This window comes from Lepidochelys kempii, chromosome 16, assembly GCF_965140285.1.
Source record: "Lepidochelys kempii isolate rLepKem1 chromosome 16, rLepKem1.hap1, whole genome shotgun sequence".
Classification (NCBI taxonomy): Eukaryota; Metazoa; Chordata; order Testudines; family Cheloniidae; genus Lepidochelys; species Lepidochelys kempii.
The window spans coordinates 1,050,963-1,119,205 of NC_136395.1; positions in this window are offsets into that span (position 1 = coordinate 1,050,963).

The window sequence follows — 68,243 nt, forward strand, 5'->3', positions numbered from 1 at the left end:
AGACAGCTGCAGTGGCACAGGAGCTAGCAAAGAGAGCTGTAAACAGGGGAGTTTGAGTGGAAGTTCTGTTGGAGGAGAAGGTATTTGTGTGTGTTTGGTTTTGTGTTGGTGGTATCTGTATGTGTAGGGGCTTTGTGCTGAGAGAGAAGCTGAGCCCTGATTAGGGGGCGGGGCTTCACTGACTAGGGGTCCTATAAAGGCAGCAGCCAGTCAGGCAGCGGCACAGACAGCTGCAGTGGCACAGGAGCTAGCAAAGAGAGCTGTAAACAGGGGAGTTTGAGTGGGAGTTCTGTTGGAGGAGAAGGTATTTGTGTGTGTGTTTGGTTTTGTATTGGTAGTATCTGTATGTGTAGAGGCTTGGAGGGGCTTTGTGCTGGGAGCGAAGCTGAGCCCTGATTAGGGGGCGGGGCTTCACTGACTAGGGGTCCTATAAAGGTAGCAGCCAGTCAGGCAGCGGCACAGGAGCTAGCAAAGAGAGCTGTAAACAGGGGAGTTTGAGTGGGAGTTCTGTTGGAGGAGAAGGTATTTGTGTGTGTGTTTGGTATTGTATTGGTGGTATCTGTATGTGTAGAGGCTTGGAGGGGCTTTGTGCTGGGAGAGAAGCTGAGCCCTGATTAGGGGGCGGGGCTTCACTGACGAGGGGTCCTATAAAGGGAGCAGCCAGTCAGGCAGCGACACAGACAGCTGCAGCGGTACAGGAGCTAGCAAACAGAGCTGTAAATAGGGGACTTTGAGTCGGAGTTCTGTTGGAGGAGAAGCTATTTGTGTGTGTGTTTGGTTTTGTATTGTTGGTATCTGTATGTGTAGAGGCTTGGAGGGGCTTTGTGCTGGGAGAGAAGCTGAGCCCTGATTAGGGGGCGGGGCTTCACTGACTAGGGGTCCTAGAAAGGTAGCAGCCAGTCAGGCAGCGGCACAGGAGCTAGCAAACAGAGCTGTAAACAGGGGAGTATGAGTGGGAGTTCTGTTGGAGGAGAAGGTGTTTGTGTGTGTTTGGTTTAGTATTGGTAGTATCTGTATGTGTAGAGGCTTTGTGCTGGTAGAGAAGCTGAGCCCTGATAAGGGGGCGGAGCTTCACTGACTAGGCGTCCTATAAAGGTAGCAGCCAGTCAGGCAGCGGCACAGACAGCTGCAGCCGCACAGGAGCGAGCAAACAGAGCTGTAAACAGGGGAGTTTGAGTGGGAGTTCTGTTGGAGGAGAAGGTATTTGTGTGTGTTTGGTTTTGTGTTTCTGGTATCTGTATGTGTAGGGGCTTTGTGCTGGGAGAGAAGCTGAGCCCTGATTAGGGGGCGGGGCTTCACTGACGAAAGTTCCTATAAAGGGAGCAGCCAGTCAGGCAGCAACACAGACAGCTGCAGCGGTACAGGAGCTAGCAAACAGAGCTGTAAACAGGGGAGTTTGAGTGGGACTTCTGTTGGAGGAGAAGGTATTTGTGTGTGTTTGGTTTTGTATTGGTAGTATCTGTATGTGTAGGGGCTTTGTGCTGGGAGAAAAGCTGAGCCCTGATTAGGGGGCGGGGCTTCACTGACTAGGGGTCCTATAAAGGTAGCAGCCAGTCAGGCAGCGGCACAGACAGCTGCATTGGCACAGGAGCTAGCAAACAGAGCTGTAAACAGGGGAGTTTGAGTGGGACTTCTGTTGGAGGAGAAGGTATTTGTGTGTGTGTTTGGTATTGTATTGGTGGTATCTGTATGTGTAGAGGCTTGGAGGGGCTTTGTGCTGCGAGAGAAGCTGAGCCCTGATAAGGGGGCGGGGCTTCACTGACGATGGGTCCTATAAAGGGAGCAGCCAGTCAGGCAGCGACACAGACAGCTGCAGCGGTACAGGAGCTAGCAAACAGAGCTGTAAATAGGGGACTTTGAGTCGGAGTTCTGTTGGAGGAGAAGGTATTTGTGTGTGTTTGGTTTTGTATTGTTGGTATCTGTATGTGTAGAGGCTTGGAGGGGCTTTGTGCTGGGAGAGAAGCTGAGCCCTGATTAGGGGGCGGGGCTTCACTGACTAGGGGTTCTATAAAGGCAGCAGCCAGTCAGGCAGCGGCACAGACAGCTGCAGTGGCACAGGAGCAAGCAAAGAGAGCTGTAAACAGGGGAGTTTGAGTGGGAGTTCTGTTGGAGGAGAAGGTATTTGTGTGTGTGTTTGGTTTTGTATTGTTGGTATCTGTATGTGTAGAGGCTTGGAGGGGCTTTGTGCTGGGAGAGAAGCTGAGCCCTGATTAGGGGGCGGGGCTTCACTGACTAAGGGTCCTATAAAGGCAGCAGCCAGTCAGGCAGCGGCACAGACAGCTGCAGTGGCACAGGAGCTAGCAAAGAGCTGTAAACAGGGGAGTTTGAGTGGGAGTTCTGTTGGAGGAGAAGGTATTTGTGTGTGTGTGTTTGGTTTTGTATTGGTAGTATCTGTATGTGTAGAGGCTTGGAGGGGCTTTGTGCTGGGAGCGAAGCTGAGCCCTGATTAGGGGGCGGGGCTTCACTGACTAGGGGTCCTATAAAGGTAGCAGCCAGTCAGGCAGCGGCACAGGAGCTAGCAAACAGAGCTGTAAACAGGGGAGTTTGAGTGGGAGTTCTGTTGGAGGAGAAGGTATTTGTGTGTGTGTTTGGTATTGTATTGGTGGTATCTGTATGTGTAGAGGCTTGGAGGGGCTTTGTGCTGGGAGAGAAGCTGAGCCCTGATTAGGGGGCGGGGCTTCACTGACGAGGGGTCCTATAAAGGGAGCAGCCAGTCAGGCAGCGACACAGACAGCTGCAGCGGTACAGGAGCTAGCAAACAGAGCTGTAAATAGGGGACTTTGAGTCGGAGTTCTGTTGGAGGAGAAGCTATTTGTGTGTGTGTTTGGTTTTGTATTGGTAGTATCAGTATGTGTAGAGGCTTGGAGGGGCTTTGTGCTGGGAGCGAAGCTGAGCCCTGATTAGGGGGCGGGGCTTCACTGACTTGGGGTTCTATAAAGGCAGCAGCCAGTCAGGCAGCGGCACAGACAGCTGCAGTGGCACAGGAGCTAGCAAAGAGAGCTGTAAACAGGGGAGTATGAGTGGGAGTTCTGTTGGAGGAGAAGGTGTTTGTGTGTGTTTGGTTTAGTATTGGTAGTATCTGTATGTGTAGAGGCTTTGTGCTGGTAGAGAAGCTGAGCCCTGATAAGGGGGCGGAGCTTCACTGACTAGGCGTCCTATAAAGGTAGCAGCCAGTCAGGCAGCGGCACAGACAGCTGCAGCCGCACAGGAAGGAGCAAACAGAGCTGTAAACAGGGGAGTTTGAGTGGGAGTTCTGTTGGAGGAGAAGGTATTTGTTTGTGTGTTTGGTTTTGTATTGGTGGTATCTGTATGTGTAGAGGCTTGGAGAGGCTTTGTGCTGGGAGAGAACCTGAGCCCTGATTAGGGGGCGGGGCTTCACTGACTAGGGGTCCTATAAAGGGAGCAGCCAGTCAGGCGGCGGCACGGACAGCTGCAGCGGCACAGAAGCTAGCAAACAGAGCTGTAAACAGGGGAGTTTGAGAAGGAGTTCTGTTGGAGGAGAAGGTATTTGTGTGTTTGGTTTTGTATTGGTAGTATCTGTATGAGTAGAGGCTTTGTGCTGGGAGAGAATCTGAGCCCTGATTAGGGGGCGGGGCTTTCCTGACTAGGGGTCCTATAAAGGTACCAGCCAGTCAGGCAGCGGCACAGACAGCTGCAGCGGCACTGGAGCTAGCAAATAGAGCTGTAAACAGGGGAGTTTGAGTGGGAATTCTGTTGGAGGAGAAGGTATTTGTGTTTGTTTGGTTTTGTATTGGTAGCATCTGTATGTGTAGGGGCTTTGTGCTGGGAGAGAAGCTGAGCCCTGATTAGGGGGCGGGGCTTCACTGACGAGGGGTCCTATAAAGGCAGCAGCCAGTCAGGCAGCGGCACAGACACCTGCAGTGGCACAGGAGCTAGCAAAGAGAGCTGTAAACAGGGGAGTTTGAGTGGGAGTTCTGTTGGAGGAGAAGGTATTTGTGTGTGTGTTTGGTTTTGTATTGGTGGTATCTGTATGTGTAGAGGCTTGGAGGGGCTTTGTGCTGGGAGATAAGCTGAGCCCTGATTATGGGGCGGGGCTTCACTGACGAGGGGTCCTATAAAGGGAGCAGCCACTCAGGCAGTGACACAGACAGCTGCAGCGGTACAGGTGCTAGCAAACAGAGCTGAAAATAGGGGACTTTGAGTGGTAGTTCTGTTGGAGGAGAAGCTATTTGTGTGTGTGTTTGGTTTTGTATTGGTAGTATCTGTATGTGTAGAGGCTTGGAGGGGCTTTGTGCTGAGAGAGAAGCTGAGCCCTGATTAGGGGGCGGGGCTTCACTGACTAGGGGTCCTATAAATGCAGCAGCCAGTCAGGCAGCGGCACAGACAGCTGCAGTGGCACAGGAGCTAGCAAAGAGAGCTGTAAACAGGGGAGTTTGAGTGGAAGTTCTGTTGGAGGAGAAGGTATTTGTGTGTGTTTGGTTTTGTGTTGGTGGTATCTGTATGTGTAGGGGCTTTGTGCTGAGAGAGAAGCTGAGCCCTGATTAGGGGGCGGGGCTTCACTGACTAGGGGTCCTATAAAGGCAGCAGCCAGTCAGGCAGCGGCACAGACAGCTGCAGTGGCACAGGAGCTAGCAAAGAGAGCTGTAAACAGGGGAGTTTGAGTGGGAGTTCTGTTGGAGGAGAAGGTATTTGTGTGTGTGTTTGGTTTTGTATTGGTAGTATCTGTATGTGTAGAGGCTTGGAGGGGCTTTGTGCTGGGAGCGAAGCTGAGCCCTGATTAGGGGGCGGGGCTTCACTGACTAGGGGTCCTATAAAGGTAGCAGCCAGTCAGGCAGCGGCACAGGAGCTAGCAAACAGAGCTGTAAACAGGGGAGTTTGAGTGGGAGTTCTGTTGGAGGAGAAGGTATTTGTGTGTGTGTTTGGTATTGTATTGGTGGTATCTGTATGTGTAGAGGCTTGGAGGGGCTTTGTGCTGGGAGAGAAGCTGAGCCCTGATTAGGGGGCGGGGCTTCACTGACGAGGGGTCCTATAAAGGGAGCAGCCAGTCAGGCAGCGACACAGACAGCTGCAGCGGTACAGGAGCTAGCAAACAGAGCTGTAAATAGGGGACTTTGAGTCGGAGTTCTGTTGGAGGAGAAGCTATTTGTGTATGTGTTTGGTTTTGTATTGGTAGTATCTGTATGTGTAGAGGCTTGGAGGGGCTTTGTGCTGGGAGCGAAGCTGAGCCCTGATTAGGGGGCGGGGCTTCACTGACTTGGGGTTCTATAAAGGCAGCAGCCAGTCAGGCAGCGGCACAGACAGCTGCAGTGGCACAGGAGCTAGCAAAGAGAGCTGTAAACAGGGGAGTTTGAGTGGGAGTTCTGTTGGAGGAGAAGGTATTTGTGTGTGTGTTTGGTTTTGTATTGTTGGTATCTGTATGTGTAGAGGCTTGGAGGGGCTTTGTGCTGGGAGAGAAGCTGAGCCCTGATTAGGGGGCGGGGCTTCACTGACTAGGGGTCCTAGAAAGGTAGCAGCCAGTCAGGCAGCGGCACAGGAGCTAGCAAACAGAGCTGTAAACAGGGGAGTATGAGTGGGAGTTCTGTTGGAGGAGAAGGTGTTTGTGTGTGTTTGGTTTAGTATTGGTAGTATCTGTATGTGTAGAGGCTTTGTGCTGGTAGAGAAGCTGAGCCCTGATAAGGGGGCGGAGCTTCACTGACTAGGCGTCCTATAAAGGTAGCAGCCAGTCAGGCAGCGGCACAGACAGCTGCAGCCGCACAGGAGCGAGCAAACAGAGCTGTAAACAGGGGAGTTTGAGTGGGAGTTCTGTTGGAGGAGAAGGTATTTGTGTGTGTGTTTGGTTTTGTATTGGTGGTATCTGTATGTGTAGAGGCTTGGAGGGGATTTGTGCTGGGAGAGAAGCTGAGCCCTGATTATGGGGCGGGGCTTCACTGATGAGGGGTCCTATAAAGCGAGCAGCCACTCAGGCAGTGACACAGACAGCTGCAGCGGTACAGGAGCTAGCAAACAGAGCTGAAAATAGGGGACTTTGAGTGGTAGTTCTGTTGGAGGAGAAGCTATTTGTGTGTGTGTTTGGTTTTGTATTGGTAGTATCTGTATGTGTAGAGGCTTGGAGGGGCTTTGTGCTGAGAGAGAAGCTGAGCCCTGATTAGGGGGCGGGGCTTCACTGACTAGGGGTCCTATAAAGGCAGCAGCCAGTCAGGCAGCGGCACAGACAGCTGCAGTGGCACAGGAGCTAGCAAAGAGAGCTGTAAACAGGGGAGTTTGAGTGGGAGTTCTGTTGGAGGAGAAGGTATTTGTGTGTGTGTTTGGTTTTGTACTGTTGGTATCTGTATGTGTAGAGGCTTGGAGGGGCTTTGTGCTGGGAGAGAAGCTGAGCCCTGATTAGGGGGCGGGGCTTCACTGACTAGGGGTTCTATAAAGGCAGCAGCCAGTCAGGCAGCGACACAGACAGCTGCAGCGGTACAGGAGCTAGCAAACAGAGCTGTAAATAGGGGACTTTGAGTCGGAGTTCTGTTGGAGGAGAAGCTATTTGTGTGTGTGTTTGGTTTTGTATTGGTAGTATCAGTATGTGTAGAGGCTTGGAGGGGCTTTGTGCTGGGAGCGAAGCTGAGCCCTGATTAGGGGGCGGGGCTTCACTGACTTGGGGTTCTATAAAGGCAGCAGCCAGTCAGGCAGCGGCACAGACAGCTGCAGTGGCACAGGAGCTAGCAAAGAGAGCTGTAAACTGGGGAGTATGAGTGGGAGTTCTGTTGGAGGAGAAGTTGTTTGTGTGTGTTTGGTTTAGTATTGGTAGTATCTGTATGTGTAGAGGCTTTGTGCTGGTAGAGAAGCTGAGCCCTGATAAGGGGGCGGAGCTTCACTGACTAGGCGTCCTATAAAGGTAGCAGCCAGTCAGGCAGCGGCACAGACAGCTGCAGCCGCACAGGAGCGAGCAAACAGAGCTGTAAACAGGGGAGTTTGAGTGGGAGTTCTGTTGGAGGAGAAGGTATTTGTTTGTGTGTTTGGTTTTGTATTGGTGGTATCTGTATGTGTAGAGGCTTTGTGCTGGGAGAGAACCTGAGCCCTGATTAGGGGGCGGGGCTTCACTGACGAGGGTTCCTATAAAGGGAGCAGCCAGTCAGGCAGCAACACAGACAGCTGCAGCGGTACAGGAGCTAGCAAACAGAGCTGTAAACAGGGGAGTTTGAGTGGGACTTCTGTTGGAGGAGAAGGTATTTGTGTGTGTTTGGTTTTGTATTGGTAGTATCTGTATGTGTAGGGGCTTTGTGCTGGGAGAAAAGCTGAGCCCTGATTAGGGGGCGGGGCTTCACTGACTAGGGGTCCTATAAAGGTAGCAGCCAGTCAGGCAGCGGCACAGACAGCTGCATTGGCACAGGAGCTAGCAAACAGAGCTGTAAACAGGGGAGTTTGAGTGGGACTTCTGTTGGAGGAGAAGGTATTTGTGTGTGTGTTTGGTATTGTATTGGTGGTATCTGTATGTGTAGAGGCTTGGAGGGGCTTTGTGCTGGGAGCGAAGCTGAGCCCTGATTAGGGGGCGGGGCTTCACTGACTTGGGGTTCTATAAAGGCAGCAGCCAGTCAGGCAGCGGCACAGACAGCTGCAGTGGCACAGGAGCTAGCAAAGAGAGCTGTAAACAGGGGAGTTTGAGTGGGAGTTCTGTTGGAGGAGAAGGTATTTGTGTGTGTGTTTGGTTTTGTATTGTTGGTATCTGTATGTGTAGAGGCTTGGACGGGCTTTGTGCTGGGAGCGAAGCTGAGCCCTGATTAGGGGGCGGGGCTTCACTGACTAGGGGTTCTATAAAGGCAGCAGCCAGTCAGGCAGCGGCACAGACAGCTGCATTGGCACAGGAGCTAGCAAACAGAGCTGTAAACAGGGGAGTATGAGTGGGAGTTCTGTTGGAGGAGAAGGTGTTTGTGTGTGTTTGGTTTAGTATTGGTAGTATCTGTATGTGTAGAGGCTTTGTGCTGGTAGAGAAGCTGAGCCCTGATAAGGGGGCGGGGCTTCACTGACTAGGCGTCCTATAAAGGTAGCAGCCAGTCAGGCAGCGGCACAGACAGCTGCAGCCGCACAGGAGCGAGCAAACAGAGCTGTAAACAGGGGAGTTTGAGTGGGAGTTCTGTTGGAGGAGAAGGTATTTGTGTGTGTGTTTGGTTTTGTATTGGTGGTATCTGTATGTGTTGAGGCTTGGAGGGGCTTTGTGCTGGGAGAGAAGCTGAGCCCTGATTATGGGGCGGGGCTTCACTGACGAGGGGTCCTATAAAGGGAGCAGCCACTCAGGCAGCGGCACAGACAGCTGCAGTGGCACAGGAGCTAGCAAAGAGAGCTGTAAACAGGGGAGTTTGAGTGGAAGTTCTGTTGGAGGAGAAGGTATTTGTGTGTGTTTGGTTTTGTGTTGGTGGTATCTGTATGTGTAGAGGCTTGGAGGGGCTTTGTGCTGGGAGCGAAGCTGAGCCCTGATTAGGGGGCGGGGCTTCACTGACTAGGGGTCCTATAAAGGTAGCAGCCAGTCAGGCAGCGGCACAGGAGCTAGCAAACAGAGCTGTAAACAGGGGAGTTTGAGTGGGAGTTCTGTTGGAGGAGAAGGTATTTGTGTGTGTGTTTGGTATTGTATTGGTGGTATCTGTATGTGTAGAGGCTTGGAGGGGCTTTGTGCTGGGAGAGAAGCTGAGCCCTGATTAGGGGGCGGGGCTTCACTGACGAGGGGTCCTATAAAGGGAGCAGCCACTCACGCAGTGACACAGACAGCTGCAGCGGTACAGGAGCTAGCAAACAGAGCTGAAAATAGGGGACTTTGAGTGGTAGTTCTGTTGGAGGGGAAGCTATTTGTGTGTGTGTTTGGTTTTGTATTGGAAGTATCTGTATGTGTAGAGGCTTGGAGGGGCTTTGTGCTGAGAGAGAAGCTGAGCCCTGATTAGGGGGCGGGGCTTCACTGACTAGGGGTCCTATAAATGCAGCAGCCAGTCAGGCAGCGGCACAGACAGCTGCAGTGGCACAGGAGCTAGCAAAGAGAGCTGTAAACAGGGGAGTTTGAGTGGAAGTTCTGTTGGAGGAGAAGGTATTTGTGTGTGTTTGGTTTTGTGTTGGTGGTATCTGTATGTGTAGGGGCTTTGTGCTGAGAGAGAAGCTGAGCCCTGATTAGGGGGCGGGGCTTCACTGACTAGGGGTCCTATAAAGGCAGCAGCCAGTCAGGCAGCGGCACAGACAGCTGCAGTGGCACAGGAGCTAGCAAAGAGAGCTGTAAACAGGGGAGTTTGAGTGGGAGTTCTGTTGGAGGAGAAGGTATTTGTGTGTGTGTTTGGTTTTGTATTGGTAGTATCTGTATGTGTAGAGGCTTGGAGGGGCTTTGTGCTGGGAGCGAAGCAGAGCCCTGATTAGGGGGCGGGGCTTCACTGACTAGGGGTCCTAGAAAGGTAGCAGCCAGTCAGGCAGCGGCACAGGAGCTAGCAAACAGAGCTGTAAACAGGGGAGTATGAGTGGGAGTTCTGTTGGAGGAGAAGGTATTTGTGTGTGTTTGGTTTTGTGTTGGTGGTATCTGTATGTGTAGGGGCTTTGTGCTGGGAGAGAAGCTGAGCCCTGATTAGGGGGCGGGGCTTCACTGACGAGGGTTCCTATAAAGGGAGCAGCCAGTCAGGCAGCAACACAGACAGCTGCAGCGGTACAGGAGCTAGCAAACAGAGCTGTAAACAGGGGAGTTTGAGTGGGACTTCTGTTGGAGGAGAAGGTATTTGTGTGTGTTTGGTTTTGTATTGGTAGTATCTGTATGTGTAGGGGCTTTGTGCTGGGAGAAAAGCTGAGCCCTGATTAGGGGGCGGGGCTTCACTGACTAGGGGTCCTATAAAGGTAGCAGCCAGTCAGGCAGCGGCACAGACAGCTGCATTGGCACAGGAGCTAGCAAACAGAGCTGTAAACAGGGGAGTTTGAGTGGGACTTCTGTTGGAGGAGAAGGTATTTGTGTGTGTGTTTGGTATTGTATTGGTGGTATCTGTATGTGTAGAGGCTTGGAGGGGCTTTGTGCTGGGAGAGAAGCTGAGCCCTGATTAGGGGGCGGGGCTTCACTGACGATGGGTCCTATAAAGGGAGCAGCCAGTCAGGCAGCGACACAGACAGCTGCAGCGGTACAGGAGCTAGCAAACAGAGCTGTAAATAGGGGACTTTGAGTCGGAGTTCTGTTGGAGGAGAAGCTATTTGTGTGTGTGTTTGGTTTTGTATTGGTAGTATGTGTATGTGTAGAGGCTTGGAGGGGCTTTGTGCTGGGAGCGAAGCTGAGCCCTGATTAGGGGGCGGGGCTTCACTGACTTGGGGTTCTATAAAGGCAGCAGCCAGTCAGGGAGCGGCACAGACAGCTGCAGTGGCACAGGAGCTAGCAAACAGAGCTGTAAACAGGGGAGTTTGAGTGGGAGTTCTGTTGGAGGAGAAGGTGTTTGTGTGTGTTTGGTTTAGTATTGGTAGTATCTGTATGTGTAGAGGCTTTGTGCTGGTAGAGAAGCTGAGCCCTGATAAGGGGGCGGGGCTTCACTGACTAGGCGTCCTATAAAGGTAGCAGCCAGTCAGGCAGCGGCACAGACAGCTGCAGCCGCACAGGAGCGAGCAAACAGAGCTGTAAACAGGGGAGTTTGAGTGGGAGTTCTGTTGGAGGAGAAGGTATTTGTGTGTGTGTTTGGTTTTGTATTGGTGGTATCTGTATGTGTAGAGGCTTGGAGGGGCTTTGTGCTGGGAGAGAAGCTGAGCCCTGATTATGGGGCGGGGCTTCACTGACGAGGGGTCCTATAAAGGGAGCAGCCACTCAGGCAGCGGCACAGGAGCTAGCAAACAGAGCTGTAAACAGGGGAGTCTGAGTGGGAGTTCTGTTGGAGGAGAAGGCATTTGTGTTTGTGTTTGGTTTTGTATTGGTAGCATCTGTATGTGTAGGGGCTTTGTACTGAGAGAGAAGCTGAGCCCTGATTAGGGGGCGGGGCTTCACTGACTTGGGGTCCTATAAATGCAGCAGCCAGTCAGACAGCGGCACAGACAGCTGCAGTGGCACAGGAGCTAGCAAAGAGAGCTGTAAACAGGGGAGTTTGAGTGGAAGTTCTGTTGGAGGAGAAGGTATTTGTGTGTGTTTGGTTTTGTGTTGGTAGTATCTGTATGTGTAGAGGCTTGGAGGGGCTTTGTGCTGGGAGAGAAGCTGAGCCCTGATTATGGGGCGGGGCTTCACTGTCGAGGGGTCCTATAAAGGTAGCAGCCAGTCAGGCAGCGGCACAGACAGCTGCAGCGGTACAGGAGCTAGCAAACAGAGCTGAAAATAGGGGACTTTGAGTGGTAGTTCTGTTGGAGGAGAAGCTATTTGTGTGTGTGTTTGGTTTTGTATTGGTAGTATCTGTATGTGTAGAGGCTTGGAGGGGCTTTGTGCTGGGAGCGAAGCTGAGCCCTGATTAGGGGGCGGGGCTTCACTGACTAGGGGTCCTATAAAGGTAGCAGCCAGTCAGGCAGCGGCACAGGAGCTAGCAAACAGAGCTGTGAACAGGGGAGTCTGAGTGGGAGTTCTGTTGGAGGAGAAGGCATTTGTGTGTGTGTTTGGTTTTGGATTGGTAGTATCTGTATGTGTAGGGTCTTTGTGCTGGGAGAAAAGCTGAGCCCTGATTAGGGGGCGGGGCTTCAGTGACTAGGGGTCCTAGAAAGGTAGCAGCCAGTCAGGCAGCGGCACAGGAGCTAGCAAACAGAGCTGTAAACAGGGGAGTATGAGTGGGAGTTCTGTTGGAGGAGAAGGTGTGTGTGTGTTTGGTTTTGTATTGGTAGTATCTGTATGTGTAGAGGCTTTGTGCTCGGAGAGAAGCTGAGCCCTGATAAGGGGGCGGGGCTTCCCTGACTAGGGGTCCTATAAAGCTAGCAGCCAGTCAGGCAGCAGCACAGGAGCTAGCAAACAGAGCTGTAAACAGGGGATTTTGAGTGGGAGTTCTGTTGGAGGAGAAGGTATTTGTGTGTGTTTGGTTTTGTATTGGTGGTATCTGTATGTGTAGGGGCTTTTTGCTGGGAGAGAAGCTGAGCCCTGATTAGGGTGCAGGGCTTCACTGACCAGGGGTCCCATAAAGGTAGCAGCCAGTCAGGCAGCGGCACAGACAGCTGCAGCGGCACTGGAGCTAGCAAACAGAGCTGTAAACAGGGGAGTTTGAGTGGGAGTTCTGTTGGAGGAGATGGTATTTGTGTGTGTTTGGTTTTGTGTTGGTGGTATCTGTATGTGTAGGGGCTTTTTGCTGGGAGAGAAGCTGAGGCCTGATTAGGGGGCGGGGCTTCCCTGACTAGGGGTCCTATAAAGGGAGCAGCCAGTCAGGCAGCGGCACAGACAGCTGCAGCGGCACTGGAGCTAGCAAACAGAGCTGTAAACAGGGGAGTTTGAGTGGGACTTCTGTTGGAGGAGAAGGTATTTGTGTGTGTGTTTGGTATTGTATTGGCAGTATCTGTATGTTTAGAGGCTTGGAGGGGCTTTGTGCTGGGAGCGAAGCTGAGCCCTGATTAGGGGGCGGGGCTTCACTGACTAGGGGTCCTATAAAGATAGCAGCCAATCAGGCAGCGGCACAGGAGCTAGCAAACAGAGCTGTAAACAGGGGAGTTTGAGTGGGAGTTCTGTAGGAGGAGAAGGTATTTGTGTGTGTTTGGTTTTGTATTGGTTGTATCTGTATGTGTAGGGGCTTTGTGCTGGGAGAAAAGCTGAGCCCTGATTAGGGGGCGGGGCTTCACTGACTAGGGGTCCTCTAAAGGGAGCAGCCAGTCAGGCAGGGGAACAGACAGCTGCAGAGGCACAGGAGCTAGCAAACAGAGATGTAAACAGGGGAGTTTGAGTGGGAGTTCTGTTCGAGGAGAAGGTATTTGTGTGTGTTTGGTTTTGTGTTGGTGGTATCTGTATGTGTAGGGGCTTTGTGCTGGGAGAGAAGCTGAGCCCTGATTAGGGGGCGGGGCTTCACTGACTAGGGGTCCTATAAAGGCAGCAGCCAGTCAGGCAGCGACACAGACAGCTGCAGCGGTACAGGAGCTAGCAAACAGAGCTGTAAATAGGGGACTTTGGGTGGGAGTTCTGTTGGAGGAGAAGCTATTTGTGTGTGTGTTTCGTTTTGTAATGGTAGTATCTGTATGTGCAGAGGCTTGGAGGGGCTTTGTGCTGGGAGCGAAGCTGAGCCCTGATTAGGGGGCGGGGCTTCCCTGACTAGGGGTCCTATAAAGGTACCAGCCAGTCAGGCGGCGGCACGGACAGCTGCAGAGGCACAGGAGCTAGCAAACAGAGCTGTAAACAGGGGAGTTTGAGTGGGAGTTCTGTTGCAGGAGAAGGTATTTGTGTGTGTTTGGTTTTGTATTCGTGGTATCTGTATGTGTAGGGGCTTTGTGCTGGGAGAGAAGCTGAGCCCTGATTAGGGGGCGGGGCTTCACTGACGAGGGGTCCTATAAAGGTAGCAGCCAGTCAGGCAGCGGCACAGGAGCTAGCAAACAGAGCTGTAAACAGGGGAGTTTGTGTGGGAGTTCCTTTGGAAGAGAAGGTATTTGTGTGTGTTTGGTTTTGTATTGGTAGTATCTGTATGTGTAGGGTCTTTGTGCTGGGAGAAAAGCTGAGCCCTGATTAGGGGGCGGGGCTTCACTGACTAGGGGTCCTATAAAGGTAGCAGCCAGTCAGGCAGCGGCACAGACAGCTGCAGCGGCACAGGAGCGAGCAAACAGAGCTGTAAACAGGGGAGTTTGAGTGGGAGTTCTTTTGGAGGAGAAGGTATTTATGTGTGTTTGGTTTTGTATTGGTAGTATTTGTATGTGTAGAGGCTTGGAGGGGCTTTGTGCTGGGAGAAAAGCTGAGCCCTGATTAGGGGGCGGGGCTTCACTGACTAGCGGTCCTATAAAGCTAGCAGCCAGTCAGGCAGCAGCACAGGAGCTAGCAAACAGAGCTGTAAACAGGGGAGTTTGAGAGGGAGTTCTGTTGGAGGAGAAGGTATTTGTGTGTTTGGTTTTGTATTTTTAGTATCTGTATGAGTAGAGGCTTTGTGCTGGGAGAGAATCTGAGCCCTGATTAGGGGGCGGGGCTTCCCTGACTAGGGGTCCTATAAAGGTACCAGCCAGTCAGGCAGCGGCACAGACAGCTGCAGCGGCACTGGAGCTAGCAAATAGAGCTGTAAACAGGGGAGTTTGAGTGGGAGTTCTGTTCGAGGAGAAGGTATTTGTGTGTGTTTGGTTTTGTGTTGGTGGTATCTGTATGTGTAGGGGCTTTGTGCTGAGAGAGAAGCTGAGCCCTGATTAGGGGGCGGGGCTTCACTGACGAGGGGTCCTATAAAGGGAGCAGCCAGTCAGGCAGCGACACAGACAGCTGCAGCGGTACAGGAGCTAGCAAACAGAGCTGTAAACAGGGGAGTTTGAGTGGGACTTCTGTTGGAGGAGAAGGTATTTGTGTGTGTGTTTGGTATTATATTGGCAGTATCTGTATGTTTAGAGGCTTGGAGGGGCTTTGTGCTGGGAGCGAAGCTGAGCCCTGATTAGGGGGCGGGGCTTCACTGACTAGTTGTCCTATAAAGGTAGCAGCCAATCAGGCAGCGGCACAGGAGCTAGCAAACAGAGCTGTAAACAGGGGAGTTTGAGTGGGAGTTCTGTTGGAGGAGAAGGTATTTGTGTGTTTGGTTTTGTATTGGTAGTATCTGTATGAGTAGAGGCTTTGTGCTGGGAGAGAATCTGAGCCCTGATTAGGGGGCAGGGCTTCACTGACTAGGGGTCCTATAAAGGGAGCAGCCAGTCAGGCAGGGGAACAGACAGCTGCAGCGGAACAGGAGCTAGCAAACAGAGCTGTAAACAGGGGAGTTTGAGTGGGAGTTCTGTTGGAGGAGAAGGTATTTGTGTGTTTGGTTTTGTATTGGTAGTATCTGTATGAGTAGAGGCTTTGTGCTGGGAGAGAATCTGAGCCCTGATTAGGGGGCAGGGCTTCACTGACTAGGGGTCCTATAAAGGGAGCAGCCAGTCAGGCAGGGGAACAGACAGCTGCAGCGGAACAGGAGCTAGCAAACAGAGCTGTAAACAGGGGAGTTTGAGTGGGAGTTCTGTTGGAGGAGAAGGTATTTGTGTGTGTGTTTGGTTTTGTATTGGTGGTATCTGTATTTGTAGAGGCTTGGAGGGGCTTTGTGCTGGGAGAGAAGCGGAGCCCTGATTAGGGGGCGGGGCTTCGCTGACTAGGGGTCCTATGATTGTAGCAGCCAGTCAGGCAGCGTCACAGACAGCTGCAGGGGCACAGGAGCTAGCAAACAGAGCTGTAAACAGGGGAGTTTGAGTGGGAGTTCTGTTGGAGGAGAAGGTATTTGTGTGTGTTTGGTTTTTTTATTGGTGGTATCTGTATGTGTAGGGGCTTTTTGCTTGGAGAGAAGCTGAGCCCTGATTAGGGTGCAGGGCTTCACTGACCAGGGGTCCTATAAAGGTAGCAGCCAGTCAGGCAGCGGCACAGACAGCAGCAGTGGCACAGGAGCTTGCAAACTGAGCTGTAAACAGGGGAGTTTGAGTGGGAGTTCTGTTCGAGGAAAAGGTATTTGTGTGTGTTTGGTTTTGTATTGGTAGTATCTGTATGTGTAGAGGCTTGGAGGGGCTTTGTGCTGGGAGAGAAGCTGAGCCCTGATTATGGGGCGGGGCTTCACTGACTAGGGGTCCTATAAAGGTAGCAGCCAATCAGGCGGCGGCACAGGAGCTAGCAAACAGAGCTGTAAACAAGGGAGTTTGAGAGGGAGTTCTGTTGCAGGAGAAGGTATTTGTGTGTGTTTGGTTTTGTGTTGGTGGTATCTGTATGTGTAGGGGCTTTGTGCAGAGAGAAGCTGAGCCCTGATTAGGGGGCGGGGCTTCACTGACTAGGGGTCCTATAAAGGTACCAGCCAGTCAGGCAGCGGCACAGACATCTGCAGCGGCACTGGAGCTAGCAAATAGAGCTGTAAACAGGGGAGTTTGAGTGGGAGTTCTGTTTGAGGAGAAGGTATTTCTGTGTGTGTTTGGTTTTGTACTGGTAGTATCTGTATGTGTAGGGGCTTTGTGCTGGGAGAGAAGCTGAGCCCTGATTAGGGGGCGGTGCTTCACTGACTAGGGGTCCTATAAAGGGAGCAGCCAGTCAGGCGGTGGCACGGACAGCTGCAGAGGCACAGGAGCTAGCAAACAGAGCTGTAAACAGGGGAGTTTGAGTGGGAGTTCTGTTGCAGGAGAAGGTATTTGTGTGTGTTTGGTTTTGTTTTGGTAGAATCTGTATGTGTAGAGGCTTGGAGGGGCTTTGTGCTGGGAGAGAAGCTGAGCCCTGATTAGGGGGCTTGGCTTCACTGACTAGGGGTCCTATAAAGGTAGCAGCCAGTCAGGCAGCGGCACAGGAGCTAGCAAACAGAGCTGTAAACAGGGGAGTTTGAGTGGGACTTCTATTGGAGGAGAAGGTATTTGTGTGTGTTTGGTTTTGTATTGGTAGTATCTGTATGTGTAGGGGCTTTGTGCTGGGAGAAAAGCTGAGCCCTGATGAGGGGGCGGGGCTTCCCTGACTAGGGCTCCTATAAAGGTACCAGCCAGTCAGGCAGCGGCACAGACAGCTGCAGCGGCACTGGAGCTAGCTAACAGAGCTGTAAACAGGGGAGTTTGAGTGGGAGTTCTGTTGGAGGAGAAGGTATTTGTGTGTGTTTGGTTTTGTATTGGTGGTATCTGTATGTGTAGGGCCTTTGTGCTGGGAGAGAAGCTGAGCCCTGATTAGGGGGCGGGGCTTCACTGACTAGGGGTCCTATAAAGGGAGCAGCCAGTCAGGCAGCTGCACAGACAGCTGCAGCGATACAGGGGCTAGCAAACAGAGCTGAAAACAGGGGACTTTGAGTGGGAGTTCTGTTGGAAGAGAAGGTATTTGTGTGTGTTTGGTTTTGTTTTGGTAGTATCTGTATTTGTAGGGGCTTTTTTCTGGGAGAGAAGCTGACCCCTGATTAGGGTGCGGGGCTTCACTGACTAGGGGTCCTATAAAGGTAGCAGCCAGTCAGGCGGCGGCACGGACAGCTGCAGTGGGGCAGGATCTAGCAAACAGAGCTGTAAACAGGGGAGTTTGAGTTGCAATTCTGTTGCAGAGAAGGTATTTGTGTGTGTTTGGTTTTGTTTTGGTAGAATCTGTATGTGTAGGGGCTTTTTGCTGGGAGAGAAGCTGAGCCCTGATTAGGGTGCAGGGCTTCACTGACCAGGGGTCCTATAAAGGGAGCAGCCAGTCAGGCAGCGGCACAGACAGCTGCAGTGGCACAGGAGCTTGCAAACTGAGCTGTAAACAGGGGAGTTTGAGTGGGAGTTCTGTTGGAGGAGAAGGTATTTGTGTTTGTTTGGTTTTGTATTCGTAGTATCTGTATGTGTAGAGGCTTGGAGGGGCTTTGTGCTGGGAGAGAAGCTGAGCCCTGATTAGGGGGCTTGGCTTCACTGACTAGGGGTCCTATAAAGGTAGCAGCCAGTCAGGCAGCGGCACAGGAGCTAGCAAACAGAGCTGTAAACAGGGGAGTTTGAGTGGGACTTCTGTTGGAGGAGAAGGTATTTGTGTGTGTTTGGTTTTGTATTGGTAGTATCTGTATGTGTAGGGGCTTTGTGCTGGGAGAAAAGCTGAGCCCTGATTAGGGGGCGGGGCTTCCCTGACAAGGGGTCCTATAAAGGTACCAGCCAGTCAGGCAGCGGCACAGACAGCTGCAGCGGCACTGGAGCTAGCAAATAGAGCTGTAAACAGGGGAGTTTGAGTGGGAGTTCTGTTTGAGGAGAAGGTATTTGTGTGTGTGTTTGGTTTTGTATTGGTGGTATCTGTATGTGTAAAGGCTTGGAGGGGCTTTGTGCTGGGAGAGAAGCTGAGCCCTGATTAGGGGGCGGGGCTTCACTGACGAGGGGTCCTATAAAGGGAGCAGCCAGTCAGGCAGCGGCACAGGAGCTAGCAAACCGAGCTGTAAACAGGGGAGTATGAGTGGGAGTTCTGTTGGAGGAGAAGGTGTTTGTGTGTGTTTGGTTTTGTATTGGTAGTATCTGTATGTGTAGGGGCTTTGTGCTGGGAGAGAAGCTGAGCCCTGATTAGGGGACGGGGCTTCGCTGACTAGGGGTCCTATGATTGTAGCAGCCAGTCAGGCAGCGTCACAGAGCTGCAGGGGCACAGGAGCTAGCAAACAGAGCTGTAAACAGGGGAGTTTGAGTGGGAGTTCTGTTGAAGGAGAAGGTATTTGTGTGTGTTTGGTTTTGTATTGGTAGTATCTGTATGTGTAGAGGCTTTGTGCTGGGAGAGAAGCTGAGCCCTGATAAGGGGGCGGGGCTTCACTGACTAGGCGTCCAATAAAGGTAGCAGCCAGTCTGGCAGCGGCACAGCAGCTAGCAAACAGTGCTGTAAACACGGGAGTTTGAGTGGGAGTTCTGTTTGAGGAGAAGGTATTTGTGTGTGTGTTTGGTTTTGTATTGGTGGTATCTGTATTTGTAGAGGCTTGGAGGAGCTTTGTGCTGGGAGAGAAGCTGAGCCCTGATTAGGGGACGGGGCTTCCCTGACTAGGGGTCCTAGAAAGGTAGCAGCCAGTCAGGCAGCGGCACAGGAGCTAGCAAACAGAGCTGTAAACAGGAGAGTTTGAGTGGGAGTTCTGTTGGAGGAGAAGGTGTTTGTGTGTGTTTGGTTTCGTATTGGTAATATCTGTATGTGTAGAGGCTTGGAGGGGCTTTGTGCTGGGAGAAAAGCTGAGCCCTGATTAGGGGGCGGGGCTTCACTGACTAGGGGTCCTATAAAGGGAGCAGCCAGTCAGGCAGCGGCACAGACAGCTGCAGCGGCACAGGAGCTAGCAAACAGAGCTGTAAACAGGGGAGTTTGAGTGGGAGTTCTGTTGGAGGAGAAGGTATTTGTGTGTGTTTGGTTTTGTATTGGTAGTATCTGTATGTGTAGGGGCTTTGTGCTGGGACAAAAGCTGAGCCCTGATTAGGGGGCGGGGCTTCCCTGACTAGGGGTCCTATAAAGGTACCAGCCAGTCAGGCAGCGGCACAGACAGCTGCAGCGGCACTGGAGCTAGCAAATAGAGCTGTAAACAGGGGAGTTTGAGTGGGAGTTCTGTTTGAGGAGAAGGTATTTGTGTGTGTGTTTGGTTTTGTATTGGTGGTATCTGTATTTGTAGAGGCTTGGAGGAGCTTTGTGCTGGGAGAGAAGCTGAGCCCTGATTAGGGGACGGGGCTTCGCTGACTAGGGGTCCTATAAAGGGAGCAGCCAGTCAGGCAGCTGCACAGACAGCTGCAGCGATACAGGGGCTAGCAAACAGAGCTGTAAACAGGGGAGTTTGAGTGGGAGTTCTGTTGGAGGAGAAGGTATTTGTGTGTGTTTGGTTTTGTGTTGGTGGTATCTGTATGTGTCGGGGCTTTGTGCTGGGAGAGAAGCTGAGCCCTGATTAGGGGGCGGGGCTTCACTGACGAGGGGTCCTATAAAGGTATCAGCCAGTCAGGCAGCGGCACAGGAGCGAGCAAATTGAGCTGTAAACAGGGGAGTTTGAGTGGGAGTTCTGTTGGAGGAGAAGGTATTTGTGTTTGTCTGGTTTTGTATTGGTAGTATCTGTATGTGTTGGGGCTTGGAGGGGCTTTGTGCTGGGAGAGAAGCTGAGCCCTGATTAGGGGGCGGGGCTTCCCTGACTAGGGGTCCCATAAAGGTAGCAGCCAGTCAGGCAGCGGCACAGGAGCTAGCAAACAGAGTTGTAAACAGGGGAGTTTGAGTGGGAGTTCTTTTGGAAGAGAAGGTATTTGTGTGTGTTTGGTTTTGTATTGGTAGTATCTGTATGTGTAGAGGCTTGGAGGGGCTTTGTGCTGGGAGAGAAGCTGAGAGCTGATTAGGGGGCGGGGCTTCCCTGACTAGGGGTCCTAGAAAGGTAGCAGCCAGTCAGGCAGCGGCACAGGAGCTAGCAAACAGAGCTGTAAACAGGGGAGTTTGAGTGGGAGTTCTGTTGGAGGAGAAGGTGTTTGTGTGTGTTTGGTTTTTATTGGAAGTATCTGTATGTGTAGAGGCTTTGTGCAGGGAGAGAAGCTGAGCCCTGATAAGGGGGCGGCGCTTCACTGACTAGGCGTCCTATAAAGGTAGCAGCCAGTCAGGCAGCGGCACAGCAGCTAGCAAACAGAGCTGTAAACAGGGGAGTTTGAGTGGGACTTCTGTTGGAGGAGAAGGTATATGTGTGTGTTTGGTTTTGTATTGGTAGTATCTGTATGTGTAAAGGCTTGGAGGGGCTTTGTGCTGCGAGAAAAGCTGAGCCCTGATCAGGGGGCGGGGCTTCGCTGACTAGGGGTCCTATGATTGTAGCAGCCAGTCAGGCAGCGGCACAAACAGCTGCAGGGGCACAGGAGCTAGCAAACAGAGCTGTAAATAGGTGAGTTTGCGTGGGAGTTCTGTTGGAGGAGAAGGTATTTGTGTGTGTTTGGTTTTGCATTGGTAGTATCTGTATGTGTAGGGGCTTTGTACTGGGAGAGAAGCTGAGCCCTGATTCGGGGATGGGGCTTGACTGACTACGGGTCCTGTAAAGGTAGCAGCTGGTCAGGCAGCGGCACAGACAGCTGCAGCGGTACAGGAGCTAGCAAACAGAGCTCTAAACAGGGGAGTTTGAGTGGGAGTTCTGTTGGAAGAGAAGGTATTTGTGTGTGTTTGGTTTTGTTTTGGTAGTATCTGTATGTTTAGGGGCTTTTTTCTGGGAGAGAAGCTGAGCCCTGATTAGGGTGCGGGGCTTCACTGACCAGGGGTCCTATAAAGGTAGCAGCCAGTCAGGCAGCGGCACAGACAGCTGCAGCGGCACTGGAGCTAGCAAATAGAGCTGTAAACAGGGGAGTTTGAGTGGGAGTTCTGTTGGAGGAGAAGGTATTTGTGTGTTTGGTTTTGTATTGGTAGCACCTGTATGTGTAGGGGCTTTGTGCTGGGAGAGAAGCTGAGCCCTGATTAGGGGGCGGGGCTTAACTGACGAGGGGTCCTATAAAGGGAGCAGCCAGTCAGGCAGGGGCACAGACAGCTGCAGCGGCACAGGAGCTTGCAAACAGAGCTGTAAACAGGGGAGTTTGAGTGGGAGTTCTGTTTGAGGAGAAGGTATTTGTGTGTGTTTGGTTTTGTATTGGTGGTATCTGTATTTGTAGAGGCTTGGAGGAGCGTTGTGCTGGGAGAGAAGCTGAGCCCTGATTAGGGGACGGGGCTTCGCTGACTAGGGGTCCTATGATTGTAGCAGCCAGTCAGGCAGCGTCACAGACAGCTGCAGGGGCACAGGAGCTAGAAAACAGAGCTGTAAACAGGGGAGTTTGAGTGGGAGTTCTGTTGGAGGAGAAGGTATTTGTGTGTGTTTGGTTTTGTATTGGTAGTATCTGTATGTGTAGGGGCTTTGTGCTGGGAGAGAAGCTGAGCCCTGATTAGGGGGCGGGGCTTCGCTGACTAGGGGTCCTATGATTGTAGCAGCCAGTCAGGCAGCGTCACAGAGAGCTGCAGGGGCACAGGAGCTAGCAAACAGAGCTGTAAACAGGGGAGTTTGAGTGGGAGTTCTGTTGGAGGAGAAGGTATTTGTGTGTGTTTGGTTTTGTATTGGTGGTATCTGTATGTGTAGGGGCTTTGTGCTGGGAGAGAAGCTGAGCCCTGCTTAGGGGGCGGGGCTTCACTGACTAGGGGTCCTATAAAGGGAGCAGCCAGTCAGGCAGCTGCACAGACAGCTGCAGCGATACAGGGGCTAGCAAACAGAGCTGTAAACAGGGGAGTTTGAGTGGGAGTTCTGTTGGAGGAGAAGGTATTTGTGTGTTTGGTTTTGTATTAGTAGCACCTGTATGTGTAGGGGCTTTGTGCTGGGAGAGAAGCTGAGCCCTGATTAGGGGGCGGGGCTTAACTGACGAGGGGTCCTATAAAGGGAGCAGCCAGTCAGGCAGGGGCACAGACAGCTGCAGCGGCACAGGAGCTTGCAAACAGAGCTGTAAACAGGAGTTTGAGGGGGAGTTCTGTTGGAGGAGAAGGTATTTGTGTGTGTTTGGTTTTGCATTGGTAGTATCTGTATGTGTAGAGGCTTGTGGGGGCTTTGTACTGGGAGAGAAGCTGAGCCCTGATTCGGGGATGGGGCTTGACTGACTACGGGTCCTGTAAAGGTAGCAGCTGGTCAGGCAGCGGCACAGACAGCTAGCAAACAGAGCTGTAAACGGGGGAGTTAGAGTGGGAGTTCTGTTGGAGGAGAAGGTATTTGTGTGTGTTTGGTTTTGTATTGGTAGTATCTGTATGTGTAGAGGCTTTGTGCTGGGAGAGAAGCTGAGCCCTGATTAGGGGGCGGGGCTTCCCTGACTAGGGGTCCTAGAAAGGTAGCAGCCAGTCAGGCAGCGGCACAGGAGCTAGCAAACAGAGCTGTAAACAGGGGAGTTTGAGTGGGAGTTCTGTTGGAGGAGAAGGTGTTTGTGTGTGTTTGGTTTTTATTGGAAGTATCTGTATGTGTAGAGGCTTTGTGCAGGGAGAGAAGCTGAGCCCTGATAAGGGGGCGGCGCTTCACTGACTAGGCGTCCTATAAAGGTAGCAGCCAGTCAGGCAGCGGCACAGCAGCTAGCAAACAGAGCTGTAAACACGGGAGTTTGAGTGGGAGTTCTGTTGGAGGAGAAGGTATATGTGTGTGTTTGGTTTTGTATTGGTAGTATCTGTATGTGTAAAGGCTTGGAGGGGCTTTGTGCTGCGAGAAAAGCTGAGCCCTGATCAGGGGGCGGGGCTTCGCTGACTAGGGGTCCTATGATTGTAGCAGCCAGTCAGGCAGCGGCACAAACAGCTGCAGGGGCACAGGAGCTAGCAAACAGAGCTGTAAATAGGTGAGTTTGCGTGGGAGTTCTGTTGGAGGAGAAGGTATTTGTGTGTGTTTGGTTTTGTATTGGTAGTATCTGTATGTGTAGGGGCTCTGTGCTTGGAGAGAAGCTGAGCCCTGATTAGGGGGCGGGGCTTCCCTGACTAGGGGTCCTATAAAGGTACCAGCCAGTCAGGCAGCGGCACAGACAGCTGCAGCGGCACTGGAGCTAGCAAATAGAGCTGTAAACAGGGGAGTTTGAGTGGGAGTTCTGTTTGAGGAGAAGGTATTTGTGTGTGTGTTTGGTTTTGTATTGGTGGTATCTGTATTTGTAGAGGCTTGGAGGAGCGTTGTGCTGGGAGAGAAGCTGAGCCCTGATTAGGGGGCGGGGCTTCACTGACTAGGGGTCCTATGATTGTAGCAGCCAGTCAGGCGGCGTCACGGACAGCTGCAGGGGCACAGGAGCTAGAAAACAGAGCTGTAAACAGGGGAGTTTGAGTGGGAGTTCTGTTGGAGGAGAAGGTATTTGTGTGTGTTTGGTTTTGTATTGGTAGTATCTGTATGTGTAGGGGCTTTGTGCTGGGAGAGAAGCTGAGCCCTGATTAGGGGGCGGGGCTTCGCTGACTAGGGGTCCTATGATTGTAGCAGCCAGTCAGGCAGCGTCACAGAGAGCTGCAGGGGCACAGGAGCTAGCAAACAGAGCTGTAAACAGGGGAGTTTGAGTGGGAGTTCTGTTGGAGGAGAAGGTATTTGTGTGTGTTTGGTTTTGTATTGGTGGTATCTGTATGTGTAGGGGCTTTGTGCTGGGAGAGAAGCTGAGCCCTGCTTAGGGGGCGGGGCTTCACTGACTAGGGGTCCTATAAAGGGAGCAGCCAGTCAGGCAGCTGCACAGACAGCTGCAGCGATACAGGGGCTAGCAAACAGAGCTGTAAACAGGGGAGTTTGAGTGGGAGTTCTGTTGGAGGAGAAGGTATTTGTGTGTGTTTGGTTTTGTGTTGGTGGTATCTGTATGTGTCGGGGCTTTGTGCTGGGAGAGAAGCTGAGCCCTGATTAGGGGGCGGGGCTTCACTGACGAGGGGTCCTATAAAGGTATCAGCCAGTCAGGCAGCGGCACAGGAGCGAGCAAATTGAGCTGTAAACAGGGGAGTTTGAGTGGGAGTTCTGTTGGAGGAGAAGGTATTTGTGTTTGTCTGGTTTTGTATTGGTAGTATCTGTATGTGTTGGGGCTTGGAGGGGCTTTGTGCTGGGAGAGAAGCTGAGCCCTGATTAGGGGGCGGGGCTTCCCTGACTAGGGGTCCCATAAAGGTACCAGCCAGTCAGGCAGCGGCACAGACAGCTGCAGCGGCACAGGAGCTAGCAAACAGAGTTGTAAACAGGGGAGTTTGAGTGGGAGTTCTGTTGGAGGAGAAGGTATTTGTGTGTTTGGTTTTGTATTGGTAGCACCTGTATGTGTAGGGGCTTTGTGCTGGGAGAGAAGCTGAGCCCTGATTAGGGGGTGGGGCTTAACTGACGAGGGGTCCTATAAAGGGAGCAGCCAGTCAGGCAGGGGCACAGACAGCTGCAGCGGCACAGGAGCTTGCAAACAGAGCTGTAAACAGGAGTTTGAGGGGGAGTTCTGTTGGAGGAGAAGGTATTTGTGTGTGTTTGGTTTTGCATTGGTAGTATCTGTATGTGTAGAGGCTTGTGGGGGCTTTGTACTGGGAGAGAAGCTGAGCCCTGATTAGGGGGCGGGGCTTCCCTGACAAGGGGTCCTATAAAGGTACCAGCCAGTCAGGCAGCAACACAGACAGCTGCAGCGGTACAGGAGCTAGCAAACAGAGCTGTAAACAGGGGAGTTTGAGTGGGAGTTCTGTTGGAAGAGAAGGTATTTGTGTGTGTTTGGTTTTGTCTTGGTAGTATCTGTATGTGTAGGGGCTTTTTTCTGGGAGAGAAGCTGAGCCGTGATTAGGGTGCGGGGCTTCACTGACCAGGGGTCCTATAAAGGTAGCAGCCAGTCAGGCAGCGGCACAGACAGCTGAAGTGGCACTGGAGCTTGCAAACAGAGCTGTAAACAGGGGAGTTTGAGTGGGAGTTCTGTTGGAGGAGAAGGTATTTGTGTGTGTTTGGTTTTGTATTGGTGGTATCTGTATGTGTAGGGGCTTTGTGCTGGGAGAGAAGCTGAGCCCTGCTTAGGGGGCGGGGCTTCACTGACTAGGGGTCCTATAAAGGGAGCAGCCAGTCAGGCAGCTGCACAGACAGCTGCAGCGATACAGGGGCTAGCAAACAGAGCTGTAAACAGGGGAGTTTGAGTGGGAGTTCTGTTGGAGGAGAAGGTATTTTTGTGTGTTTGGTTTTGTGTTGGTGGTATCTGTATGTGTCGGGGCTTTGTGCTGGGAGAGAAGCTGAGCCCTGATTAGGGGGCGGGGCTTCACTGACGAGGGGTCCTATAAAGGTATCAGCCAGTCAGGCAGCGGCACAGGAGCGAGCAAATTGAGCTGTAAACAGGGGAGTTTGAGTGGGAGTTCTGTTGGAGGAGAAGGTATTTGTGTTTGTCTGGTTTTGTATTGGTAGTATCTGTATGTGTTGGGGCTTGGAGGGGCTTTGTGCTGGGAGAGAAGCTGAGCCCTGATTAGGGGGCGGGGCTTCCCTGACTAGGGGTCCCATAAAGGTAGCAGCCAGTCAGGCAGCGGCACAGGAGCTAGCAAACAGAGCTCTAAACAGGGGAGTTTGAGTGGGAGTTCTGTTGGAAGAGAAGGTATTTGTGTGTGTTTGGTTTTGTTTTGGTAGTATCTGTATGTTTAGGGGCTTTTTTCTGGGAGAGAAGCTGAGCCCTGATTAGGGTGCGGGGCTTCACTGACCAGGGGTCCTATGATTGTAGCAGCCAGTCAGGCAGCGTCACAGACAGCTGCAGGGGCACAGGAGCTAGAAAACAGAGCTGTAAACAGGGGAGTTTGAGTGGGAGTTCTGTTGGAGGAGAAGGTATTTGTGTGTGTTTGGTTTTGTATTGGTGGTATCTGTATGTGTAGGGGCTTTGTGCTGGGAGAGAAGCTGAGCCCTGATTAGGGGGCGGGGCTTCACTGACTAGGGGTCCTATAAAGGGAGCAGCCAGTCAGGCAGCAACACAGACAGCTGCAGCGGTACAGGAGCTAGCAAACAGAGCTGTAAACAGGGGAGTTTGAGTGGGAGTTCTGTTGGAAGAGAAGGTATTTGTGTGTGTTTGGTTTTGTCTTGGTAGTATCTGTATGTGTAGGGGCTTTTTTCTGGGAGAGAAGCTGAGCCGTGATTAGGGTGCGGGGCTTCACTGACCAGGGGTCCTATAAAGGGAGCAGCCAGTCAGGCGGCGGCACGGAGAGCTGCAGCGGCACAGGAGCTAGCAAACAGAGCTGTAAACAGGGGAGTTTGACTGGGAGTTCTGTTGGAGGAGAACGTATTTGTGTGTGTTTGGTTTTGTATTGGTGGTATATGTATGTGTAGGGGCTTCGTGCTGGGAGAGAAGCTGAGCCCTGATTAGGGGGCGGGGCTTCACTGACTAGGGGTCCTATAAAGGGAGCAGCCAGTCAGGCGGCGGCACGGAGAGCTGCAGCGGCACAGGAGCTAGCAAACAGAGCTGTAAACAGGGGAGTTTGAGTGGGAGTTCTGTTGGAGGAGAAGGTATTTGTGTGTGTTTGGTTTTGTGTTGGTGGTATCTGTATGTGTAGAGGCTTGGAGGGGCTTTGTGCTGGGAGAGAAGCTGAGCCCTGATAAGGGGGCGGGGCTTCACTGACTAGGCGTCCTATAAAGGTAGCAGCCAGTCAGGCAGCGGCACAGCAGATAGCAAACAGTGCTGTAAACACTGGAGTTTGAGTGGGAGTTCTGTTGGAGGAGAAGGTATATGTGTGTGTTTGGTTTTGTATTGTTGGTATCTGTATGTGTAAAGGCTTGGAGGGGCTTTGTGCTGGGAGAGAAGCTGAGCCCTGATTAGGGGGCGGGGCTTCACTGACGAGGGGTCCTATAAAGGGAGCAGCCAGTCAGGCAGCGGCACAGGAGCTAGCAAACCGAGCTGTAAACAGGGGAGTATGAGTGGGAGTTCTGTTGGAGGAGAAGGTGTTTGTGTGTGTTTGGTTTTGTATTGGTAGTATCTGTATGTGTAGGGGCTTTGTGCTGGGAGAGAAGCTGAGCCCTGATTAGGGGACGGGGCTTCGCTGACTAGGGGTCCTATGATTGTAGCAGCCAGTCAGGCAGCGGCACAGGAGCTAGCAAACAGAGCTGTAAACAGGAGAGTTTGAGTGGGAGTTCTGTTGGAGGAGAAGGTGTTTGTGTGTGTTTGGTTTCGTATTGGTAATATCTGTATGTGTAGAGGCTTGGAGGGGCTTTGTGCTGGGAGAAAAGCTGAGCCCTGATTAGGGGGCGGGGCTTCACTGACTAGGGGTCCTATAAAGGGAGCAGCCAGTCAGGCAGCGGCACAGACAGCTGCAGCGGCACAGGAGCTAGCAAACAGAGCTGTAAACAGGGGAGTTTGAGTGGGAGTTCTGTTGGAGGAGAAGGTATTTGTGTGTGTTTGGTTTTGTATTGGTAGTATCTGTATGTGTAGGGGCTTTGTGCTGGGACAAAAGCTGAGCCCTGATTAGGGGGCGGGGCTTCCCTGACTAGGGGTCCTATAAAGGTACCAGCCAGTCAGGCAGCGGCACAGACAGCTGCAGCGGCACTGGAGCTAGCAAATAGAGCTGTAAACAGGGGAGTTTGAGTGGGAGTTCTGTTTGAGGAGAAGGTGTTTGTGTGTGTGTTTGGTTTTGTATTGGTGGTATCTGTATTTGTAGAGGCTTGGAGGAGCTTTGTGCTGGGAGAGAAGCTGAGCCCTGATTAGGGGACGGGGCTTCGCTGACTAGGGGTCCTATGATTGTAGCAGCCAGTCAGGCAGCGTCACAGAGAGCTGCAGGGGCACAGGAGCTAGCAAACAGAGCTGTAAACAGGGGAGTTTGAGTGGGAGTTCTGTTGGAGGAGAAGGTATTTGTGTGTGTTTGGTTTTGTATTGGTGGTATCTGTATGTGTAGGGGCTTTGTGCTGGGAGAGAAGCTGAGCCCTGCTTAGGGGGCGGGGCTTCACTGACTAGGGGTCCTATAAAGGGAGCAGCCAGTCAGGCAGCTGCACAGACAGCTGCAGCGATACAGGGGCTAGCAAACAGAGCTGTAAACAGGGGAGTTTGAGTGGGAGTTCTGTTGGAGGAGAAGGTATTTGTGTGTGTTTGGTTTTGTGTTGGTGGTATCTGTATGTGTCGGGGCTTTGTGCTGGGAGAGAAGCTGAGCCCTGATTAGGGGGCGGGGCTTCACTGACGAGGGGTCCTATAAAGGTATCAGCCAGTCAGGCAGCGGCACAGGAGCGAGCAAATTGAGCTGTAAACAGGGGAGTTTGAGTGGGAGTTCTGTTGGAGGAGAAGGTATTTGTGTTTGTCTGGTTTTGTATTGGTAGTATCTGTATGTGTTGGGGCTTGGAGGGGCTTTGTGCTGGGAGAGAAGCTGAGCCCTGATTAGGGGGCGGGGCTTCCCTGACTAGGGGTCCCATAAAGGTAGCAGCCAGTCAGGCAGCGGCACAGGAGCTAGCAAACAGAGTTGTAAACAGGGGAGTTTGAGTGGGAGTTCTTTTGGAAGAGAAGGTATTTGTGTGTGTTTGGTTTTGTATTGGTAGTATCTGTATGTGTAGAGGCTTGGAGGGGCTTTGTGCTGGGAGAGAAGCTGAGAGCTGATTAGGGGGCGGGGCTTCCCTGACTAGGGGTCCTATAAAGGTACCAGCCAGTCAGGCAGCGGCACAGAGAGCTGCAGCGGCACTGGAGCTAGCAAATAGAGCTGTAAACAGGGGAGTTTGAGTGGGAGTTCTGTTGGAGGAGAAGGTATTTGTGTGTTTGGTTTTGTATTGGTAGCACCTGTATGTGTAGGGGCTTTGTGCTGGGAGAGAAGCTGAGCCCTGATTAGGGGGCGGGGCTTAACTGACGAGGGGTCCTATAAAGGGAGCAGCCAGTCAGGCAGGGGCACAGACAGCTGCAGCGGCACAGGAGCTTGCAAAGAGATCTGTAAACAGGAGTTTGAGGGGGAGTTCTGTTGGAGGAGAAGGTATTTGTGTGTGTTTGGTTTTGCATTGGTAGTATCTGTATGTGTAGAGGCTTGTGGGGGCTTTGTACTGGGAGAGAAGCTGAGCCCTGATTCGGGGATGGGGCTTGACTGACTACGGGTCCTGTAAAGGTAGCAGCTGGTCAGGCAGCGGCACAGACAGCTAGCAAACAGAGCTGTAAACGGGGGAGTTAGAGTGGGAGTTCTGTTGGAGGAGAAGGTATTTGTGTGTGTTTGGTTTTGTATTGGTAGTATCTGTATGTGTAGAGGCTTTGTGCTGGGAGAGAAGCTGAGCCCTGATTAGGGGGCGGGGCTTCCCTGACTAGGGGTCCTAGAAAGGTAGCAGCCAGTCAGGCAGCGGCACAGGAGCTAGCAAACAGAGCTGTAAACAGGGGAGTTTGAGTGGGAGTTCTGTTGGAGGAGAAGGTGTTTGTGTGTGTTTGGTTTTTATTGGAAGTATCTGTATGTGTAGAGGCTTTGTGCAGGGAGAGAAGCTGAGCCCTGATAAGGGGGCGGCGCTTCACTGACTAGGCGTCCTATAAAGGTAGCAGCCAGTCAGGCAGCGGCACAGCAGCTAGCAAACAGAGCTGTAAACACGGGAGTTTGAGTGGGAGTTCTGTTGGAGGAGAAGGTATATGTGTGTGTTTGGTTTTGTATTGGTAGTATCTGTATGTGTAAAGGCTTGGAGGGGCTTTGTGCTGCGAGAAAAGCTGAGCCCTGATCAGAGGGGCGGGGCTTCGCTGACTAGGGGTCCTATGATTGTAGCAGCCAGTCAGGCAGCGGCACAAACAGCTGCAGGGGCACAGGAGCTAGCAAACAGAGCTGTAAACAGGGGAGTTTGAGTGGGAGTTCTGTTGGAGGAGAAGGTATTTGTGTGTGTTTGGTTTTGTATTGGTAGTATCTGTATGTGTAGGGGCTCTGTGCTTGGAGAGAAGCTGAGCCCTGATTAGGGGGCGGGGCTTCACTGACTAGGGGTCCTATAAAGGGAGCAGCCAGTCAGGCAGCGGCACAGACAGCTGCAGCGCCACAGGAGCTAGCAAACAGAGCTGTAAACAGGGGAGTTTGAGTGGGAGTTCTGTGGGAGGAGAAGGTATTTGTGTGTGTTTGGTTTTGTATTGGTAGTATCTGTATGTGTAGGGGCTTTGTGCTGGGACAAAAGCTGAGCCCTGATTAGGGGGCGGGGCTTCGCTGACTAGGGGTCCTATAAAGGTACCAGCCAGTCAGGTAGCGGCACAGACAGCTGCAGCGGCACTGGAGCTAGCAAATAGAGCTGTAAACAGGGGAGTTTGAGTGGGAGTTCTGTTTGAGGAGAAGGTATTTGTGTGTGTGTTTGGTTTTGTATTGGTGGTATCTGTATTTGTAGAGGCTTGGAGGAGCTTTGTGCTGGGAGAGAAGCTGAGCCCTGATTAGGGGACGGGGCTTCGCTGACTAGGGGTCCTATGATTGTAGCAGCCAGTCAGGCAGCGTCACAGAGAGCTGCAGGGGCACAGGAGCTAGCAAACAGAGCTGTAAACAGGGGAGTTTGAGTGGGAGTTCTGTTGGAGGAGAAGGTATTTGTGTGTGTTTGGTTTTGTATTGGTGGTATCTGTATGTGTAGGGGCTTTGTGCTGGGAGAGAAGCTGAGCCCTGCTTAGGGGGCGGGGCTTCACTGACTAGGGGTCCTATAAAGGGAGCAGCCAGTCAGGCAGCTGCACAGACAGCTGCAGCGATACAGGGGCTAGCAAACAGAGCTGTAAACAGGGGAGTTTGAGTGGGAGTTCTGTTGGAGGAGAAGGTATTTTTGTGTGTTTGGTTTTGTGTTGGTGGTATCTGTATGTGTCGGGGCTTTGTGCTGGGAGAGAAGCTGAGCCCTGATTAGGGGGCGGGGCTTCACTGACGAGGGGTCCTATAAAGGTATCAGCCAGTCAGGCAGCGGCACAGGAGCGAGCAAATTGAGCTGTAAACAGGGGAGTTTGAGTGGGAGTTCTGTTGGAGGAGAAGGTATTTGTGTTTGTCTGGTTTTGTATTGGTAGTATCTGTATGTGTTGGGGCTTGGAGGGGCTTTGTGCTGGGAGAGAAGCTGAGCCCTGATTAGGGGGCGGGGCTTCCCTGACTAGGGGTCCCATAAAGGTAGCAGCCAGTCAGGCAGCGGCACAGGAGCTAGCAAACAGAGCTCTAAACAGGGGAGTTTGAGTGGGAGTTCTGTTGGAAGAGAAGGTATTTGTGTGTGTTTGGTTTTGTTTTGGTAGTATCTGTATGTTTAGGGGCTTTTTTCTGGGAGAGAAGCTGAGCCCTGATTAGGGTGCGGGGCTTCACTGACCAGGGGTCCTATAAAGGTAGCAGCCAGTCAGGCAGTGGCACAGACAGCTGCAGTGGCACAGGAGCTTGCAAACTGAGCTGTAAACAGGGGAGTTTGAGTGGGAGTTCTGTTGGAGGAGAAGGTATTTGTGTGTTTGGTTTTGTATTGGTAGTATCTGTATGTGTAGAGGCTTTGTGCTGGGAGAAAAGCTGAGCCCTGATTAGGGGGCGGGCTTCCCTGACTAGGGGTCCTATAAAGGTACCAGCCAGTCAGGCAGCGGCACAGACAGCTGCAGCGGCACTGGAGCTAGCAAATAGAGCTGTAAACAGGGGAGTTTGAGTGGGAGTTCTGTTTGAGGAGAAGGTATTTGTGTGTGTTTGGTTTTGTATTGGTGGTATCTGTATTTGTAGAGGCTTGGAGGAGCGTTGTGCTGGGAGAGAAGCTGAGCCCTGATTAGGGGACGGGGCTTCGCTGACTAGGGGTCCTATGATTGTAGCAGCCAGTCAGGCAGCGTCACAGACAGCTGCAGGGGCACAGGAGCTAGCAAACAGAGCTGTAAACAGGGGAGTTTGACTGGGAGTTCTGTTGGAGGAGAACGTATTTGTGTGTGTTTGGTTTTGTATTGGTGGTATATGTATGTGTAGGGGCTTTTTGCTGGGAGAGAAGCTGAGCCCTGATTAGGGGGCGGGGCTTCACTGACTAGGGGTCCTATAAAGGGAGCAGCCAGTCAGGCGGCGGCACGGAGAGCTGCAGCGGCACAGGAGCTAGCAAACAGAGCTGTAAACAGGGGAGTTTGAGTGGGAGTTCTGTTGGAGGAGAAGGTATTTGTGTGTGTTTGGTTTTGTGTTGGTGGTATCTGTATGTGTAGAGGCTTGGAGGGGCTTTGTGCTGGGAGAGAAGCTGAGCCCTGATAAGGGGGCGGGGCTTCACTGACTAGGCGTCCTATAAAGGTAGCAGCCAGTCAGGCAGCGGCACAGCAGATAGCAAACAGTGCTGTAAACACTGGAGTTTGAGTGGGAGTTCTGTTGGAGGAGAAGGTATATGTGTGTGTTTGGTTTTGTATTGTTGGTATCTGTATGTGTAAAGGCTTGGAGGGGCTTTGTGCTGGGAGAGAAGCTGAGCCCTGATTAGGGGGCGGGGCTTCACTGACGAGGGGTCCTATAAAGGGAGCAGCCAGTCAGGCAGCGGCACAGGAGCTAGCAAACCGAGCTGTAAACAGGGGAGTATGAGTGGGAGTTCTGTTGGAGGAGAAGGTGTTTGTGTGTGTTTGGTTTTGTATTGGTAGTATCTGTATGTGTAGGGGCTTTGTGCTGGGAGAGAAGCTGAGCCCTGATTAGGGGACGGGGCTTCGCTGACTAGGGGTCCTATGATTGTAGCAGCCAGTCAGGCAGCGTCACAGAGAGCTGCAGGGGCACAGGAGCTAGCAAACAGAGCTGTAAACAGGGGAGTTTGAGTGGGAGTTCTGTTGAAGGAGAAGGTATTTGTGTGTGTTTGGTTTTGTATTGGTAGTATCTGTATGTGTAGAGGCTTTGTGCTGGGAGAGAAGCTGAGCCCTGATAAGGGGGCGGGGCTTCACTGACTAGGCGTCCAATAAAGGTAGCAGCCAGTCTGGCAGCGGCACAGCAGCTAGCAAACAGTGCTGTAAACACGGGAGTTTGAGTGGGAGTTCTGTTTGAGGAGAAGGTATTTGTGTGTGTGTTTGGTTTTGTATTGGTGGTATCTGTATTTGTAGAGGCTTGGAGGAGCTTTGTGCTGGGAGAGAAGCTGAGCCCTGATTAGGGGACGGGGCTTCCCTGACTAGGGGTCCTAGAAAGGTAGCAGCCAGTCAGGCAGCGGCACAGGAGCTAGCAAACAGAGCTGTAAACAGGAGAGTTTGAGTGGGAGTTCTGTTGGAGGAGAAGGTGTTTGTGTGTGTTTGGTTTCGTATTGGTAATATCTGTATGTGTAGAGGCTTGGAGGGGCTTTGTGCTGGGAGAAAAGCTGAGCCCTGATTAGGGGGCGGGGCTTCACTGACTAGGGGTCCTATAAAGGGAGCAGCCAGTCAGGCAGCGGCACAGACAGCTGCAGCGGCACAGGAGCTAGCAAACAGAGCTGTAAACAGGGGAGTTTGAGTGGGAGTTCTGTTGGAGGAGAAGGTATTTGTGTGTGTTTGGTTTTGTATTGGTAGTATCTGTATGTGTAGGGGCTTTGTGCTGGGACAAAAGCTGAGCCCTGATTAGGGGGCGGGGCTTCCCTGACTAGGGGTCCTATAAAGGTACCAGCCAGTCAGGCAGCGGCACAGACAGCTGCAGCGGCACTGGAGCTAGCAAATAGAGCTGTAAACAGGGGAGTTTGAGTGGGAGTTCTGTTTGAGGAGAAGGTATTTGTGTGTGTGTTTGGTTTTGTATTGGTGGTATCTGTATTTGTAGAGGCTTGGAGGAGCTTTGTGCTGGGAGAGAAGCTGAGCCCTGATTAGGGGACGGGGCTTCGCTGACTAGGGGTCCTATGATTGTAGCAGCCAGTCAGGCAGCGTCACAGAGAGCTGCAGGGGCACAGGAGCTAGCAAACAGAGCTGTAAACAGGGGAGTTTGAGTGGGAGTTCTGTTGGAGGAGAAGGTATTTGTGTGTGTTTGGTTTTGTATTGGTGGTATCTGTATGTGTAGGGGCTTTGTGCTGGGAGAGAAGCTGAGCCCTGCTTAGGGGGCGGGGCTTCACTGACTAGGGGTCCTATAAAGGGAGCAGCCAGTCAGGCAGCTGCACAGACAGCTGCAGCGATACAGGGGCTAGCAAACAGAGCTGTAAACAGGGGAGTTTGAGTGGGAGTTCTGTTGGAGGAGAAGGTATTTGTGTGTGTTTGGTTTTGTGTTGGTGGTATCTGTATGTGTCGGGGCTTTGTGCTGGGAGAGAAGCTGAGCCCTGATTAGGGGGCGGGGCTTCACTGACGAGGGGTCCTATAAAGGTATCAGCCAGTCAGGCAGCGGCACAGGAGCGAGCAAATTGAGCTGTAAACAGGGGAGTTTGAGTGGGAGTTCTGTTGGAGGAGAAGGTATTTGTGTTTGTCTGGTTTTGTATTGGTAGTATCTGTATGTGTTGGGGCTTGGAGGGGCTTTGTGCTGGGAGAGAAGCTGAGCCCTGATTAGGGGGCGGGGCTTCCCTGACTAGGGGTCCCATAAAGGTAGCAGCCAGTCTGGCAGCGGCACAGGAGCTAGCAAACAGAGTTGTAAACAGGGGAGTTTGAGTGGGAGTTCTTTTGGAAGAGAAGGTATTTGTGTGTGTTTGGTTTTGTATTGGTAGTATCTGTATGTGTAGAGGCTTGGAGGGGCTTTGTGCTGGGAGAGAAGCTGAGAGCTGATTAGGGGGCGGGGCTTCCCTGACTAGGGGTCCTATAAAGGTACCAGCCAGTCAGGCAGCGGCACAGAGAGCTGCAGCGGCACTGGAGCTAGCAAATAGAGCTGTAAACAGGGGAGTTTGAGTGGGAGTTCTGTTGGAGGAGAAGGTATTTGTGTGTTTGGTTTTGTATTGGTAGCACCTGTATGTGTAGGGGCTTTGTGCTGGGAGAGAAGCTGAGCCCTGATTAGGGGGCGGGGCTTAACTGACGAGGGGTCCTATAAAGGGAGCAGCCAGTCAGGCAGGGGCACAGACAGCTGCAGCGGCACAGGAGCTTGCAAACAGAGCTGTAAACAGGAGTTTGAGGGGGAGTTCTGTTGGAGGAGAAGGTATTTGTGTGTGTTTGGTTTTGCATTGGTAGTATCTGTATGTGTAGAGGCTTGTGGGGGCTTTGTACTGGGAGAGAAGCTGAGCCCTGATTCGGGGATGGGGCTTGACTGACTACGGGTCCTGTAAAGGTAGCAGCTGGTCAGGCAGCGGCACAGACAGCTAGCAAACAGAGCTGTAAACGGGGGAGTTAGAGTGGGAGTTCTGTTGGAGGAGAAGGTATTTGTGTGTGTTTGGTTTTGTATTGGTAGTATCTGTATGTGTAGAGGCTTTGTGCTGGGAGAGAAGCTGAGCCCTGATTAGGGGGCGGGGCTTCCCTGACTAGGGGTCCTAGAAAGGTAGCAGCCAGTCAGGCAGCGGCACAGGAGCTAGCAAACAGAGCTGTAAACAGGGGAGTTTGAGTGGGAGTTCTGTTGGAGGAGAAGGTGTTTGTGTGTGTTTGGTTTTTATTGGAAGTATCTGTATGTGTAGAGGCTTTGTGCAGGGAGAGAAGCTGAGCCCTGATAAGGGGGCGGCGCTTCACTGACTAGGCGTCCTATAAAGGTAGCAGCCAGTCAGGCAGCGGCACAGCAGCTAGCAAACAGAGCTGTAAACACGGGAGTTTGAGTGGGAGTTCTGTTGGAGGAGAAGGTATATGTGTGTGTTTGGTTTTGTATTGGTAGTATCTGTATGTGTAAAGGCTTGGAGGGGCTTTGTGCTGCGAGAAAAGCTGAGCCCTGATCAGGGGGCGGGGCTTCGCTGACTAGGGGTCCTATGATTGTAGCAGCCAGTCAGGCAGCGGCACAAACAGCTGCAGGGGCACAGGAGCTAGCAAACAGAGCTGTAAATAGGTGAGTTTGAGTGGGAGTTCTGTTTGAGGAGAAGGTATTTGTGTGTGTGTTTGGTTTTGTATTGGTGGTATCTGTATTTGTAGAGGCTTGGAGGAGCTTTGTGCTGGGAGAGAAGCTGAGCCCTGATTAGGGGACGGGGCTTCGCTGACTAGGGGTCCTATGATTGTAGCAGCCAGTCAGGCAGCGTCACAGACAGCTGCAGGGGCACAGGAGCTAGCAAACAGAGCTGTAAACAGGGGAGTTTGAGTGGGAGTTCTGTTGGAGGAGAAGGTATTTGTGTGTGTTTGGTTTTGTATTGGTGGTATCTGTATGTGTAGGGGCTTTGTGCTGGGAGAGAAGCTGAGCCCTGCTTAGGGGGCGGGGCTTCACTGACTAGGGGTCCTATAAAGGGAGCAGCCAGTCAGGCAGCTGCACAGACAGCTGCAGCGATACAGGGGCTAGCAAACAGAGCTGTAAACAGGGGAGTTTGAGTGGGAGTTCTGTTGGAGGAGAAGGTATTTGTGTGTTTGGTTTTGTGTTGGTGGTATCAGTATGTGTCGGGGCTTTGTGCTGGGAGAGAAGCTGAGCCCTGATTAGGGGGCGGGGCTTCACTGACGAGGGGTCCTATAAAGGGAGCAGCCAGTGAGGCAGCGACACAGACAGCTGCAGCGGCACAGGAACTAGCAAACAGAGCTGTAAACAGGGGAGTTTGAGTGGGAATTCTGTTGGAGGAGAAGGTATTTGTGTGTGTGTTTGGTTTTGTATTGGTAGTATCTGTATGTGTAAAGGCTTGGAGGGGCTTTGTGCTGGGAGAAAAGCTGAGCCCTGATTAGGGGGCGGGGCTTCACTGACTAGGGGTCCTATAAAGGTATCAGCCAGTCAGGCAGCGGCACAGGAGCGAGCAAACAGAGCTGTAAACAGGGGAGTTTGAGTGGGAGTTCTGTTGGAGGAGAAGGTATTTGTTTGTGTTTGGTTTTGTATTGGTAGTATCTGTATGTGTTGGGGCTTGGAGGGGCTTTGTGCTGGGAGAGAAGCTGAGCCCTGATTAGGGGGCGGGGCTTCCCTGACTAGGGGTCCCATAAAGGTAGCAGCCAGTCAGGCAGCGGCACAGGAGCTAGCAAACAGAGCTGTAAAAAGGGGAGTTTGAGTGGGAGTTCTTTTGGAAGAGAAGGTATTTGTGTGTGTTTGGTTCTGTATTGGTAGTATCTGTATGTGTAGAGGCTTGGAGGGGCTTTGTGCTGGGAGAGAAGCTGAGAGCTGATTAGGGGGCGGGGCTTCCCTGACTAGGGGTCCTATAAAGGTACCAGCCAGTCAGGCAGCGGCACAGAGAGCTGCAGCGGCACTGGAGCTAGCAAATAGAGCTGTAAACAGGGGAGTTTGAGTGGGAGTTCTGTTGGAGGAGAAGGTATTTGTGTGTTTGGTTTTGTATTGGTAGCACCTGTATGTGTAGGGGCTTTGTGCTGGGAGAGAAGCTGAGCCCTGATTAGGGGGCGGGGCTTAACTGACGAGGGGTCCTATAAAGGGAGCAGCAAGTCAGGCAGGGGCACAGACAGCTGCAGCGGCACAGGAGCTTGCAAACAGAGCTGTAAACTGGAGTTTGAGGGGGAGTTCTGTTGGAGGAGAAGGTATTTGTGTGTGTTTGGTTTTGCATTGGTAGTACCTGTATGTGTAGAGGCTTGTGGGGGTTTTGTACTGGGAGAGAAGCTGAGCCCTGATTCGGGGATGGGGCTTGACTGACTACGGGTCCTGTAAAGGTAGCAGCTGGTCAGGCAGCGGCACAGACAGCTAGCAAACAGAGCTGTAAACAGGGGAGTTTGAGTGGGAGTTCTGTTGGAGGAGAAGGTATTTGTGTGTGTTTGGTTTTGTATTGGTGGTATCTGTATGTGTAGGGGCTTTGTGCTGGGAGAGAAGCTGAGCCCTGATTAGGGGGCGGGGATTCACTTACTAGGGGTCCTATAAAGGGAGCAGCCAGTCAGGCAGCTGCACAGACAGCTGCAGCGGTACAGGAGCTAGCAAACAGAGCTGTAAACAGGGGACTTTGAGTGGGAGTTCTGTTGGAGGAGAAGGTGTTTGTGTGTGTTTGGTTTTGTATTGGTAGTATCTGTATGTGTAGAGGCTTTGTGCTGGGAGAGAAGATGAGCCCTGATAAGGGGGCGGGGCATCACTGACTAGGCGTCCTATAAAGGGAGCAGCCAGTCAGGCAGCGGCACAGCAGCTAGCAAACAGAGCTGTAAACACGGGAGTTTGAGTGGGAGTTCTGTTGGAGGAGAAGGTATATGTGTGTGTTTGGTTTTGTATTGGTAGTATCTGTATGTGTAAAGGCTTGGAGGGGCTTTGTGCTGCGAGAAAAGCTGAGCCCTGATCAGGGGGCGGGGCTTCGCTGACTAGGGGTCCTATGATTGTAGCAGCCAGTCAGGCAGCGGCACAGACACCTGCAGCGGCACTGGAGCTAGCAAACAGAGCTGTAAACAGGGAAGTTTGAGTGGGAGTTCTGTTGGAGAAGGCATTTGTGTGTGTGTTTGGTTTTGTATTGGTGGTATATGTATGTGTAGAGGCTTGGAGGGGCTTTGTGCTGGGAGCGAAGCTGAGCCCTGATTAGGGGGCGGGGCTTCACTGACTAGGGGTCCTATAAAGGGAGCAGCCAGTCAGGCAGCTGCACAGACAGCTGCAGCGATACAGGGGCTAGCAAACAGAGCTGTAAACAGGGGAGTTTGAGTGGGAGTTCTGTTGGAGGAGAAGGTATTTTTGTGTGTTTGGTTTTGTGTTGGTGGTATCTGTATGTGTCGGGGCTTTGTGCTGGGAGAGAAGCTGAGCCCTGATTAGGGGGCGGGGCTTCACTGACGAGGGGTCCTATAAAGGTATCAGCCAGTCAGGCAGCGGCACAGGAGCGAGCAAATTGAGCTGTAAACAGGGGAGTTTGAGTGGGAGTTCTGTTGGAGGAGAAGGTATTTGTGTTTGTCTGGTTTTGTATTGGTAGTATCTGTATGTGTTGGGGCTTGGAGGGGCTTTGTGCTGGGAGAGAAGCTGAGCCCTGATTAGGGGGCGGGGCTTCCCTGACTAGGGGTCCCATAAAGGTAGCAGCCAGTCAGGCAGCGGCACAGGAGCTAGCAAACAGAGCTCTAAACAGGGGAGTTTGAGTGGGAGTTCTGTTGGAAGAGAAGGTATTTGTGTGTGTTTGGTTTTGTTTTGGTAGTATCTGTATGTTTAGGGGCTTTTTTCTGGGAGAGAAGCTGAGCCCTGATTAGGGTGCGGGGCTTCACTGACCAGGGGTCCTATAAAGGTAGCAGCCAGTCAGGCAGTGGCACAGACAGCTGCAGTGGCACAGGAGCTTGCAAACTGAGCTGTAAACAGGGGAGTTTGAGTGGGAGTTCTGTTGGAGGAGAAGGTATTTGTGTGTTTGGTTTTGTATTGGTAGTATCTGTATGTGTAGAGGCTTTGTGCTGGGAGAAAAGCTGAGCCCTGATTAGGGGGCGGGGCTTCCCTGACTAGGGGTCCTATAAAGGTACCAGCCAGTCAGGCAGCGGCACAGACAGCTGCAGCGGCACTGGAGCTAGCAAATAGAGCTGTAAACAGGGGAGTTTGAGTGGGAGTTCTGTTTGAGGAGAAGGTATTTGTGTGTGTTTGGTTTTGTATTGGTGGTATCTGTATTTGTAGAGGCTTGGAGGAGCGTTGTGCTGGGAGAGAAGCTGAGCCCTGATTAGGGGACGGGGCTTCGCTGACTAGGGGTCCTATGATTGTAGCAGCCAGTCAGGCAGCGTCACAGACAGCTGCAGGGGCACAGGAGCTAGAAAACAGAGCTGTAAACAGGGGAGTTTGAGTGGGAGTTCTGTTGGAGGAGAAGGTATTTGTGTGTGTTTGGTTTTGTATTGGTGGTATCTGTATGTGTAGGGGCTTTGTGCTGGGAGAGAAGCTGAGCCCTGATTAGGGGGCGGGGCTTCACTGACTAGGGGTCCTATAAAGGGAGCAGCCAGTCAGGCAGCAACACAGACAGCTGCAGCGGTACAGGAGCTAGCAAACAGAGCTGTAAACAGGGGAGTTTGAGTGGGAGTTCTGTTGGAAGAGAAGGTATTTGTGTGTGTTTGGTTTTGTCTTGGTAGTATCTGTATGTGTAGGGGCTTTTTTCTGGGAGAGAAGCTGAGCCGTGATTAGGGTGCGGGGCTTCACTGACCAGGGGTCCTATAAAGGGAGCAGCCAGTCAGGCGGCGGCACGGAGAGCTGCAGCGGCACAGGAGCTAGCAAACAGAGCTGTAAACAGGGGAGTTTGACTGGGAGTTCTGTTGGAGGAGAACGTATTTGTGTGTGTTTGGTTTTGTATTGTTGGTATCTGTATGTGTAGGGGCTTTGTGCTGGGAGAGAAGCTGAGCCCTGATTAGGGGGCGGGGCTTCCCTGACTAGGGGTCCTATAAAGGTACCAGCCAGTCAGGCAGCGGCACAGACAGCTGCAGCGGCACTGGAGCTAGCAAATAGAGCTGTAAACAGGGGAGTTTGAGTGGGAGTTCTGTTTGAGGAGAAGGTATTTGTGTGTGTTTGGTTTTGTATTGGTGGTATCTGTATTTGTAGAGGCTTGGAGGAGCGTTGTGCTGGGAGAGAAGCTGAGCCCTGATTAGGGGACGGGGCTTCGCTGACTAGGGGTCCTATGATTGTAGCAGCCAGTCAGGCAGCGTCACAGACAGCTGCAGGGGCACAGGAGCTAGAAAACAGAGCTGTAAACAGGGGAGTTTGAGTGGGAGTTCTGTTGGAGGAGAAGGTATTTGTGTGTGTTTGGTTTTGTATTGGTAGTATCTGTATGTGTAGGGGCTTTGTGCTGGGAGAGAAGCTGAGCCCTGATTAGGGGGCGGGGCTTCGCTGACTAGGGGTCCTATGATTGTAGCAGCCAGTCAGGCAGCGTCACAGAGAGCTGCAGGGGCACAGGAGCTAGCAAACAGAGCTGTAAACAGGGGAGTTTGAGTGGGAGTTCTGTTGGAGGAGAAGGTATTTGTGTGTGTTTGGTTTTGTATTGGTGGTATCTGTATGTGTAGGGGCTTTGTGCTGGGAGAGAAGCTGAGCCCTGCTTAGGGGGCGGGGCTTCACTGACTAGGGGTCCTATAAAGGGAGCAGCCAGTCAGGCAGCTGCACAGACAGCTGCAGCGATACAGGGGCTAGCAAACAGAGCTGTAAACAGGGGAGTTTGAGTGGGAGTTCTGTTGGAGGAGAAGGTATTTGTGTGTGTTTGGTTTTGTGTTGGTGGTATCTGTATGTGTCGGGGCTTTGTGCTGGGAGAGAAGCTGAGCCCTGATTAGGGGGCGGGGCTTCACTGACGAGGGGTCCTATAAAGGTATCAGCCAGTCAGGCAGCGGCACAGGAGCGAGCAAATTGAGCTGTAAACAGGGGAGTTTGAGTGGGAGTTCTGTTGGAGGAGAAGGTATTTGTGTTTGTCTGGTTTTGTATTGGTAGTATCTGTATGTGTTGGGGCTTGGAGGGGCTTTGTGCTGGGAGAGAAGCTGAGCCCTGATTAGGGGGCGGGGCTTCCCTGACTAGGGGTCCCATAAAGGTACCAGCCAGTCAGGCAGCGGCACAGACAGCTGCAGCGGCACAGGAGCTAGCAAACAGAGTTGTAAACAGGGGAGTTTGAGTGGGAGTTCTGTTGGAGGAGAAGGTATTTGTGTGTTTGGTTTTGTATTGGTAGCACCTGTATGTGTAGGGGCTTTGTGCTGGGAGAGAAGCTGAGCCCTGATTAGGGGGTGGGGCTTAACTGACGAGGGGTCCTATAAAGGGAGCAGCCAGTCAGGCAGGGGCACAGACAGCTGCAGCGGCACAGGAGCTTGCAAACAGAGCTGTAAACAGGAGTTTGAGGGGGAGTTCTGTTGGAGGAGAAGGTATTTGTGTGTGTTTGGTTTTGCATTGGTAGTATCTGTATGTGTAGAGGCTTGTGGGGGCTTTGTACTGGGAGAGAAGCTGAGCCCTGATTAGGGGGCGGGGCTTCCCTGACAAGGGGTCCTATAAAGGTACCAGCCAGTCAGGCAGCAACACAGACAGCTGCAGCGGTACAGGAGCTAGCAAACAGAGCTGTAAACAGGGGAGTTTGAGTGGGAGTTCTGTTGGAAGAGAAGGTATTTGTGTGTGTTTGGTTTTGTCTTGGTAGTATCTGTATGTGTAGGGGCTTTTTTCTGGGAGAGAAGCTGAGCCGTGATTAGGGTGCGGGGCTTCACTGACCAGGGGTCCTATAAAGGTAGCAGCCAGTCAGGCAGCGGCACAGACAGCTGAAGTGGCACTGGAGCTTGCAAACAGAGCTGTAAACAGGGGAGTTTGAGTGGGAGTTCTGTTGGAGGAGAAGGTATTTGTGTGTGTTTGGTTTTGTATTGGTGGTATCTGTATGTGTAGGGGCTTTGTGCTGGGAGAGAAGCTGAGCCCTGCTTAGGGGGCGGGGCTTCACTGACTAGGGGTCCTATAAAGGGAGCAGCCAGTCAGGCAGCTGCACAGACAGCTGCAGCGATACAGGGGCTAGCAAACAGAGCTGTAAACAGGGGAGTTTGAGTGGGAGTTCTGTTGGAGGAGAAGGTATTTTTGTGTGTTTGGTTTTGTGTTGGTGGTATCTGTATGTGTCGGGGCTTTGTGCTGGGAGAGAAGCTGAGCCCTGATTAGGGGGCGGGGCTTCACTGACGAGGGGTCCTATAAAGGTATCAGCCAGTCAGGCAGCGGCACAGGAGCGAGCAAATTGAGCTGTAAACAGGGGAGTTTGAGTGGGAGTTCTGTTGGAGGAGAAGGTATTTGTGTTTGTCTGGTTTTGTATTGGTAGTATCTGTATGTGTTGGGGCTTGGAGGGGCTTTGTGCTGGGAGAGAAGCTGAGCCCTGATTAGGGGGCGGGGCTTCCCTGACTAGGGGTCCCATAAAGGTAGCAGCCAGTCAGGCAGCGGCACAGGAGCTAGCAAACAGAGCTCTAAACAGGGGAGTTTGAGTGGGAGTTCTGTTGGAAGAGAAGGTATTTGTGTGTGTTTGGTTTTGTTTTGGTAGTATCTGTATGTTTAGGGGCTTTTTTCTGGGAGAGAAGCTGAGCCCTGATTAGGGTGCGGGGCTTCACTGACCAGGGGTCCTATGATTGTAGCAGCCAGTCAGGCAGCGTCACAGACAGCTGCAGGGGCACAGGAGCTAGAAAACAGAGCTGTAAACAGGGGAGTTTGAGTGGGAGTTCTGTTGGAGGAGAAGGTATTTGTGTGTGTTTGGTTTTGTATTGGTGGTATCTGTATGTGTAGGGGCTTTGTGCTGGGAGAGAAGCTGAGCCCTGATTAGGGGGCGGGGCTTCACTGACTAGGGGTCCTATAAAGGGAGCAGCCAGTCAGGCAGCAACACAGACAGCTGCAGCGGTACAGGTGCTAGCAAACAGAGCTGTAAACAGGGGAGTTTGAGTGGGAGTTCTGTTGGAAGAGAAGGTATTTGTGTGTGTTTGGTTTTGTCTTGGTAGTATCTGTATGTGTAGGGGCTTTTTTCTGGGAGAGAAGCTGAGCCGTGATTAGGGTGCGGGGCTTCACTGACCAGGGGTCCTATAAAGGGAGCAGCCAGTCAGGCGGCGGCACGGAGAGCTGCAGCGGCACAGGAGCTAGCAAACAGAGCTGTAAACAGGGGAGTTTGACTGGGAGTTCTGTTGGAGGAGAACGTATTTGTGTGTGTTTGGTTTTGTATTGGTGGTATATGTATGTGTAGGGGCTTCGTGCTGGGAGAGAAGCTGAGCCCTGATTAGGGGGCGGGGCTTCACTGACTAGGGGTCCTATAAAGGGAGCAGCCAGTCAGGCGGCGGCACGGAGAGCTGCAGCGGCACAGGAGCTAGCAAACAGAGCTGTAAACAGGGGAGTTTGAGTGGGAGTTCTGTTGGAGGAGAAGGTATTTGTGTGTGTTTGGTTTTGTGTTGGTGGTATCTGTATGTGTAGAGGCTTGGAGGGGCTTTGTGCTGGGAGAGAAGCTGAGCCCTGATAAGGGGGCGGGGCTTCACTGACTAGGCGTCCTATAAAGGTAGCAGCCAGTCAGGCAGCGGCACAGCAGATAGCAAACAGTGCTGTAAACACTGGAGTTTGAGTGGGAGTTCTGTTGGAGGAGAAGGTATATGTGTGTGTTTGGTTTTGTATTGTTGGTATCTGTATGTGTAAAGGCTTGGAGGGGCTTTGTGCTGGGAGAGAAGCTGAGCCCTGATTAGGGGGCGGGGCTTCACTGACGAGGGGTCCTATAAAGGGAGCAGCCAGTCAGGCAGCGGCACAGGAGCTAGCAAACCGAGCTGTAAACAGGGGAGTATGAGTGGGAGTTCTGTTGGAGGAGAAGGTGTTTGTGTGTGTTTGGTTTTGTATTGGTAGTATCTGTATGTGTAGGGGCTTTGTGCTGGGAGAGAAGCTGAGCCCTGATTAGGGGACGGGGCTTCGCTGACTAGGGGTCCTATGATTGTAGCAGCCAGTCAGGCAGCGGCACAGGAGCTAGCAAACAGAGCTGTAAACAGGAGAGTTTGAGTGGGAGTTCTGTTGGAGGAGAAGGTATTTGTGTGTGTTTGGTTTTGTATTGGTAGTATCTGTATGTGTAGGGGCTTTGTGCTGGGACAAAAGCTGAGCCCTGATTAGGGGGCGGGGCTTCCCTGACTAGGGGTCCTATAAAGGTACCAGCCAGTCAGGCAGCGGCACAGACAGCTGCAGCGGCACTGGAGCTAGCAAATAGAGCTGTAAACAGGGGAGTTTGAGTGGGAGTTCTGTTTGAGGAGAAGGTGTTTGTGTGTGTGTTTGGTTTTGTATTGGTGGTATCTGTATTTGTAGAGGCTTGGAGGAGCTTTGTGCTGGGAGAGAAGCTGAGCCCTGATTAGGGGACGGGGCTTCGCTGACTAGGGGTCCTATGATTGTAGCAGCCAGTCAGGCAGCGTCACAGAGAGCTGCAGGGGCACAGGAGCTAGCAAACAGAGCTGTAAACAGGGGAGTTTGAGTGGGAGTTCTGTTGGAGGAGAAGGTATTTGTGTGTGTTTGGTTTTGTATTGGTGGTATCTGTATGTGTAGGGGCTTTGTGCTGGGAGAGAAGCTGAGCCCTGCTTAGGGGGCGGGGCTTCACTGACTAGGGGTCCTATAAAGGGAGCAGCCAGTCAGGCAGCTGCACAGACAGCTGCAGCGATACAGGGGCTAGCAAACAGAGCTGTAAACAGGGGAGTTTGAGTGGGAGTTCTGTTGGAGGAGAAGGTATTTGTGTGTGTTTGGTTTTGTGTTGGTGGTATCTGTATGTGTCGGGGCTTTGTGCTGGGAGAGAAGCTGAGCCCTGATTAGGGGGCGGGGCTTCACTGACGAGGGGTCCTATAAAGGTATCAGCCAGTCAGGCAGCGGCACAGGAGCGAGCAAATTGAGCTGTAAACAGGGGAGTTTGAGTGGGAGTTCTGTTGGAGGAGAAGGTATTTGTGTTTGTCTGGTTTTGTATTGGTAGTATCTGTATGTGTTGGGGCTTGGAGGGGCTTTGTGCTGGGAGAGAAGCTGAGCCCTGATTAGGGGGCGGGGCTTCCCTGACTAGGGGTCCCATAAAGGTAGCAGCCAGTCAGGCAGCGGCACAGGAGCTAGCAAACAGAGCTGTAAATAGGTGAGTTTGAGTGGGAGTTCTGTTGGAGGAGAAGGTATTTGTGTGTGTTTGGTTTTGTATTGGTAGTATCTGTATGTGTAGGGGCTCTGTGCTTGGAGAGAAGCTGAGCCCTGATTAGGGGGCGGGGCTTCACTGACTAGGGGTCCTATAAAGGGAGCAGCCAGTCAGGCAGCGGCACAGACAGCTGCAGCGCCACAGGAGCTAGCAAACAGAGCTGTAAACAGGGGAGTTTGAGTGGGAGTTCTGTGGGAGGAGAAGGTATTTGTGTGTGTTTGGTTTTGTATTGGTAGTATCTGTATGTGTAGGGGCTTTGTGCTGGGACAAAAGCTGAGCCCTGATTAGGGGGCGGGGCTTCGCTGACTAGGGGTCCTATAAAGGTACCAGCCAGTCAGGCAGCGGCACAGACAGCTGCAGCGGCACTGGAGCTAGCAAATAGAGCTGTAAACAGGGGAGTTTGAGTGGGAGTTCTGTTTGAGGAGAAGGTATTTGTGTGTGTGTTTGGTTTTGTATTGGTGGTATCTGTATTTGTAGAGGCTTGGAGGAGCTTTGTGCTGGGAGAGAAGCTGAGCCCTGATTAGGGGACGGGGCTTCGCTGACTAGGGGTCCTATGATTGTAGCAGCCAGTCAGGCAGCGTCACAGAGAGCTGCAGGGGCACAGGAGCTAGCAAACAGAGCTGTAAACAGGGGAGTTTGAGTGGGAGTTCTGTTGGAGGAGAAGGTATTTGTGTGTGTTTGGTTTTGTATTGGTGGTATCTGTATGTGTAGGGGCTTTGTGCTGGGAGAGAAGCTGAGCCCTGCTTAGGGGGCGGGGCTTCACTGACTAGGGGTCCTATAAAGGGAGCAGCCAGTCAGGCAGCTGCACAGACAGCTGCAGCGATACAGGGGCTAGCAAACAGAGCTGTAAACAGGGGAGTTTGAGTGGGAGTTCTGTTGGAGGAGAAGGTATTTTTGTGTGTTTGGTTTTGTGTTGGTGGTATCTGTATGTGTCGGGGCTTTGTGCTGGGAGAGAAGCTGAGCCCTGATTAGGGGGCGGGGCTTCACTGACGAGGGGTCCTATAAAGGTATCAGCCAGTCAGGCAGCGGCACAGGAGCGAGCAAATTGAGCTGTAAACAGGGGAGTTTGAGTGGGAGTTCTGTTGGAGGAGAAGGTATTTGTGTTTGTCTGGTTTTGTATTGGTAGTATCTGTATGTGTTGGGGCTTGGAGGGGCTTTGTGCTGGGAGAGAAGCTGAGCCCTGATTAGGGGGCGGGGCTTCCCTGACTAGGGGTCCCATAAAGGTAGCAGCCAGTCAGGCAGCGGCACAGGAGCTAGCAAACAGAGCTCTAAACAGGGGAGTTTGAGTGGGAGTTCTGTTGGAAGAGAAGGTATTTGTGTGTGTTTGGTTTTGTTTTGGTAGTATCTGTATGTTTAGGGGCTTTTTTCTGGGAGAGAAGCTGAGCCCTGATTAGGGTGCGGGGCTTCACTGACCAGGGGTCCTATAAAGGTAGCAGCCAGTCAGGCAGTGGCACAGACAGCTGCAGTGGCACAGGAGCTTGCAAACTGAGCTGTAAACAGGGGAGTTTGAGTGGGAGTTCTGTTGGAGGAGAAGGTATTTGTGTGTTTGGTTTTGTATTGGTAGTATCTGTATGTGTAGAGGCTTTGTGCTGGGAGAAAAGCTGAGCCCTGATTAGGGGGCGGGGCTTCCCTGACTAGGGGTCCTATAAAGGTACCAGCCAGTCAGGCAGCGGCACAGACAGCTGCAGCGGCACTGGAGCTAGCAAATAGAGCTGTAAACAGGGGAGTTTGAGTGGGAGTTCTGTTTGAGGAGAAGGTATTTGTGTGTGTTTGGTTTTGTATTGGTGGTATCTGTATTTGTAGAGGCTTGGAGGAGCGTTGTGCTGGGAGAGAAGCTGAGCCCTGATTAGGGGACGGGGCTTCGCTGACTAGGGGTCCTATGATTGTAGCAGCCAGTCAGGCAGCGTCACAGACAGCTGCAGGGGCACAGGAGCTAGAAAACAGAGCTGTAAACAGGGGAGTTTGAGTGGGAGTTCTGTTGGAGGAGAAGGTATTTGTGTGTGTTTGGTTTTGTATTGGTGGTATCTGTATGTGTAGGGGCTTTGTGCTGGGAGAGAAGCTGAGCCCTGATTAGGGGGCGGGGCTTCACTGACTAGGGGTCCTATAAAGGGAGCAGCCAGTCAGGCAGCAACACAGACAGCTGCAGCGGTACAGGAGCTAGCAAACAGAGCTGTAAACAGGGGAGTTTGAGTGGGAGTTCTGTTGGAAGAGAAGGTATTTGTGTGTGTTTGGTTTTGTCTTGGTAGTATCTGTATGTGTAGGGGCTTTTTTCTGGGAGAGAAGCTGAGCCGTGATTAGGGTGCGGGGCTTCACTGACCAGGGGTCCTATAAAGGGAGCAGCCAGTCAGGCGGTGGCACGGAGAGCTGCAGCGGCACAGGAGCTAGCAAACAGAGCTGTAAACAGGGGAGTTTGACTGGGAGTTCTGTTGGAGGAGAACGTATTTGTGTGTGTTTGGTTTTGTATTGGTGGTATATGTATGTGTAGGGGCTTTTTGCTGGGAGAGAAGCTGAGCCCTGATTAGGGGGCGGGGCTTCACTGACTAGGGGTCCTATAAAGGGAGCAGCCAGTCAGGCGGCGGCACGGAGAGCTGCAGCGGCACAGGAGCTAGCAAACAGAGCTGTAAACAGGGGAGTTTGAGTGGGAGTTCTGTTGGAGGAGAAGGTATTTGTGTGTGTTTGGTTTTGTGTTGGTGGTATCTGTATGTGTAGAGGCTTGGAGGGGCTTTGTGCTGGGAGAGAAGCTGAGCCCTGATAAGGGGGCGGGGCTTCACTGACTAGGCGTCCTATAAAGGTAGCAGCCAGTCAGGCAGCGGCACAGCAGATAGCAAACAGTGCTGTAAACACTGGAGTTTGAGTGGGAGTTCTGTTGGAGGAGAAGGTATATGTGTGTGTTTGGTTTTGTATTGTTGGTATCTGTATGTGTAAAGGCTTGGAGGGGCTTTGTGCTGGGAGAGAAGCTGAGCCCTGATTAGGGGGCGGGGCTTCACTGACGAGGGGTCCTATAAAGGGAGCAGCCAGTCAGGCAGCGGCACAGGAGCTAGCAAACCGAGCTGTAAACAGGGGAGTATGAGTGGGAGTTCTGTTGGAGGAGAAGGTGTTTGTGTGTGTTTGGTTTTGTATTGGTAGTATCTGTATGTGTAGGGGCTTTGTGCTGGGAGAGAAGCTGAGCCCTGATTAGGGGACGGGGCTTCGCTGACTAGGGGTCCTATGATTGTAGCAGCCAGTCAGGCAGCGTCACAGAGAGCTGCAGGGGCACAGGAGCTAGCAAACAGAGCTGTAAACAGGGGAGTTTGAGTGGGAGTTCTGTTGAAGGAGAAGGTATTTGTGTGTGTTTGGTTTTGTATTGGTAGTATCTGTATGTGTAGAGGCTTTGTGCTGGGAGAGAAGCTGAGCCCTGATAAGGGGGCGGGGCTTCACTGACTAGGCGTCCAATAAAGGTAGCAGCCAGTCTGGCAGCGGCACAGCAGCTAGCAAACAGTGCTGTAAACACGGGAGTTTGAGTGGGAGTTCTGTTTGAGGAGAAGGTATTTGTGTGTGTGTTTGGTTTTGTATTGGTGGTATCTGTATTTGTAGAGGCTTGGAGGAGCTTTGTGCTGGGAGAGAAGCTGAGCCCTGATTAGGGGACGGGGCTTCCCTGACTAGGGGTCCTAGAAAGGTAGCAGCCAGTCAGGCAGCGGCACAGGAGCTAGCAAACAGAGCTGTAAACAGGAGAGTTTGAGTGGGAGTTCTGTTGGAGGAGAAGGTGTTTGTGTGTGTTTGGTTTCGTATTGGTAATATCTGTATGTGTAGAGGCTTGGAGGGGCTTTGTGCTGGGAGAAAAGCTGAGCCCTGATTAGGGGGCGGGGCTTCACTGACTAGGGGTCCTATAAAGGGAGCAGCCAGTCAGGCAGCGGCACAGACAGCTGCAGCGGCACAGGAGCTAGCAAACAGAGCTGTAAACAGGGGAGTTTGAGTGGGAGTTCTGTTGGAGGAGAAGGTATTTGTGTGTGTTTGGTTTTGTATTGGTAGTATCTGTATGTGTAGGGGCTTTGTGCTGGGACAAAAGCTGAGCCCTGATTAGGGGGCGGGGCTTCCCTGACTAGGGGTCCTATAAAGGTACCAGCCAGTCAGGCAGCGGCACAGACAGCTGCAGCGGCACTGGAGCTAGCAAATAGAGCTGTAAACAGGGGAGTTTGAGTGGGAGTTCTGTTTGAGGAGAAGGTATTTGTGTGTGTGTTTGGTTTTGTATTGGTGGTATCTGTATTTGTAGAGGCTTGGAGGAGCTTTGTGCTGGGAGAGAAGCTGAGCCCTGATTAGGGGACGGGGCTTCGCTGACTAGGGGTCCTATGATTGTAGCAGCCAGTCAGGCAGCGTCACAGAGAGCTGCAGGGGCACAGGAGCTAGCAAACAGAGCTGTAAACAGGGGAGTTTGAGTGGGAGTTCTGTTGGAGGAGAAGGTATTTGTGTGTGTTTGGTTTTGTATTGGTGGTATCTGTATGTGTAGGGGCTTTGTGCTGGGAGAGAAGCTGAGCCCTGCTTAGGGGGCGGGGCTTCACTGACTAGGGGTCCTATAAAGGGAGCAGCCAGTCAGGCAGCTGCACAGACAGCTGCAGCGATACAGGGGCTAGCAAACAGAGCTGTAAACAGGGGAGTTTGAGTGGGAGTTCTGTTGGAGGAGAAGGTATTTGTGTGTGTTTGGTTTTGTGTTGGTGGTATCTGTATGTGTCGGGGCTTTGTGCTGGGAGAGAAGCTGAGCCCTGATTAGGGGGCGGGGCTTCACTGACGAGGGGTCCTATAAAGGTATCAGCCAGTCAGGCAGCGGCACAGGAGCGAGCAAATTGAGCTGTAAACAGGGGAGTTTGAGTGGGAGTTCTGTTGGAGGAGAAGGTATTTGTGTTTGTCTGGTTTTGTATTGGTAGTATCTGTATGTGTTGGGGCTTGGAGGGGCTTTGTGCTGGGAGAGAAGCTGAGCCCTGATTAGGGGGCGGGGCTTCCCTGACTAGGGGTCCCATAAAGGTAGCAGCCAGTCTGGCAGCGGCACAGGAGCTAGCAAACAGAGTTGTAAACAGGGGAGTTTGAGTGGGAGTTCTTTTGGAAGAGAAGGTATTTGTGTGTGTTTGGTTTTGTATTGGTAGTATCTGTATGTGTAGAGGCTTGGAGGGGCTTTGTGCTGGGAGAGAAGCTGAGAGCTGATTAGGGGGCGGGGCTCCCCTGACTAGGGGTCCTATAAAGGTACCAGCCAGTCAGGCAGCGGCACAGAGAGCTGCAGCGGCACTGGAGCTAGCAAATAGAGCTGTAAACAGGGGAGTTTGAGTGGGAGTTCTGTTGGAGGAGAAGGTATTTGTGTGTTTGGTTTTGTATTGGTAGCACCTGTATGTGTAGGGGCTTTGTGCTGGGAGAGAAGCTGAGCCCTGATTAGGGGGCGGGGCTTAACTGACGAGGGGTCCTATAAAGGGAGCAGCCAGTCAGGCAGGGGCACAGACAGCTGCAGCGGCACAGGAGCTTGCAAACAGAGCTGTAAACAGGAGTTTGAGGGGGAGTTCTGTTGGAGGAGAAGGTATTTGTGTGTGTTTGGTTTTGCATTGGTAGTATCTGTATGTGTAGAGGCTTGTGGGGGCTTTGTACTGGGAGAGAAGCTGAGCCCTGATTCGGGGATGGGGCTTGACTGACTACGGGTCCTGTAAAGGTAGCAGCTGGTCAGGCAGCGGCACAGACAGCTAGCAAACAGAGCTGTAAACGGGGGAGTTAGAGTGGGAGTTCTGTTGGAGGAGAAGGTATTTGTGTGTGTTTGGTTTTGTATTGGTAGTATCTGTATGTGTAGAGGCTTTGTGCTGGGAGAGAAGCTGAGCCCTGATTAGGGGGCGGGGCTTCCCTGACTAGGGGTCCTAGAAAGGTAGCAGCCAGTCAGGCAGCGGCACAGGAGCTAGCAAACAGAGCTGTAAACAGGGGAGTTTGAGTGGGAGTTCTGTTGGAGGAGAAGGTGTTTGTGTGTGTTTGGTTTTTATTGGAAGTATCTGTATGTGTAGAGGCTTTGTGCAGGGAGAGAAGCTGAGCCCTGATAAGGGGGCGGCGCTTCACTGACTAGGCGTCCTATAAAGGTAGCAGCCAGTCAGGCAGCGGCACAGCAGCTAGCAAACAGAGCTGTAAACAGGGGAGTTTGAGTGGGAGTTCTGTTGGAGGAGAAGGTATATGTGTGTGTTTGGTTTTGTATTGGTAGTATCTGTATGTGTAAAGGCTTGGAGGGGCTTTGTGCTGCGAGAAAAGCTGAGCCCTGATCAGGGGGCGGGGCTTCGCTGACTAGGGGTCCTATGATTGTAGCAGCCAGTCAGGCAGCGGCACAAACAGCTGCAGGGGCACAGGAGCTAGCAAACAGAGCTGTAAATAGGTGAGTTTGAGTGGGAGTTCTGTTTGAGGAGAAGGTATTTGTGTGTGTGTTTGGTTTTGTATTGGTGGTATCTGTATTTGTAGAGGCTTGGAGGAGCTTTGTGCTGGGAGAGAAGCTGAGCCCTGATTAGGGGACGGGGCTTCGCTGACTAGGGGTCCTATGATTGTAGCAGCCAGTCAGGCAGCGTCACAGACAGCTGCAGGGGCACAGGAGCTAGCAAACAGAGCTGTAAACAGGGGAGTTTGAGTGGGAGTTCTGTTGGAGGAGAAGGTATTTGTGTGTGTTTGGTTTTGTGTTGGTGGTATCTGTATGTGTAGGGGCTTTGTGCTGGGAGAGAAGCTGAGCCCTGATTAGGGGGCGGGGCTTCACTGACTAGGGGTCCTATAAAGGGAGCAGCCAGTGAGGCAGCGACACAGACAGCTGCAGCGATACAGGGGCTAGCAAACAGAGCTGTAAACAGGGGAGTTTGAGTGGGAATTCTGTTGGAGGAGAAGGTATTTGTGTGTGTGTTTGGTTTTGTATTGGTAGTATCTGTATGTGTAAAGGCTTGGAGGGGCTTTGTGCTGGGAGAAAAGCTGAGCCCTGATTAGGGGGCGGGGCTTCACTGACTAGGGGTCCTATAAAGGTATCAGCCAGTCAGGCAGCGGCACAGGAGCGAGCAAACAGAGCTGTAAACAGGGGAGTTTGAGTGGGAGTTCTGTTGGAGGAGAAGGTATTTGTTTGTGTTTGGTTTTGTATTGGTAGTATCTGTATGTGTTGGGGCTTGGAGGGGCTTTGTGCTGGGAGAGAAGCTGAGCCCTGATTAGGGGGCGGGGCTTCCCTGACTAGGGGTCCCATAAAGGTAGCAGCCAGTCAGGCAGCGGCACAGGAGCTAGCAAACAGAGCTGTAAAAAGGGGAGTTTGAGTGGGAGTTCTTTTGGAAGAGAAGGTATTTGTGTGTGTTTGGTTCTGTATTGGTAGTATCTGTATGTGTAGAGGCTTGGAGGGGCTTTGTGCTGGGAGAGAAGCTGAGAGCTGATTAGGGGGCGGGGCTTCCCTGACTAGGGGTCCTATAAAGGTACCAGCCAGTCAGGCAGCGGCACAGACAGCTGCAGCGGCAAAGGAGCTAGCAAATAGAGCTGTAAACAGGGGAGTTTGAGTGGGAGTTCTGTTGGAGGAGAAGGTATTTGTGTGTTTGGTTTTGTATTGGTAGCACCTGTATGTGTAGGGGCTTTGTGCTGGGAGAGAAGCTGAGCCCTGATTAGGGGGCGGGGCTTAACTGACGAGGGGTCCTATAAAGGGAGCAGCAAGTCAGGCAGGGGCACAGACAGCTGCAGCGGCACAGGAGCTTGCAAACAGAGCTGTAAACTGGAGTTTGAGGGGGAGTTCTGTTGGAGGAGAAGGTATTTGTGTGTGTTTGGTTTTGCATTGGTAGTACCTGTATGTGTAGAGGCTTGTGGGGGTTTTGTACTGGGAGAGAAGCTGAGCCCTGATTCGGGGATGGGGCTTGACTGACTACGGGTCCTGTAAAGGTAGCAGCTGGTCAGGCAGCGGCACAGACAGCTAGCAAACAGAGCTGTAAACAGGGGAGTTTGAGTGGGAGTTCTGTTGGAGGAGAAGGTATTTGTGTGTGTTTGGTTTTGTATTGGTGGTATCTGTATGTGTAGGGGCTTTGTGCTGGGAGAGAAGCTGAGCCCTGATTAGGGGGCGGGGATTCACTTACTAGGGGTCCTATAAAGGGAGCAGCCAGTCAGGCAGCTGCACAGACAGCTGCAGCGGTACAGGAGCTAGCAAACAGAGCTGTAAACAGGGGACTTTGAGTGGGAGTTCTGTTGGAGGAGAACGTGTTTGTGTGTGTTTGGTTTTGTATTGGTAGTATCTGTATGTGTAGAGGCTTTGTGCTGGGAGAGAAGATGAGCCCTGATAAGGGGGCGGGGCATCACTGACTAGGCGTCCTATAAAGGGAGCAGCCAGTCAGGCAGCGGCACAGCAGCTAGCAAACAGAGCTGTAAACACGGGAGTTTGAGTGGGAGTTCTGTTGGAGGAGAAGGTATATGTGTGTGTTTGGTTTTGTATTGGTAGTATCTGTATGTGTAAAGGCTTGGAGGGGCTTTGTGCTGCGAGAAAAGCTGAGCCCTGATCAGGGGGCGGGGCTTCGCTGACTAGGGGTCCTATGATTGTAGCAGCCAGTCAGGCAGCGGCACAGACACCTGCAGCGGCACTGGAGCTAGCAAACAGAGCTGTAAACAGGGAAGTTTGAGTGGGAGTTCTGTTGGAGAAGGCATTTGTGTGTGTGTTTGGTTTTGTATTGGTGGTATATGTATGTGTAGAGGCTTGGAGGGGCTTTGTGCTGGGAGCGAAGCTGAGCCCTGATTAGGGGGCGGGGCTTCACTGACTAGGGGTCCTATAAAGGGAGCAGCCAGTCAGGCAGCTGCACAGACAGCTGCAGCGATACAGGGGCTAGCAAACAGAGCTGTAAACAGGGGAGTTTGAGTGGGAGTTCTGTTGGAGGAGAAGGTATTTTTGTGTGTTTGGTTTTGTGTTGGTGGTATCTGTATGTGTCGGGGCTTTGTGCTGGGAGAGAAGCTGAGCCCTGATTAGGGGGCGGGGCTTCACTGACGAGGGGTCCTATAAAGGTATCAGCCAGTCAGGCAGCGGCACAGGAGCGAGCAAATTGAGCTGTAAACAGGGGAGTTTGAGTGGGAGTTCTGTTGGAGGAGAAGGTATTTGTGTTTGTCTGGTTTTGTATTGGTAGTATCTGTATGTGTTGGGGCTTGGAGGGGCTTTGTGCTGGGAGAGAAGCTGAGCCCTGATTAGGGGGCGGGGCTTCCCTGACTAGGGGTCCCATAAAGGTAGCAGCCAGTCAGGCAGCGGCACAGGAGCTAGCAAACAGAGCTCTAAACAGGGGAGTTTGAGTGGGAGTTCTGTTGGAAGAGAAGGTATTTGTGTGTGTTTGGTTTTGTTTTGGTAGTATCTGTATGTTTAGGGGCTTTTTTCTGGGAGAGAAGCTGAGCCCTGATTAGGGTGCGGGGCTTCACTGACCAGGGGTCCTATAAAGGTAGCAGCCAGTCAGGCAGTGGCACAGACAGCTGCAGTGGCACAGGAGCTTGCAAACTGAGCTGTAAACAGGGGAGTTTGAGTGGGAGTTCTGTTGGAGGAGAAGGTATTTGTGTGTTTGGTTTTGTATTGGTAGTATCTGTATGTGTAGAGGCTTTGTGCTGGGAGAAAAGCTGAGCCCTGATTAGGGGGCGGGGCTTCCCTGACTAGGGGTCCTATAAAGGTACCAGCCAGTCAGGCAGCGGCACAGACAGCTGCAGCGGCACTGGAGCTAGCAAATAGAGCTGTAAACAGGGGAGTTTGAGTGGGAGTTCTGTTTGAGGAGAAGGTATTTGTGTGTGTTTGGTTTTGTATTGGTGGTATCTGTATTTGTAGAGGCTTGGAGGAGCGTTGTGCTGGGAGAGAAGCTGAGCCCTGATTAGGGGACGGGGCTTCGCTGACTAGGGGTCCTATGATTGTAGCAGCCAGTCAGGCAGCGTCACAGACAGCTGCAGGGGCACAGGAGCTAGAAAACAGAGCTGTAAACAGGGGAGTTTGAGTGGGAGTTCTGTTGGAGGAGAAGGTATTTGTGTGTGTTTGGTTTTGTATTGGTGGTATCTGTATGTGTAGGGGCTTTGTGCTGGGAGAGAAGCTGAGCCCTGATTAGGGGGCGGGGCTTCACTGACTAGGGGTCCTATAAAGGGAGCAGCCAGTCAGGCAGCAACACAGACAGCTGCAGCGGTACAGGAGCTAGCAAACAGAGCTGTAAACAGGGGAGTTTGAGTGGGAGTTCTGTTGGAAGAGAAGGTATTTGTGTGTGTTTGGTTTTGTCTTGGTAGTATCTGTATGTGTAGGGGCTTTTTTCTGGGAGAGAAGCTGAGCCGTGATTAGGGTGCGGGGCTTCACTGACCAGGGGTCCTATAAAGGGAGCAGCCAGTCAGGCGGCGGCACGGAGAGCTGCAGCGGCACAGGAGCTAGCAAACAGAGCTGTAAACAGGGGAGTTTGACTGGGAGTTCTGTTGGAGGAGAACGTATTTGTGTGTGTTTGGTTTTGTATTGGTGGTATATGTATGTGTAGGGGCTTTGTGCTGGGAGAGAAGCTGAGCCCTGATTAGGGGGCGGGGCTTCACTGACTAGGGGTCCTATAAAGGGAGCAGCCAGTCAGGCGGCGGCACGGAGAGCTGCAGCGGCACAGGAGCTAGCAAACAGAGCTGTAAACAGGGGAGTTTGAGTGGGAGTTCTGTTGGAGGAGAAGGTATTTGTGTGTGTTTGGTTTTGTGTTGGTGGTATCTGTATGTGTAGAGGCTTGGAGGGGCTTTGTGCTGGGAGAGAAGCTGAGCCCTGATAAGGGGGCGGGGCTTCACTGACTAGGCGTCCTATAAAGGTAGCAGCCAGTCAGGCAGCGGCACAGCAGATAGCAAACAGTGCTGTAAACACTGGAGTTTGAGTGGGAGTTCTGTTGGAGGAGAAGGTATATGTGTGTGTTTGGTTTTGTATTGTTGGTATCTGTATGTGTAAAGGCTTGGAGGGGCTTTGTGCTGGGAGAGAAGCTGAGCCCTGATTAGGGGGCGGGGCTTCACTGACGAGGGGTCCTATAAAGGGAGCAGCCAGTCAGGCAGCGGCACAGGAGCTAGCAAACCGAGCTGTAAACAGGGGAGTATGAGTGGGAGTTCTGTTGGAGGAGAAGGTGTTTGTGTGTGTTTGGTTTTGTATTGGTAGTATCTGTATGTGTAGGGGCTTTGTGCTGGGAGAGAAGCTGAGCCCTGATTAGGGGACGGGGCTTCGCTGACTAGGGGTCCTATGATTGTAGCAGCCAGTCAGGCAGCGTCACAGAGAGCTGCAGGGGCACAGGAGCTAGCAAACAGAGCTGTAAACAGGGGAGTTTGAGTGGGAGTTCTGTTGAAGGAGAAGGTATTTGTGTGTGTTTGGTTTTGTATTGGTAGTATCTGTATGTGTAGAGGCTTTGTGCTGGGAGAGAAGCTGAGCCCTGATAAGGGGGCGGGGCTTCACTGACTAGGCGTCCAATAAAGGTAGCAGCCAGTCTGGCAGCGGCACAGCAGCTAGCAAACAGTGCTGTAAACAGGGGAGTTTGAGTGGGAGTTCTGTTTGAGGAGAAGGTATTTGTGTGTGTGTTTGGTTTTGTATTGGTGGTATCTGTATTTGTAGAGGCTTGGAGGAGCTTTGTGCTGGGAGAGAAGCTGAGCCCTGATTAGGGGACGGGGCTTCCCTGACTAGGGGTCCTAGAAAGGTAGCAGCCAGTCAGGCAGCGGCACAGGAGCTAGCAAACAGAGCTGTAAACAGGAGAGTTTGAGTGGGAGTTCTGTTGGAGGAGAAGGTGTTTGTGTGTGTTTGGTTTCGTATTGGTAATATCTGTATGTGTAGAGGCTTGGAGGGGCTTTGTGCTGGGAGAAAAGCTGAGCCCTGATTAGGGGGCGGGGCTTCACTGACTAGGGGTCCTATAAAGGGAGCAGCCAGTCAGGCAGCGGCACAGACAGCTGCAGCGGCACAGGAGCTAGCAAACAGAGCTGTAAACAGGGGAGTTTGAGTGGGAGTTCTGTTGGAGGAGAAAGTATTTGTGTGTGTTTGGTTTTGTATTGGTAGTATCTGTATGTGTAGGGGCTTTGTGCTGGGACAAAAGCTGAGCCCTGATTAGGGGGCGGGGCTTCCCTGACTAGGGGTCCTATAAAGGTACCAGCCAGTCAGGCAGCGGCACAGACAGCTGCAGCGGCACTGGAGCTAGCAAATAGAGCTGTAAACAGGGGAGTTTGAGTGGGAGTTCTGTTTGAGGAGAAGGTATTTGTGTGTGTGTTTGGTTTTGTATTGGTGGTATCTGTATTTGTAGAGGCTTGGAGGAGCTTTGTGCTGGGAGAGAAGCTGAGCCCTGATTAGGGGACGGGGCTTCGCTGACTAGGGGTCCTATGATTGTAGCAGCCAGTCAGGCAGCGTCACAGAGAGCTGCAGGGGCACAGGAGCTAGCAAACAGAGCTGTAAACAGGGGAGTTTGAGTGGGAGTTCTGTTGGAGGAGAAGGTATTTGTGTGTGTTTGGTTTTGTATTGGTGGTATCTGTATGTGTAGGGGCTTTGTGCTGGGAGAGAAGCTGAGCCCTGCTTAGGGGGCGGGGCTTCACTGACTAGGGGTCCTATAAAGGGAGCAGCCAGTCAGGCAGCTGCACAGACAGCTGCAGCGATACAGGGGCTAGCAAACAGAGCTGTAAACAGGGGAGTTTGAGTGGGAGTTCTGTTGGAGGAGAAGGTATTTGTGTGTGTTTGGTTTTGTGTTGGTGGTATCTGTATGTGTCGGGGCTTTGTGCTGGGAGAGAAGCTGAGCCCTGATTAGGGGGAGGGGCTTCACTGACGAGGGGTCCTATAAAGGTATCAGCCAGTCAGGCAGCGGCACAGGAGCGAGCAAATTGAGCTGTAAACAGGGGAGTTTGAGTGGGAGTTCTGTTGGAGGAGAAGGTATTTGTGTTTGTCTGGTTTTGTATTGGTAGTATCTGTATGTGTTGGGGCTTGGAGGGGCTTTGTGCTGGGAGAGAAGCTGAGCCCTGATTAGGGGGCGGGGCTTCCCTGACTAGGGGTCCCATAAAGGTAGCAGCCAGTCAGGCAGCGGCACAGGAGCTAGCAAACAGAGTTGTAAACAGGGGAGTTTGAGTGGGAGTTCTTTTGGAAGAGAAGGTATTTGTGTGTGTTTGGTTTTGTATTGGTAGTATCTGTATGTGTAGAGGCTTGGAGGGGCTTTGTGCTGGGAGAGAAGCTGAGAGCTGATTAGGGGGCGGGGCTTCCCTGACTAGGGGTCCTATAAAGGTACCAGCCAGTCAGGCAGCGGCACAGAGAGCTGCAGCGGCACTGGAGCTAGCAAATAGAGCTGTAAACAGGGGAGTTTGAGTGGGAGTTCTGTTGGAGGAGAAGGTATTTGTGTGTTTGGTTTTGTATTGGTAGCACCTGTATGTGTAGGGGCTTTGTGCTGGGAGAGAAGCTGAGCCCTGATTAGGGGGCGGGGCTTAACTGACGAGGGGTCCTATAAAGGGAGCAGCCAGTCAGGCAGGGGCACAGACAGCTGCAGCGGCACAGGAGCTTGCAAACAGAGCTGTAAACAGGAGTTTGAGGGGGAGTTCTGTTGGAGGAGAAGGTATTTGTGTGTGTTTGGTTTTGCATTGGTAGTATCTGTATGTGTAGAGGCTTGTGGGGGCTTTGTACTGGGAGAGAAGCTGAGCCCTGATTCGGGGATGGGGCTTGACTGACTACGGGTCCTGTAAAGGTAGCAGCTGGTCAGGCAGCGGCACAGACAGCTAGCAAACAGAGCTGTAAACGGGGGAGTTTGAGTGGGAGTTCTGTTGGAGGAGAAGGTGTTTGTGTGTGTTTGGTTTTTATTGGTAGTATCTGTATGTGTAGAGGCTTTGTGCTGGGAGAGAAGCTGAGCCCTGATTAGGGGGCGGGGCTTCCCTGACTAGGGGTCCTAGATAGGTAGCAGCCAGTCAGGCAGCGGCACAGGAGCTAGCAAACAGAGCTGTAAACAGGGGAGTTTGAGTGGGAGTTCTGTTGGAGGAGAAGGTGTTTGTGTGTGTTTGGTTTTTATTGGAAGTATCTGTATGTGTAGAGGCTTTGTGCAGGGAGAGAAGCTGAGCCCTGATAAGGGGGCGGCGCTTCACTGACTAGGCGTCCTATAAAGGTAGCAGCCAGTCAGGCAGCGGCACAGCAGCTAGCAAACAGAGCTGTAAACACGGGAGTTTGAGTGGGAGTTCTGTTGGAGGAGAAGGTATATGTGTGTGTTTGGTTTTGTATTGGTAGTATCTGTATGTGTAAAGGCTTGGAGGGGCTTTGTGCTGCGAGAAAAGCTGAGCCCTGATCAGGGGGCGGGGCTTCGCTGACTAGGGGTCCTATGATTGTAGCAGCCAGTCAGGCAGCGGCACAAACAGCTGCAGGGGCACAGGAGCTAGCAAACAGAGCTGTAAATAGGTGAGTTTGAGTGGGAGTTCTGTTTGAGGAGAAGGTATTTGTGTGTGTGTTTGGTTTTGTATTGGTGGTATCTGTATTTGTAGAGGCTTGGAGGAGCTTTGTGCTGGGAGAGAAGCTGAGCCCTGATTAGGGGACGGGGCTTCGCTGACTAGGGGTCCTATGATTGTAGCAGCCAGTCAGGCAGCGTCACAGACAGCTGCAGGGGCACAGGAGCTAGCAAACAGAGCTGTAAACAGGGGAGTTTGAGTGGGAGTTCTGTTGGAGGAGAAGGTATTTGTGTGTGTTTGGTTTTGTATTGGTGGTATCTGTATGTGTAGGGGCTTTGTGCTGGGAGAGAAGCTGAGCCCTGATTAGGGGGCGGGGCTTCACTGACTAGGGGTCCTATAAAGGGAGCAGCCAGTGAGGCAGCGACACAGACAGCTGCAGCGGCACAGGAACTAGCAAACAGAGCTGTAAACAGGGGAGTTTGAGTGGGAATTCTGTTGGAGGAGAAGGTATTTGTGTGTGTGTTTGGTTTTGTATTGGTAGTATCTGTATGTGTAAAGGCTTGGAGGGGCTTTGTGCTGGGAGAAAAGCTGAGCCCTGATTAGGGGGCGGGGCTTCACTGACTAGGGGTCCTATAAAGGTATCAGCCAGTCAGGCAGCGGCACAGGAGCGAGCAAACAGAGCTGTAAACAGGGGAGTTTGAGTGGGAGTTCTGTTGGAGGAGAAGGTATTTGTTTGTGTTTGGTTTTGTATTGGTAGTATCTGTATGTGTTGGGGCTTGGAGGGGCTTTGTGCTGGGAGAGAAGCTGAGCCCTGATTAGGGGGCGGGGCTTCCCTGACTAGGGGTCCCATAAAGGTAGCAGCCAGTCAGGCAGCGGCACAGGAGCTAGCAAACAGAGCTGTAAAAAGGGGAGTTTGAGTGGGAGTTCTTTTGGAAGAGAAGGTATTTGTGTGTGTTTGGTTCTGTATTGGTAGTATCTGTATGTGTAGAGGCTTGGAGGGGCTTTGTGCTGGGAGAGAAGCTGAGAGCTGATTAGGGGGCGGGGCTTCCCTGACTAGGGGTCCTATAAAGGTACCAGCCAGTCAGGCAGCGGCACAGACAGCTGCAGCGGCAAAGGAGCTAGCAAATAGAGCTGTAAACAGGGGAGTTTGAGTGGGAGTTCTGTTGGAGGAGAAGGTATTTGTGTGTTTGGTTTTGTATTGGTAGCACCTGTATGTGTAGGGGCTTTGTGCTGGGAGAGAAGCTGAGCCCTGATTAGGGGGCGGGGCTTAACTGACGAGGGGTCCTATAAAGGGAGCAGCAAGTCAGGCAGGGGCACAGACAGCTGCAGCGGCACAGGAGCTTGCAAACAGAGCTGTAAACTGGAGTTTGAGGGGGAGTTCTGTTGGAGGAGAAGGTATTTGTGTGTGTTTGGTTTTGCATTGGTAGTATCTGTATGTGTAGAGGCTTGTGGGGGTTTTGTACTGGGAGAGAAGCTGAGCCCTGATTCGGGGATGGGGCTTGACTGACTACGGGTCCTGTAAAGGTAGCAGCTGGTCAGGCAGCGGCACAGACAGCTAGCAAACAGAGCTGTAAACAGGGGAGTTTGAGTGGGAGTTCTGTTGGAGGAGAAGGTATTTGTGTGTGTTTGGTTTTGTATTGGTGGTATCTGTATGTGTAGGGGCTTTGTGCTGGGAGAGAAGCTGAGCCCTGATTAGGGGGCGGGGATTCACTTACTAGGGGTCCTATAAAGGGAGCAGCCAGTCAGGCAGCTGCACAGACAGCTGCAGCGGTACAGGAGCTAGCAAACAGAGCTGTAAACAGGGGACTTTGAGTGGGAGTTCTGTTGGAGGAGAAGGTGTTTGTGTGTGTTTGGTTTTGTATTGGTAGTATCTGTATGTGTAGAGGCTTTGTGCTGGGAGAGAAGCTGAGCCCTGATAAGGGGGCGGGGCATCACTGACTAGGCGTCCTATAAAGGGAGCAGCCAGTCAGGCAGCGGCACAGCAGCTAGCAAACAGAGCTGTAAACACGGGAGTTTGAGTGGGAGTTCTGTTGGAGGAGAAGGTATATGTGTGTGTTTGGTTTTGTATTGGTAGTATCTGTATGTGTAAAGGCTTGGAGGGGCTTTGTGCTGCGAGAAAAGCTGAGCCCTGATCAGGGGGCGGGGCTTCGCTGACTAGGGGTCCTATGATTGTAGCAGCCAGTCAGGCAGCGGCACAGACACCTGCAGCGGCACTGGAGCTAGCAAACAGAGCTGTAAACAGGGAAGTTTGAGTGGGAGTTCTGTTGGAGAAGGCATTTGTGTGTGTGTTTGGTTTTGTATTGGTGGTATATGTATGTGTAGAGGCTTGGAGGGGCTTTGTGCTGGGAGCGAAGCTGAGCCCTGATTAGGGGGCGGGGCTTCACTGACTAGGGGTCCTATAAAGGGAGCAGCCAGTCAGGCAGCTGCACAGACAGCTGCAGCGGTACAGGAGCTAGCAAACAGAGCTGTAAACAGGGGAGTTTGAGTGGGAGTTCTGTTCGAGGAGAAGGTATTTGTGTGTGTTTGGTTTTGTGTTGGTGGTATCTGTATGTGTAGGGGCTTTGTGCTGGGAGAGAAGCTGAGCCCTGATTAGGGGGCGGGGCTTCCCTGACTAGGGGTCCTATAAAGGGAGCAGCCAGTCAGGCAGCGACACAGACAGCTGCAGCGGTACAGGAGCTAGCAAACAGAGCTGTAAACAGGGGAGTTTGAGTGGGATTTCTGTTGGAGGAGAACGTATTTGTGTGTGTGCTTGGTTTTGTATTGGTAGTATCTGTATGTGTAGAGGCTTGGAGGGGCTCTGTGCTGGGAGGGAAGCTGAGCCCTGATTAGCGGGCGGGGCTTCACTGACTAGGGGTCCTATAAAGTTAGCAGCCAGTCAGGCAGCGGCATAGGAGCTAGCAAACAGAGCTGTAAACAGGGGAGTATGAGTGGGAGTTCTGTTGGAAGAGAAGGTATTTGTGTGTGTGTTCGGTTTTGTATTGGTAGTATCTGTATGTGTAGAGGCTTTGTGCTGGGAGAGAAGCTGAGCCCTGATTAGGGGGCGGGGCTTCACTGACTAGGGGTCCTAGAAAGGTAGCAGCCAGTCAGGCAGCGGCACAGGAGCTAGCAAACAGAGCTGTAAACAGGGGAGTTTGAGTGGGAGTTCTGTTGGAGGAGAAGGTGTTTGTGTGTGTTTGGTTTTTATTGGAAGTATCTGTATGTGTAGAGGCTTTGTGCAGGGAGAGAAGCTGAGCCCTGATAAGGGGGCGGCGCTTCACTGACTAGGCGTCCTATAAAGGTAGCAGCCAGTCAGGCAGCGGCACAGCAGCTAGCAAACAGAGCTGTAAACACGGGAGTTTGAGTGGGAGTTCTGTTGGAGGAGAAGGTATATGTGTGTGTTTGGTTTTGTATTGGTAGTATCTGTATGTGTAAAGGCTTGGAGGGGCTTTGTGCTGCGAGAAAAGCTGAGCCCTGATCAGGGGGCGGGGCTTCGCTGACTAGGGGTCCTATGATTGTAGCAGCCAGTCAGGCAGCGGCACAAACAGCTGCAGGGGCACAGGAGCTAGCAAACAGAGCTGTAAATAGGTGAGTTTGAGTGGGAGTTCTGTTGGAGGAGAAGGTATTTGTGTGTGTTTGGTTTTGTATTGGTAGTATCTGTATGTGTAGGGGCTCTGTGCTTGGAGAGAAGCTGAGCCCTGATTAGGGGGCGGGGCTTCACTGACTAGGGGTCCTATAAAGGGAGCAGCCAGTCAGGCAGCGGCACAGACAGCTGCAGCGGCACAGGAGCTAGCAAACAGAGCTGTAAACAGGGGAGTTTGAGTGGGAGTTCTGTGGGAGGAGAAGGTATTTGTGTGTGTTTGGTTTTGTATTGGTAGTATCTGTATGTGTAGGGGCTTTGTGCTGGGACAAAAGCTGAGCCCTGATTAGGGGGCGGGGCTTCCCTGACTAGGGGTCCTATAAAGGTACCAGCCAGTCAGGCAGCGGCACAGACAGCTGCAGGGGCACTGGAGCTAGCAAATAGAGCTGTAAACAGGGGAGTTTGAGTGGGAGTTCTGTTTGAGGAGAAGGTATTTGTGTGTGTGTTTGGTTTTGTATTGGTGGTATCTGTATTTGTAGAGGCTTGGAGGAGCTTTGTGCTGGGAGAGAAGCTGAGCCCTGATTAGGGGACGGGGCTTCGCTGACTAGGGGTCCTATGATTGTAGCAGCCAGTCAGGCAGCGTCACAGACAGCTGCAGGGGCACAGGAGCTAGCAAACAGAGCTGTAAACAGGGGAGTTTGAGTGGGAGTTCTGTTGGAGGAGAAGGTATTTGTGTGTGTTTGGTTTTGTATTGGTGGTATCTGTATGTGTAGGGGCTTTGTGCTGGGAGAGAAGCTGAGCCCTGCTTAGGGGGCGGGGCTTCACTGACTAGGGGTCCTATAAAGGGAGCAGCCAGTCAGGCAGCTGCACAGACAGCTGCAGCGATACAGGGGCTAGCAAACAGAGCTGTAAACAGGGGAGTTTGAGTGGGAGTTCTGTTGGAGGAGAAGGTATTTGTGTGTGTTTGGTTTTGTATTGGTGGTATCTGTATGTGTAGAGGCTTGGAGGGGCTTTGTGCTGGGAGCGAAGCTGAGCCCTGATTAGGGGGCGGGGCTTCACTGACTAGGGGTCCTATAAAGGTAGCAGCCAGTCAGGCAGCGGCACAGGAGCTAGCAAACAGAGCTGTAAACAGGGGAGTTTGAGTGGGAGTTCTGTTGGAGGAGAAGGTATTTGTGTGTGTGTTTGGTATTGTATTGGTAGTATCTGTATGTGTAGAGGCTTGGAGGGGCTTTGTGCTGGGAGCGAAGCTGAGCCCTGATTAGGGGGCGGGTATTCATTGACTAGGGGTCCTATAAAGGGAGCAGCCAGTCAGGCAGGGGCACAGACAGCTGCAGCGGAACAGGAGCTACGAAACTGAGCTGTAAACAGGGGAATTTGAGAGGGAGTTCTGTTGGAGGAGAAGGTATTTGTGTGTGTCTGGTTTTGTATTGGTAGTATCTGTATGTGTAGAGGCTTGGAGGGGCTTTGTGCTGGGAGAGAAGCTGAGCCCTGATTAGGGGGCGGGGCTTCACTGACTAGGGGTCCTATAAAGGTAGCAGCCAGTCAGGCAGCGGCACAGGAGCTAGCAAACAGAGCTGTAAACAGGGGAGTTTGAGTGGGACTTCTGTTGGAGGAGAAGGTATTTGTGTGTGTGTTTGGTATTGTATTGGTAGTATCTGTATGTGTAGGGGCTTTGTGCTGGGAGAAAAGCAGAGCCCTGATTAGGGGGCGGGGCTTCACTGACTAGGGGTCCTATAAAGGGAGCAGCCAGTCAGGCAGGGGAACAGACAGCTGCAGCGGCACAGGAGCTAGCAAACAGAGCTGTAAACAGATGAGTTTGAGAGGGAGTTCGGTTGGAGGAGAAGGTATTTGTTTGTTTGGTTTTGTATTGGTAGTGTCTGTATGAGTAGAGGCTTTGTGCTGGGAGAGAAGCTGAGCCCTGATTAGGGGGCGGGGCTTCACTGACGAGGGGTCCTATAAAGGTAGCAGCCAGTCAGGCAGCGGCACAGGAGCTAGCAAACAGAGCTGTGAACAGGGGAGTTTGAGTGGGAGTTCTGTTTGAGAAGGTATTTGTGTGTGTGTTTGGTTTTGTATTGGTGGTATCTGTATTTGTAGAGGCTTGGAGGGGCTTTGTGCTGGGAGAGAAGCTGAGCCCTGATTAGGGGGCGGGGCTTCGCTGACTAGGGGTCCTATGATTGTAGCAGCCAGTCAGGCAGCGTCACGGACAGCTGCAGGGGCACAGGAGCTAGCAAACAGAGCTGTAAACAGGGGAGTTTGAGTGGGAGTTCTGTTGGAGGAGAAGGTATTTGTGTGTGTTTGGTTTTGTATTGGTAGCATCTGTATGTGTAGGGGCTGTGTGCTGGGAGAGAAGCTGAGCCCTGATTAGGGGGCGGGGCTTCACTGACGAGGGGTCCTATAAAGGGAGCAGCCAGTCAGGCAGCGACACAGACAGCTGCAGCGGTACAGGAGCTAGCAAACAGAGCTGTAAATAGGGGAGTTTGAGTGGGAGTTCTGTTGGAGGAGAAGGTATTTGTGTGTGTGTTTGGTTTTGTATTGGTGGTATCTGTATGTGTAGAGGCTTGGAGGGGCTTTGTGCTGGGAGCGAAGCTGAGCCCTGATTAGGGGGCGGGGCTTCACTGACTAGGGGTCCTATAAAGGTAGCAGCCAGTCAGGCAGCGGCACAGGAGCTAGCAAACAGAGCTGTAAACAGGGGAGTTTGAGTGGGAGTTCTGTTGGAGGAGAAGGTATTTGTGTGTGTGTTTGGTTTTGTATTGGTGGTATCTGTATGTGTAGAGGCTTGGAGGGGCTTTGTGCTGGGAGCGAAGCTGAGCCCTGATTAGGGGGCGGGGCTTCACTGACTAGGGGTCCTATAAAGGTAGCAGCCAGTCAGGCAGCGGCACAGGAGCTAGCAAACAGAGCTGTAAACAGGGGAGTCTGAGTGGGAGTTCTGTTGGAGGAGAAGGTATTTGTGTGTGTGTTTGGTTTTGTATTGGTGGTATCTGTATGTGTAGGGGCTTTGTGCTGCGAGAGAAGCTGAGCCCTGATTAGGGGGCGGGGCTTCACTGACTAGGGGTCCTATAAAGGGAGCAGCCAGTCAGGCAGCTGCACAGACAGCTGCAGCGGTACAGGAGCTAGCAAACAGAGCTGTAAACAGGGGAGTCTGAGTGGGAGTTCTGTTGGAGGAGAAGGTATTTGTGTGTGTGTTTGGTTTTGTATTGGTGGTATCTGTATGTGTAGGGGCTTTGTGCTGCGAGAGAAGCTGAGCCCTGATTAGGGGGCGGGGCTTCACTGACGAGGGGTCCTATAAAGGGAGCAGCCAGTCAGGCAGCGACACAGACAGCTGCAGCGGTACAGGAGCTAGCAAACAGAGCTGTAAATAGGGGAGTTTGAGTGGGAGTTCTGTTGGAGGAGAAGGTATTTGTGTGTGTGTTTGGTTTTGTATTGGTGGTATCTGTATGTGTAGAGGCTTGGAGGGGCTTTGTGCTGGGAGCGAAGCTGAGCCCTGATTAGGGGGCGGGGCTTCACTGACTAGGGGTCCTATAAAGGTAGCAGCCAGTCAGGCAGCGGCACAGGAGCTAGCAAACAGAGCTGTAAACAGGGGAGTTTGAGTGGGAGTTCTGTTGGAGGAGAAGGTATTTGTGTGTGTGTTTGGTTTTGTATTGGTGGTATCTGTATGTGTAGAGGCTTGGAGGGGCTTTGTGCTGGGAGCGAAGCTGAGCCCTGATTAGGGGGCGGGGCTTCACTGACTAGGGGTCCTATAAAGGTAGCAGCCAGTCAGGCAGCGGCACAGGAGCTAGCAAACAGAGCTGTAAACAGGGGAGTCTGAGTGGGAGTTCTGTTGGAGGAGAAGGTATTTGTGTGTGTGTTTGGTTTTGTATTGGTGGTATCTGTATGTGTAGGGGCTTTGTGCTGCGAGAGAAGCTGAGCCCTGATTAGGGGGCGGGGCTTCACTGACTAGGGGTCCTATAAAGGGAGCAGCCAGTCAGGCAGCTGCACAGACAGCTGCAGCGGTACAGGAGCTAGCAAACAGAGCTGTAAACAGGGGAGTCTGAGTGGGAGTTCTGTTGGAGGAGAAGGTATTTGTGTGTGTGTTTGGTTTTGTATTGGTGGTATCTGTATGTGTAGGGGCTTTGTGCTGCGAGAGAAGCTGAGCCCTGATTAGGGGGCGGGGCTTCACTGACTAGGGGTCCTATAAAGGTAGCAGCCAGTCAGGCAGCGGCACAGGAGCTAGCAAACAGAGCTGTAAACAGGGGAGTCTGAGTGGGAGTTCTGTTGGAGGAGAAGGTATTTGTGTGTGTTTGGTTTTGTATTGTTGGTATCTGTATGTGTAGAGGCTTGGAGGGGCTTTGTGCTGGGAGAGAAGCTGAGCCCTGATTAGGGGGCGGGGCTTCACTGACTAGGGGTTCTATAAAGGCAGCAGCCAGTCAGGCAGCGGCACAGACAGCTGCAGCGGTACAGGAGCTAGCAAACAGAGCTCTAAATAGGGGAATTTGAGTGGGAGTTCTGTTGGAGGAGAAGCTATTTGTGTGTGTTTGGTTTTGTATTGGTAGTATCTGTATGTGTAGAGGCTTGGAGGGGCTTTGTGCTGGGAGCGAAGCTGAGCCCTGATTAGGGGGCGGGGCTTCACTGACTAGGGGTCCTATAAAGGGAGCAGCCAGTCAGGCAGCGACAAAGACAGCTGCAGCGGTACAGGAGCTAGCAAACAGAGCTGTAAACAGGGGAGTTTGAGTGGGAGTTCTGTTGGAAGAGAAGGTATTTGTGTGTGTTTGGTTTTGTATTGGTAGTATCTGTATGTGTAGGGTCTTTGTGCTGGGAGAAAAGCTGAGCCCTGATTAGGGGGCGGGGCTTCACTGACTAGGGGTCCTAGAAAGGGAGCAGCCAGTCAGGCAGCGGCACAGGAGCTAGCAAACAGAGCTCTAAACAGGGGAGTATGAGTGGGAGTTCTGTTGGAGGAGAAGGTGTTTGTGTGTGTTTGGTTTTGTATTGGTAGTATCTGTATGTGTAGAGGCTTTGTGCTGGGAGAGAAGCTGAGCCCTGATAAGGGGGCGGGGCTTCACTGACTAGGCGTCCTATAAAGGAAGCAGCCAGTCAGGCAGCGGCACAGGAGCTAGCAAACAGAGCTGTAAACAGGGGAGTCTGAGTGGGAGTTCTGTTTGAGGAGAAGGTATTTGTGTGTGTGTTTGGTTTTGTATTGGTGGTATCTGTATTTGTAGAGGCTTGGAGGAGCTTTG